The 72,089-nt window shown below is 42.0% G+C and overlaps 2 protein-coding genes across 2 annotated transcripts; one reads left to right on the forward strand and one right to left on the reverse strand.

Moving 5' to 3' along the window:
- Nucleotides 1–21,402: 21,402 nt before the first annotated feature.
- On the reverse strand, nt 21,403–38,653 carry LOC115094416. The gene is made up of 11 exons (XM_029607446.1): nt 38,578–38,653; nt 32,065–32,232; nt 29,985–31,487; nt 28,155–28,247; nt 27,328–27,432; nt 27,060–27,169; nt 26,646–26,840; nt 25,346–25,508; nt 24,172–24,337; nt 23,116–23,210; nt 21,403–22,875 (listed from the first exon to the last, which is right to left on the reverse strand). Exons 2-11 carry the CDS (start codon nt 32,210–32,212, stop codon nt 22,790–22,792), a joined length of 2,664 nt encoding a protein of 887 aa, XP_029463306.1. The 5' UTR covers nt 32,213–32,232; nt 38,578–38,653; the 3' UTR covers nt 21,403–22,789.
- A 188-nt stretch (nt 38,654–38,841) lies between these two features.
- LOC115094417 (cis-aconitate decarboxylase-like) lies at nt 38,842–49,734 on the forward strand. The gene is made up of 6 exons (XM_029607447.1): nt 38,842–39,153; nt 40,689–40,743; nt 45,094–45,281; nt 45,929–46,021; nt 46,512–46,717; nt 47,305–49,734. Exons 1-6 carry the CDS (start codon nt 39,130–39,132, stop codon nt 48,224–48,226), a joined length of 1,488 nt encoding a protein of 495 aa, XP_029463307.1. The 5' UTR covers nt 38,842–39,129; the 3' UTR covers nt 48,227–49,734.
- The last annotated feature ends 22,355 nt before the right edge of the window (nt 49,735–72,089 follow it).

The raw sequence follows: 72,089 nt of genomic DNA on the forward strand, positions 1-72,089 counted from the left end.
GTTTGGTGTGAGGAGAGCAGAAACATCAGATCTTTATTCAATCTACTACAGTCATCTATTATATTAACCTACTCAATTTTTTTTAAATGATTTATTATATCACTGAATTAATAATTAATTATTATTAGATGGTGGTGAATGTCTGACTAGGCTACTAGCCTAGTGTCACTGGTGAGGCTAGTGGCATTTTAGCAGAATTATAATTTATTTTTTATTAGTACTGCAGCATTAATATATTCAAGCCTAGGTAGGCAGGCAGTGCACCACTCCAGCAGTCACATCATTGCTTCCTGTGCATTGCATTATGTGCACACATTGACTCCAGCTTGGGGAAAATGGCAGGTCTCCTTTACTGCACACATTGATTCCAGCTTGGGGATAAGGCAGGTCTCCTTTACTGCACACATTGACTCCAGCTTGTAGAAAAGGCAGGTCTCCTTTACAGCACACTGACTCCAGCTTGGGGACAAGGCAGGTCTCCTTTACTGCACCCATTGACTCCAGCTTGGGTACAAGGCAGGTCTCCTTTCCTGCACACATTGACTCCAGCTTGGGGAAAAGGCAGGTCTCTTTTACAGCACATTGACTCCAGCTTGGGGAAAAGGCAGGTCTCCTTTACTGCACACATTGATTCCAGCTTGGGGATAAGGCAGGTCTCCTTTACTGCACACATTGACTCCAGCTTGTGGACAAGGCAGATCTCCTTTACTGCACACACTGACTCCAGCTGGGGAAAAGGCAGGTCTCCTTTCCTGCACACATTGACTCCAGCTTGTGGAAAAGGCAGGTCTCCTTTACTGCAGACATTGACTCCAGCTTGTGGAAAAGGCAGGTCTACTTTACTGCACACACTGACTCCAGCTTGGGGAAAAGGCAGGTCTCCTTTACTGCATACATTGATTCCAGCTTGGGGATAAGGCAGGTCTCCTTTACTGCACATTTGACTCCAGCTTGTGGACAAGGCAGATCTCCTTTACTGCACACACTGACTCCAGCTTGGGGACAAGGTAGATCTCCTTTACTGCACACACTGACTCCAGCTGTGGAAAAGGCAAATCTCCTTTACTGCACACATTGACTCCAGCATGTGGAAAAGGCAGGTCTCCATTACTGCACACATTGTGCAGGAAGATCACAACACCCCTGCTATCAGGGTTAGGACACTGTGTGCAGGAAGATCACCACACTCCTGGTATTAATAGGGATAGGGCACTGTGTGCAGGAAGATCACAACACCCCTGGTGTCAGGGTTAGGGCACTGTTTGCAGGAAGATCACAACACTCCTGGTATTAATAGGGATAGGGCACTGTGTACATGAAGATCACATCACCCCTGGTGCCAGGGTTAGGGCACTGTGTACAGGAAGATCACAACACCCCTGGTATCAGGGTTAGGGCACAAGTTCTAGTCACATTGACTGATCACATTACTTTTTTTGTCAAGCTACCAACTGTTTCCATTTCCCATCCCCCATATACTGTCAGTGGGAACCTTGGTAACATGAATAAATAAGAGGGCAGCCAATAGGAATACATATTCATTCCTAAACTGACCTTAACTGACCTGAAAAGTGTCAAATTGTATCATTTTCTGTTAGTGCGCACTAATCGGAAAAAATGATTTTTAACGATTTTTTAACTAAAAAATCGTGCCAAACACGATTTTCTTCTCCTGCCAGACGATTTCGATCGTTAAGACGATAGGGCACACGATTCACACCTCTAATTACTAATACTTTTTGGGTGGGCATCACTTTTTCTGTTTGCACATTGATGAATAAGATTTTTTGGACTTTGAACTTGACCAGTCTGAAAGGAAGGGCATACACCTGGTATCCCAAAGGACAGGGGCAATCTGAAGAAGCACCGATATGAAGAAATTGAGATATTTTTGAGATAAGGATTCAAGGAGCTAATCCCTATTGAGAATTTTTCCAGCTGAGAAAGAAGGTTTGACCAAAGTAGAGTTTTTGATATTTCTGTTACCCTGCAGTTTTTGAGTTGGGATTTTCTTCTTCCTTGTTATTGACCTATTTATTTTTATTTTTTTTATTCCGCACTTTCAAACAGACTTGATCAGGGCAGTTTACAGTATCACATTCACAGAGTTACATAAAAGTTAACATAATACATAAAGTAGCCATTAAAATACAAAAAACCCCATAACAAACCTACACTAACAAAAGGTTTTCTAAAGTACGTTTTTAGATTCTTTTTAAACTCTTTAATATCTGGTGTTAGGCGGAGGGAATCAGGTAAAGCATTCCAAAGGGTCGGCCCAGCAATCGATCCCGTTCCAGATACCCAACATTACAGGTTGAGAACCTTTTCTCCTTGGATAATGATGCAAGGGAAGTGAGAAGAGAAGAAAACTAGCACCTAAGATGGACAAAGTGGAAATAATATTCATTGCCATCATATTTCTGATGCTGTTTCTGCATTGTGGCCTGGATCATTTTTAAGTACAGTAAAGATTCTTTCATTTGAACACCTATTACAGATGCAAGAGCAGGGCCGGAGGAACCACTAGGCGAGCTAGGTCTGTGCCTAGGGCACCGAGACTTAGGGGGCACCGCAGCAGGCAGCAAAATTTTGAAAGGGCAAAAAGTGCCCTTTCAAAATTCTGCCAGCCCCCTACTTGCCCTGCCTCGCCCCCAGTGTCACCCTCCCGACGCCCCCCCTGGTGGTCCAGTGGATAGCCCGGGAGTGATCTGCCGCTCCTAGGGCCTCAGCTGCCACTAAGCAAAATGGCGCTGGTGACCTTTAGCCCCTACCATGTGACAGGGGCCAACCAATGGCACCGGTAGCCCCTGTCATATGGTAGAGGCTGAAGGCCACCGGCACCATTTTGGTTAGTGGCAGCCGAGGTCCCGGGAGTGGCAGATCACTCCCGGGCTCTCCGCTGGACCACCAGGAGGGCGGCGGGAGGTTGGCACTGGGGGGGAGACGGTGAGTCGGGGACTAGCTGCCTGACATGGCGCTCCCTAAGTCTTGACGCCTGGTCTCCAGCTGCACCAATCTTCCTTTCTTCGGCCATGTGATCAGCTAGACCGGCTGCACCAATCTTCTTTCTGTGTGTGTGTATGTGAGGTGTATGTGAGAATGGAATGGAGCTTCTGTGTGTGTGTGTATGTGTTATGTATGTGAGAAAGGAATCTGCCAGTCTAAAAAAATGAAATGTGATAATACTTTTGTGCTGGTAGCACAACTTTTGAAAAGTTGGATGAAAGATGAAATTACTGAATTTTAAGCATCCCTCTTCTGGAAAATAAAATTTAACAAAGTGGGTAGAGACAAATACTAAAGCAAAAAAAAAATGAAAGTATTTAAAATGTTCATCTCAGCAAAATCACAAATTTAAGATACTGATGCCAGGTGGGATTTGGGTTTTTTTTTAAGCATAATGACTAGAATAGTTCCAATCTGAAACGGTTTTGCTTTTTTTTTTAAGCCTTTAGAAAATGTATATTTTTAAATGACTAATGGTAAGTATTGCAATTTGCACTAATTACCTATGTGAAGAGCTAAGCTAGTGCAAATTGCGATAACACTATTAGACTTTGTGATAGGTGTCAGGCCTGTTGTATTTCCTGCATACAACCACTGGGGGGAGAGAGAGAGAGAGAAAGAGAGAGAGAGAGAGAGAGAGAGCACCTGGCCATAATGGAAGGCCCGGGAGCCGCACATATCTTATAAAATCCGGGGTCGGAGCACACAAGGGGGTGCACATTTGTGCACCTTGCGCGCGCCAAGCCTTGCGCACGCTGCCCGTTCCCTCCGAGGCCGCTCCAAAATCGGAGCGGCCTCGGAGGGAACTTTCCTTCGGCCTCCCCCCACCTTCCCATCCCTTCCCCTACCTAGCCCCCCCCCCCAGCCCTATCTACACCCCCCCTACCTTTGTCGACAAAGTTACACCTGCTCGAGGCAGGCGTAACTCTCGCGCACATGCCGGCTGCCCGCGTGCCAGGTTCCGGTCCGGGGGCTGGTCCTGAGGCTGTGGCCAGGCCCCCGGAATGCCACCGGGCCAGAACGCCCCCGGACGACGCTCCGCCACGACACGCCCCCCCCCCGACACGCCCCTGGCACACCCCCCCAGGAAAGCCCCGGGACTTATGCTCGTCCTGGGGCTTTCGCGCACCGCTGAGCCTATGGAAAATAGGCTCAGCGCGCGCAGGGGGGGTTTAAAGGGTTACGTGTATAACATATGCGTAACCCTTTTAACATCTATCCCAAGGTAGGGGAGGGGGATTCAGTTAGGGCTGGGGGATGGGTTAGATAGGAGAAGGGAGGGAAAGGTGGGGGGGACAAAAATAAAAGTTCCCTCCGAGGCCGCTCCGAAATGGAACGGAGGCAGGCTGCGCAGCTTGGCGCAAGCAGGCTGCCGATTTTGCTGAGCCTTGCGCGCGCCAACCCCGGATTTTAAAAGATACGCATGGCTACGCGCGTATCTTTTAAAATCCGGTGTACTTTTGTTCGCGCCGGTCACGTGTACTTTTTTAAAATCTGCCCCTTAACTTCTAATATTAGAGTAAGTCAGATAAGTTTCCCAGCTAACTTGTCCCTGCCCCAGAAAGCTTCCAAAATGCCCATTACTTATTTGGCTAATTTTTAGCTGGAAAATGACTTATCTTGCTAAAAGTTAGACGAATAAATGCTAAGGATATTGGAACTTAGCTTTAGCTGGATAACTTGTGAGTTATTGAACGTTTACTGTGGATTGTTGAATGTTTACTGTTGTGACCTGGCTTTGCCAGTCACTATTAGTTTCCCTAGAATTTTTCCATCATAGGCAACGGGAGTTGGTTTTGGCACTTTTGGAGAACTCCCCTGGTTGTAACCCCACCGTTTTGTTGGAGTCTTCACTGGCATATAAAACCCCCTTGAGTATCCTCAGATATGAGTGGGTTAGTAGGTTGGTGAGAGAACTCCTGATGTTCATTGCCTCATCCCTGGGGTTTTTGATCTGAGAGAGAATCAAGTGATATTTTTCTGACAGAATATGTTTGTACAAGAGTGACTAGTCTTGATGGAAGGGCATCCCTCCAGTATCCAGAAGGGATGGGTCCATGATCTTTTTGCTCTAGAGACCAGTTAACTGCAAGGGTAAAAAGAAGTCAATAGAATTGAAGAAACAGAGTTTTGGATTACAGTTGAGATTTTAGACTTCTTGGATTTTGTAGATTGTATTAAATTTGGGGATTTTTCCATCTTTTTGACCAATACATGCTGATTTGCATTCCTTGCTACCCTACCCTTCGGGATAGGACTTGTTGAGTATGGATAGAAGTGCAGAAGAAGACCATTTTTACGTAACAAAATGGACAAAGAAACTATGATTTTTCTGACATATTTGTTATACTGTTTCTGTTTTTCACCATTTTGGCTTGAATCCTTATCTTTTTGACGTAAACTGTCTTTATTTTGAACATCAATTGGACTCCCTTTGGTTTATTTTTCTGCTCTGCCCTCTGGTGAATGGATGGTGAGTGGGCTGACTACTATTGGCCAGTGTTTATTTTCTTTTCCTGGGCCCTTTTATGGTTCCTCCTGCATCTTCTGGTGAATACTCACCACCAACCTGAGATAGTGAGGACTGGATTTATTGTCCATGTCAGGAACCCAGGAAGTTAAGCTTACCTCCACACCAGACCTGAACCTCATTATTGAAGCACTCTTGGAGAATGCAAGATAGCCAAATGGGGGACCCACTACACTATATTGTCTGAAGCAGATGAGTATTGCTTTTCCCACTCTTCCTATCATCCTGTACAAGGGTGCCCAATTAAGATGAGAATTGTTAAGCACGTTGCCCTAGGATCAGTGAAGGCTGGAGTTTTGACGTATCATAGTAACAGTAAATGACAGCAGATAAAGACCAAAATGGTCTAACCAGTCTGCCCAGCAAGTTTTTGTTTTGTTTCTTTGTTAGGGTAGTATGCTAAAGCAATGAGTACCTTAAAAAGTATGCAAAGTGAATGATCCATATTATTTTCATTTTATTTTAGTTTCCGCATAATTCTGAACCTTTATTCTCGCCAGCTTCCTTCTTGTTTTCTTGACAGTTTGTCTGTTCAAACGAAATCAGGATCAGAATTACAAGACCGTGTCATGTTGTTGACTCTTTGAGCTTGAACAGATAAAGACCCACATAATAGTTACTTATTTAACAGTGTCAATATTTGTTTTCTATTTATGTATAACCTAAACAAATTTTGACACCAATAACCCAGCAGCTAAATGCATAATCCACTATTATTCATGCAGACACACAAACTCATTCAGTTATGATAAGCCTGCTATTTTTGCATCAGCAATAAAATATTTTGATTTTAATTGTATTTTTCCTTCTTCCTCATTAATTCATATGGACTTTGTACATGCTTTTAAGAATATCTAAATGAGATAGTGTGATCATTAACTGCTATTAATCAAGTTGACTTTGGGAATAGCCACTGCTATTAGTACATGGGATCTAGTTAATGTTTTGGGTACTTGTCAGGTACTTGTGACCTGAATGGGCCACTGTTGGAAACAGGCTGCTGGGCTTGATGGAGCCTTGGTCTGACCCAGTATGGAAACTTCTTATGTTTTATGTTGTTCTTATGACATGTGCTTTGGGCTTCTTGCACTTAGTTCAAACTGACTTCATAGAGTTTCATCAATCCAATTCTGGATACTGGTGAGGTCAAGAGAGTGACTGTTTATAAAAAGGGATAATGAGGTTCATATAGACCTTAATAAAGCCAGTAAGGTATTGCATGGTTCAGAGTTTAGTGATGACCAGGGTAAAATTTTTCATTTCAGTTTTTTTTCATTGTTTATTTTTGGTGATGTTTTTTTCTCCTCATGGCCCCCTGCCACCCCACTGTGGCATTCTCTTACTACTTCCATGGGGTATCCACTAAAAAAGAGGCAGGAGTGATACCCAGTGGCTCCTACTCTACCCTACTGGCTCCAGTTGAAAAATAGAGAAGTCAAGGAGGACAGAAACCTCTTATGGAGCTGAAGGGCAAAAATGTTGCTTGACCTTGATTTTCAGTATGAATGTAGACTAGACCGTGAAAGTGGGGCAGCATTTTTCTTCTAACTTTTTGGGATTTGGGAGGTATCAGAAATGTCATCACAGGGATAACTGGCTTGTGGTGGCCAAGTATTCCTTGTGATCCTTTCATATTGGTTTTTTCTATCATTGTGAAGCTGAATTCACCTAGCATTGGATTGATCACCCACTAATAGGGAATGTGAGCTGGGGAAGTTTATTGTGAGATCGGTTCATTTTATCTTATTGAGTGAGATATCTTCAGTAGATGCTGGCATAATGGGGAAGTTAGAATATCCAGAGAGTTTATGATAAGGCAGAAGTAACCCAACGTGCTAATAAATAAAGAGTGTGCAGAGATAAATTATTCCAAACTGCCTATTCCAACTGCTAGGTAGACTGTGAATACAATTAAAAACATACTTTGAATTGCTTGTATGCAAATATCTGAAATTTAAAAAAATAAGATTTGAAAAGGAGTTCTATAGGGGTGAAAGACTGATGTGTACAGACTGGAAAAGAGACTTGTGTGATGATCTGACAAGGTGACAATGTGACAAGGTGGTGGCTAAGGCCAGAAGGATGCTGGACTGCATAGAGAAAGGTATAACCAGCAGGAGAAAGGAGGTGATAATGCCCATGTATAGATCCCTGGTGAGGCCTTACTTACTAACAGCCCGATCCAGTAAAGTCCGTGGGAGAGCGGACTAACGCCCGCTCTCCCGGCGCGCACACCGGCCCCTCGCCGGTGCGAGCGATCCAGTATTTAAATTAGGCGACGCGGTGCAAACGAGGAAAAGGAGGCGCTAGGGACACTAGCGCGTCCCTAGCGCCTCCTTTTGGCCTGGAGCGGCGGCTGTCAGCGGGTTTGACAGCCGACGCTCAATTTTGCCGGCGTCGGTTCTCGAGCCCGCTGACAGCCACGGGCTCGGAAACCGGACGCCGGCAAAATTGAGCGTCCGGTTTTCGGCCCGACAGCCGCGGGCCGAATTCAAAATTTTTTTTTTTTTTTTTTTTACTTTTGGGGACCTCCGACTTAATATCGCTATGATATTAAGTCGGAGGGTGCACAGAAAAGCAGTTTTTACTGCTTTTCTGTGCACTTCCCTGGCGCCGGAAGAAATTAGCGCCGACCTTTGGGCGGCGCTAATTTCTTAGAGTAAAATGTGCGGCTTGGCTGCACATTTTACTTACTGGATCGCTCGGGAATACCTAATAGGGCCCTCAACATGCTTTTGCATGTTGAGGGCACTATTAGGTGCCGCGGGTGGGCCGCGTGTTTTCCTCCCCTTACTGAATAAGGGGTAAGGGAAAACACGCGTCCAGAGCAGGGTGACAGTGCGCTCCGACGGAGCACACTTTACTGGATCGACCTGTTACTGTGTTCAGTTCTGGAGACTGTCTCCCAAAAACAAATAGAGACTGAATGGAAGCAGTCCACAGAAAGGCAGCCAAAATGGTGTGGGTTCTGCAGCTAAAGATTTATTATATAATACTGAAGAACATTAATATGTAAACTTTAGAGGAGAGGAGATATCATAATCATTAATGATTAGGGGTGTGAATCGTGTGATCGATCGTCTTAACGATCGATTTTGGCTGGGGGGGAGGGAAATCTGATCGTCGTGTTTTGTTTTTTTTTTTTAAATCGTTAAAAATCGTAAATCGGGGGAGGGAGGGAAAACCGGCACACCAAAACAACTCTAAAACCCACCCCGAACCTTTAAAACAAATCCCCCACCCTCCCGAATCCCCCCAAAATGTTTTAAATTAGCTGGGGTCCAGTGGGGGGGTCCCGGCGCGATCTCCCGCTCTCTGGCCACGGCTGCGTTAAGAGAAATGGCGCCGGTGGCCCTTTGCCCTTATCATGTGACAGGGCAAAGGTAGCGCTGGCGCCATTTTGGTTCCTGGCTCCCGACGTCACGCGTGCAAGCCTGCACGCGTGACGTCGGGAGCCAGGAAGTCGCTCCTGCACGTGGGCCGGAGGTCCACTTTGCCCTCACTATGTCATACGGGTGACCGTATGACATAGTGAGGGCAAAGGTAGCGCTGGCGCCATTTTGAATATTGGCAATACGGCCCGCGTGCAGGAGGTCGCTCCCGGACCCCCGCTGGACTTTTGGCAAGTCTTGTGGGGGTCAGGAGGCCCCCCCAAGCTGGCCAAATGTCCCTGGGGGTCCAGCGGGGGTCCGGGAGCGATCTCCTGCACGCGTGACGTCGGGAGCCAGGAACCAAAATGGCGCTGGCGCTACCTTTGCCCTGTCACAATATAAGGGCAAAGGGCCACTGGCACCATTTCTCTTAATGTAGCCATGGCCAGAGAGCGGGAAATCGTGCCGGGACCCCCCCACTGGACCCCAGGTAATTTAAAACATTTTGGGGGGGGGTTCGGGAGGGTGGGGGATTTGTTTTAAAGGGTCGGGGTGGGTTTTAGGGATGTTTTGGTGTGCCGGTTTTCCCGCGCCCTATTTAACGATACAATACAAATGCCCCTGACGATAAATCGAGGGCATTTGTATTGTATAGTGCACTCTAACGATTTTGGACAATTTTAAAATTATCTGACGATAATTTTAATCGTTCAAAAATGATTCACATCCCTATTAATGATGCCCAGGAATCAGGTATTTTCCAGTGGAAAGAAAGCTGTAGAACTAGGGGACATAATATAAAGATCCAAGGGGGTAGACTCGGAACAATGTCAGGAAATATTTCGTCAAAATGAAAGAGAATCAGATAATGTGAATGCAACCCAAAATTGTTCCATCACCAAATACAGCATTCAAACTTCTTTCAAACTACTTTGAATATAATTCACATCCTCAAAAAATTTGTGACAAAGACACTGATACTTCAATTAGATAGCTGCAAACAGGAGCTTCATAACACCCATACTTGCAAGTTAACTTTCACCACGAAATGCCCGGGTCATCATTGGTACATCTTTTTTGTATGGAGAACCTCCTTCTGCTCTACTTTTTAAGTTTTTTTAAATGCAAAATAAAATTGGCAACTTCCCTTAACTGATGGAAGTCATGTTTCGCAACACCCTGCATCAGGGGCGCAAATCAAAGCGGTGTCGTGTCATTCTGAAACAATAAAAACTGAGTCAGACATAGGTTAAAATAAAACAAATGCATACTTACAAATTTCAACATGAAGGCAGACAGGTAAGCTGGTTACATGAGAACTGAAATTGCCACAACTAAGTTCTTCACATTGGCTGCGCAAAGTGGCAATGTGCAGGCTCTATTTTTAGAAACAGCGTGATTACGTTGATCCCTATGTAATGTAAGAATGATAGCCGCAAATGTGAATGTCAGGAGCGGAAGAACTGCACAGAGAATTGTGTCATTCACAAAGTGTCTTTCCTCCGAAAAAATTTCTCTTCAAAAGAAATTAAACCACTCGATATCTGCATTCATTCCTGCAGGATGTATGGAATGTAATTTAAATATCCACTGCTGTTCCCATTGTAATAAAAAAATGTTCCTGATTCTCACCCCTCCAATCATCCTTGACATGATCTAAAATAGACCATTTGATATTGCGAAAAGAGTGTCCTGCAGTAAGAAAATGAGCCACTATCAATGCCTGTAATTTGTTGTTTTTTTAAGCAACTCTTATGTACTAATATTATATTAGTACATTCCTTTCTGTTCTTTGTAAACCGATTTGATATGATCTTTATCATGAAAGTCAGTATAGAAAAGCTTTAAATAAATAAATAAATACTAATAGATGATTGCAAAACGGTCTAGTAGTTTTACCCACATACAAAAGACCACATGGACATTGAAGCAGATACACCACATACTTCAATTTGCAAGTGGGAGCAATAGTGAGAGTTATGGTTCTCCCTGAGGCGATGACAACTTGACCATCCATGATTTGCATATCACAAATTGTACATTGTCCACATGGTGCTGGTTCCCCAATAGCATATATGCTCTCAGAAGGAGAGCTTGAATGTACCACCCATTCTTTGATGTTGCATGCTCTGGAGAATGCAAAACAGATGGAAGGCTGTGTACAAGTAAAAGTGATTTAGAATACTCCAGTGTTGTTGTATGATTTCACAAATCCTAGAGGACAAAGAAGAATGTCTCAGCCCACAAGTCATTCCATCTGCAGTTTCCTGTTGGGTCTTAGGGGTCAGCAGCAGTTCCTGATGGTTGAATAGAGCCCTAAGAAAGGCCCGCCTAACAGTGTAGTGTTGGTATTCTTTGTCTAAAAACCTTGTAGCCAGAATCTGAGCCTGCTTTCTGTATTCTGCTGTCTCAGAGCACATTCAACGCACTCTGAGAAATTGTCCAACAGGTAAGTTCCACTTTAGAACAGCAGGATGAAAACTGTCAGTATAAAAGCAAATTATTTCTTTCATTAGGCTTACGGTAAATAGTTGTTCATAAAGAGAGACCTGACCGGGAAATAGAGATATCCAAAAAAGCAATCTGTGTAGTAGAATAAGTCATAGTGAAATTCAAATGAGAGCTACAAGTGTTACAGTCACCGACCACAGGGCCCCACGGTTGGCTGCCCTCACCTTCTGATGCTGGCTAGGGCTAGCGGCCCCGGGTGCCTTGATTGCGGCACCCAGTCGGCTCCAACCACACACCCCTCTGCCATCATCTAGATCTCCCGCCGTTGCCTCAGACTCAGCGGGGCCAAGTAGTCTCCTCTGCTCCGGCATGCCACAAATGACTTTCCCTGGAACACCACCACCACCACTGCTTCAGGCAGTGTGCCCTCCCTAGGTGCACGATCGCGCAGCATCTCTTCAAATTTAAAGGGTCCGTGGCGGGAAATCCACCCGCGGCCTCTTCTGATGATGTTCCAGCTCCTCATATATAAGGTAAGCTCTGACATTCAGAGCTTGCCTTGGCAAAAAGTCCCTTTGCTTATCTGGAGCCGCATTCCTGTTTCCTGCATTCCTGTTCTGTTCCTGTCCTCCAGCTTCCCTTCCTTGGACGGACTTCCTGGCGCCTGACCTCTGGCTTGGACTTTGACTACGAGTATCGTTGCCTGCCCTGACCACTGACTTGGACTTTAATTACAAGTTTTGCCACCTGTCCTGACCATCTGCCCAGACCCAGCCCTGTATTGTTGCTGAGCCATCGTCTGCGGGATCATCCACACAGAGGCCCAACTAAACTCAGTACCCAAGGGCTCAACCTGCGGGGAACATGGGCTGGTATTGGCGAAGCTCCAGCTGGCCTCTGCTTCCCATCTGGCCTTGCCTACCAATGGGAGGGGCCTGAGAGAGTCTCCTTTCAGGCAACTTCAATTCCTCCCTCGGCCGCAGGGTCCACTCCTTCAACAGGCACAACAGGTTGCCAAGGTCATGGACTTGGTGGAGGCCGCCGCTCTTCAAGCCATCCCAGGCCTGGTGCTTAAAATCCAGGAGCAACAGTGGTTCTTATAAGCCCTGGCAGCCTTCATCTCGTAATGCCCTTCAGCTTATGCAATGCCCTAGCAGTTTTTCAACGAATGATGAACGAGATATTCTGCAACCTTTTATACTCCAAGGTTGTTGTTTATCTGGATGACATCCTTATATTTTCCAAGGATTTAATCATTCATCAAGAGGTCCGCCAGGTATTCTAACACCTGCGAGAAAACAAGTTATACACCAAGTATTTGAGCAAGAGAGCCTTCCTTTTCTGGGATACATCATCTCTAAGCATGACTTTAGTATGGATCCTGACAAGCTTCAAAGTATCTGTCAATGGCCCCAGCCATTTGACCTCCAAGCCCTTCAATGATTCCAAATTATTACTGCCATTTCATTGCAAACTATTCCTCGTTCATAGCCCCACTCATTGCACTCACGTGGAAATGAATAGACACCCAGAACTGGAACCCCAAGGCAGTGTCGGCTTTCAGCAACTTAATTTGAGCACCCTGCCTTCGACACCCCGACCCGAACCGTCCATTTATCCTGGAGGTGGATGCATCTGTTATCAGGGTCAGGGCTATGCTGAGCCAGCACTCTCCCACCGGTACATTGCATCCCTGCTTATTCTTCTTGCGGAATTTTCTCCAGCGGAATGCAAATATAGCATTGGTGACCGTGAACTCCTTGCCATTAAACTGGCACTCAAAGAGTGGCACCCTTGGCTAGAGGGAGCCCAACATAGATTCACCATATTCACTGATCATAAGAACCTAGAGCATCTCAATCTCACTCAATGCATCAACGCCTGACAAGCCCGCTGGTCACTCTTCTTCACCCGTTTTAACTTTGATTTGAAATACCGCCCAGCCAACAAGAACACAAGGGCAGACATCCTGTCATGATCCTTCCTACTGGAGAAAGTCACTGAAGAGCCTCAGCATGTCATTGACCCAGCATGCATTCACCTATCCTCGATCACAACCATTCCCATTGGTAAGATGGTCGTTCCCCGTCGGCTACGAGAAAAGGTATTAAAGTGGGGACACAATTCCCGAATTTCCAGTCACCCCAACTGTGCTTGCACTCAGGCACTCCTGCATTGCTACTACTGGTGGCCTAACATGACTCATGATATTTGGGCATACGTTTACTCCTGCCCCACCTGCACTCAACAAAAGCCTCTGGTGGTTCACCCCTGGAGGCTATTACAGCCTTTGCCAGCACCCAATGTGCCCTGGACACAAATTTCCACCAACTTCATGGTGGACCTTCAGAACTCCAACAATAATATGGCGATTTGGGTAATCATTGACAGACTCTCCAAAATGGCCCAATTTATCCCATTGCCCAGGATTCCCTCAGCTCCCGAATTGGTGAGGCTGTCTGCACGCCATGTGTTCCACCTTCACGGTCTCTCTAAACACATCATCTCTGAGATGGGCCCACAGTTCACCGCTCAATACTGGAAGGGACTCTGCAAAAAATTTAACATAAATCTGGACAACAATCGCCTACCATCCACAAGCTAATGAGCAAGCTGAACAAACGAACTGGTCTTTGAAAACCTTACTTCATGCCTACACTAATGAGCAGCAAGATAATTGGTCTCATCTCCTTCATTGGGCTGAATTTTCACACAACTCCGTCAGCTCCTCCACAGTCTCTTCGCCATTCCTTGTTGAATACAGGAGGCAGCCCTTACCTCTGTTGCCTGTACCTTTGTCTATAAAATCTCCAGCAGCTCAAGAGATGGCAGAAGAGATACATTACCTCTGGATTCGTACCTCTGTGCTGATACAAAAGGCAGCCGATCGGGCCAAGAGGACCACAGATGCTCATCACCGACAGGCACCTCAATTCAAGCCCAGCGACAAGATGTGGTTCAACACCCACCACATCTGGCTGAGGATTCCTTCCCAGCACCTGGCTCCATGGTACATCAGTCCATGCTCCATCATTTGACAAGTAGGACCTGTAACATATTAGCTGCACCTTCTCCATCGTTAGGAATCCATAATGTTTTCCATGTGTCTCTGCTTAAGCCTTTGGTCCTTTCCTGGTCCATGTGGAAGACACCCACTCCTATGCAACTCACTGTTGTAAGTGACACCACATTCCAAGTACATCCCAGCATCCATAAGCTGGGCCAAAGATGGGAATACCTCCTTTCCTGGGAGGGATTTGAGCCAGAGGAGAATTCTTGGGATTCAGCATCCATCATCCTCGACAAAAGGTTGATTAAACAATTCCATGCTAACCACCCTAAGGAACTAAGACACCCAGGGGGGGGGGGCTTAAGGGGAAGGCTACTGTTACAGTCACCCACTGCAGGACCCCGCGGTCGGCCGCCCTCACCTTCTGACACGAGCCGGCCTAGTGGTCCCGGGCACCCTGGGTTGTGGCACCCGGCCGGCTCTGACCACACACCCTTCTGCCATTGTCTAGCTCTCCTGCCGCTGCCTCAAGCCCAGCGAGGCCGAGTAGCCTCCTCTGCTCCAGTATGCCGCATGCAGCTTCCCGTGGAATGCTGCCGCCGCTTCATGCCATGCCCCCCCCCCCCCCCAAGGGCATGTGGACGCAGCATCTCTTCAAATGTAAAGGGCCCATGGTGGGAAGTCCTCTCGTGGCTCCTTCTGATGACTTCCAGCTGGCTTGGACTTTGACTACGAGAATCGCTGCCTGCCGTGACCTCTCACTAGAACCCTGATTACAAGTTTCGCTGCCTGTTCTGACCATCTATCCAGACGGAGCCTGTATCATTGCTGTTCCATCTTTCGCAGGATCATCCATGCATAGGCCCACCTAAGACCAACCAGCTCCGGTACCCAAGGGCTCAACCTGAGGGAAATGCGTGCTGGTATTGGCAAAGCTTCCCATCTGCCCCATACAATCAAGAGTGATTGTATGGGGCAGAGTTCGTCAGCAATAGTATTGGTGAGAAAATTCCAAGAGTTGAGGGCAGTGTCTGCGTCTGTAAAGTCGAGTTTATCAAATTCTTGTGTAAGGGCTGCTACTAGGTCCTCTTGCTTGCAACTTCGTCTGAATTGCAAGGATTTTTTGTGTGGTGAGGGTGTAAATGATTTGCTTATGGAGCAGGAGATGTCTATGCAACTGGGGGAGTTGGCGGTGATTAGGGAATTGGTGAATATAAGGTCCAGGGTATGACCTGCTTTGTGTGTGGGGGTAGAGACAAGTTGTTTGAAGCCTAGGGCATCTAATGCAGAAAGAATAGCTTCACAGGAGGATGAGAGCATTGCTGCATCAACATGGATGTTGAAGTCTCCAAGGATGATTGCTGGGAGGTAAATGTTTATATGCTTTGTAATGTATTCAATTAGGATGGAAGGGTTCTTTTCAAGAAGGCCGGGTGGGGCATAGACAAGGCAAAGTTGAAGATTGGAGGCAGTGAAAAGGCTGATTTCCAGTTTGTGTGGTGGGGTAATGGGTTTGTGTGCGATTTTAAAGGCCTTTTTGGCAGCTAGTAGTAGGCCGCCTCCTTTTTTTTTAGGTTGGGGGATAGAAAATAAATCATATGTTTGTAAAGGTAGTTGATTGATTAGGGCGGTGTCAGAATCATTTAGCCAAGATTCTGTGATGGTGAGAATGTCGGGTTTGTCATCAGTGAATATGTCATGAATTAGAGGGGTTTTTTTGGAGATGGACTGTGCATTAAGTAGGAGGATTGTGAAAGTAGTGATACCAATGAGTTGTATGAATGGAGTGGTCATGATGGGTACCAGGTTTCTGTGTCTGACCAGTGGTGGTTCAGGGGGGGGAACCCTAGTATGATGTTTAATGGTTGGGATAAGGAATGAGTGCATGATGAAGACAGAATATCTTAAAGGAAACAGGCAGTTAAAAAAAAAATGATGCAGTGGTTGCTACCATTAACCAATAAGCCTTAATGCTTTGGATGCAACTGCAACATTGATCTCTGCTTCAGGGGAAAGGGGAATTAGATTTAGACAATAACCAATGAGGGCCCTCAATTTTATGGTCCGGGGAACTGATAAGCATTGGGTAACCCATAAGGGACATGACTTTTACGGTCCAGGAAACTAATAAGCATGTGAGTAACCTGCAAGGAGCAGCAGTTAATACCCTTAACAGAAGGCATAGGATTACTACCTTGAACCAATAAGCCTTGATGCTACTTCTAACTTCATGGAGTATCCCCTAGTCCTTTTATTGTCTGAAAGTGTAAATAACCAATTCACATCTACTCATTCAAGACCTCTCATGATTTTAAAGACCTCTATTATATGCCCCCTCAGCTGTCTCTTCTCCAAGCTGAACAGCCCTAACCTCTTCAGTCTGTCATCATAGGGGAGCTGTTCTATCCCCTTTATCATTTTGGTTGCCCTTCTCTGTACCTTCTCCATTGCAACTATATCTTTTTTGAGATGCAGCGACCAGAATTGTACACAGTATTCAAGATGCAGTCTCACCATGGAGTGATAAAGAGGCATTATGACATTTTCCATTTTATTAACCATTCCCTTCCAAATAATTCCTAACATTCTGTTTGTTTTTTTGACTGCCGCAGCACACTGAGCCGATGATTTCAAAGTATTATCCACTATGATGCCTAGATCTTTTTCCTATGGTAGCTCCTAATATGGAACCTAACATCGTGTAATTACAGAAAGGGTCTTAGAGCCTGAAAGTGTGTCAATGTCTGTGAGAGAGAGGGAGGTTATGGTGGGTATAAGAGCATGTATGTGTGTGTCTGTGATAGTGTATGTGTAAGAAAGAATGAGCATGTGAATATGTGTGAGAGAGAGGATAAAGTTTGTGCGCTCCCCTAACCTAATCCTTGACAATTTCAGAGTGACTGGAAATCAAGAGTTCCCAGGTATGGACAGCAGGGGCTTTTTAAGATCCTTATTAGTTTTAATTACTGGGTGTTATTTGTTATGCATGCTCTTTTGAAATATATTATTGGTGCTTGGGAAAATTTTAAAAATGTATATGATTTTAATTAATAGAAATTATTCTATTTATCAGTAGTTTTAAAATATTCTTTTATTAGAATGGTTTTACTATTATAATTGATGCTTTATGTTTCTTGATTTTATTTGTTTTATGAGGAATGGTGGTTCTGTTTTTCCATTGTTACACTCAGAATCTGGCTTCTTGGGGTTTCCATTTCAGTTTGTCTAATTTGTGATCCTTTATTCTGTATTTGGTGAGGGTCTGTCTCTGCCCTGTGCGTGTGACCATGATGAGAGATTCTGCTAGCGTATTTGTGTAGGGATCTATAGCAATCAGGGTTGTTTTGTTTCCTCGGTAGGTGGTGCATTGGTATTGTGGGACTCAGTGTAATATTTGCAGTGCTGCTTTTTCACAGGTAGGGGTATTGTTGTTTGAGTCCTTGGTGATATTGCTGTTATGTTACGATATGTTACTGCTTGCTGTATAGATTTTGAGTGTCTTTTTTTTTGGGGGGGGGTGGGGTTCTATTAGTTCACAATGTGTCTGGCAGTGGAAGATGTTTGTGTTGCTATTAGTATGAGGTGATACCAAAATTTGAAAGCATTTTTTTGTTTGATAAATTGTAAGGGAAACACCCAAGCTCCTTTGTTGGATGAATTTCCATGGATGCACAGTATGTTACAGAAATGGAGGTGCAGGATTTCTATTGACATTCTTTTCCTTCCTGTATACTTTCCAGATTTCACTCTCATAGCCATATAGAATTAGCTGAATTAAGCTACCAAATAATTTTAATAGTAGTTTTTTTTAGAGGTGGGAAACTGGCCAGCTTTTTTAAATTACGCAGAAGACCCTTTGGTCTTTCTTATTAAGACTTTTTTTTTTTGTAGCCAATTTTAAAGCAGGGGGCCATGCTATGGAGGTGGGTGTGATGAGGAAATGTCATTTTGGCTCCCCCCCCAAAAAAAAAACCAATTATTCTGTCCAGAGATGCCACTGATTTTCTATGGCCTTAAGCAATAGTACAAGAAGGATTGGGGGGGGGGGGTGCTGGAGAGGCACACAAATGCATTAGCCCCCGGGCACAAGCCCATATGGGGCCGCAAGCAGCGGAAAAGAGGAGTGGAGATTTGGCGGGCTATGAGTAGAACCCAACCTGCTCCTGACCCAGAAAACCACACACTTGGCGGGCACATTCGAGAATGAGGTAGGAGTCGGGGCTGAGACCATGGGGTGGCATGACCATGAGGGGAGTGTGGAGGCGCAAGGCAGAAGGTTCGCCTAGGGTGCCTAATCCCCTTGCACCGGCCATGGTTATTTATCCTTTCAAATAATACTTAAATAAGAGGACACTCCATGAAACTAGCAAACAACAGATTTAAAACAAATTGGAGAAAGCACTTTTCGCTCAATGCACATTCAATCTGCTGCCAAAGTATGTGGTCAAGATGACTAGCATACTAGGGTTTAAAAGAGATTCCTGGAGGAAATTGCCCATAAGACATTATTATATAGGTACACTAGAGAAAGCCATTGCTATCCCTGGAAATGAATAACAAGAAATATATCTACTTTTTGGAATATGCCTGGTACTTGTGACCCAGACTGGTCACTATCAGAGACAGGATAGTGGGTTTGATGGATTTTTATCTGATTCAGCATGCCATTTTTTTGTGTTCTTATGGCAAGCATCCCCAGTTGACACTCACACATTTCCTGAGGGTAGTCCTCTAGGATGACAATGGCTATCCCTTTTTGGTCCTCCTAGCAGTGCCAACTCTAGTAAGTCTGTAAGTCTAGTAACATGTCCCCTAACCTTCTATGTGAGAATTGTATGATTCAAATACAAAATGTGCAACATCAGATGGGCAGATAAAAGAAATGCAAGTTTATGAAATAAATAATAAATAAAGTTCCAGGTCCTAGAGACACTTCCCAGAGCAGTTAATTTTACTCCTACCACAGGAATTTCATGCAGCAGCTCCATTAGAGAAGTGAAAGAAGTAAGCCCACTATGAGTTGCTATTTTTATGATGGGAAGAGTCTGCCCTGCTGATGTATGCTGCGATCAACCTTACCTGTAATGTCTTGGCAGAAGATCTTGTCTGTTGGGCACCCTGAACTTTAAAAGTGTTTTAGCTGAGTATTCGGTTTTATCATCCCTGTAAATGATGTTTGCTCATGAGATGATGTCTGCTCCTGAAATACTGCTAGACCATACAGTCTACCCAGGCGATGATGAGTTTCATGGATTTAATACCTGGAGGTAGCTGAATTACTGGCTTGAAGTGCTGTCCCAAGGAGCCCTTTTCCAGTGAATTCTGTTTGACTGTGCTGCCTTCACATGACCTTCTGTCTGGAATGGGCTGCCATCACAGCAGAGTCTGGCTGATCAAGGTGTGCTCTTCCCTGGAATTTCGGGCTGCAGTTGGTGGATGTCCATGCTGCCTCCCCTACATTTTGTACCTAGAATTGCTGTCTGACTGTTATGACTGGTGCTGATGGTCAGTCTGAATGCTGTCTTTAAGTCATTCCCTGCAGTAACAGTCGTCTTTCTTTGATTCTCATGCTGGAATGTGCAGTTATTTTGCAGTGTTTCTGCCTGGATGTGAACCGGCTGGAGCTTCTGCTGTCTTCCCAGATGTGACTTGCTGATGGATTACCCCCTTTTCCATCTCTTGCTGGATTATTTACCCCCTAGTATTTATGGTGGAGTGTAAAACATGCAGTAAAGCTCTTTATAATGCATGATGCATCTTTTCATTCTTTCCTTTCCTTAGTGGTGTGTGTATCTGAATGATACGTGTGAGTGTAGGAGTGTGAATGCATATGCAGTGAGTCAATCCTAGGATGGAAAGGGAGGACATGCGTAGGTAGGTTATCGAGATGCTTAGGCAGTAGTTAGGGACTGTCAGTGCCATTTCTGTGCAGTCAAGTTCCATGAGGTGCTATGCACCTCATGGAACTTTCTGTTTAAGAGCTGCAGAAACAAATCCAAATCAAACTTTAGCAACTTTCTCCCGACTGTTTTTTTCTAATTCCATTCCAGTGGAATCAGAATAAAAGGCAAAGATTTTCTATAAAAGAAAAATAAAATAAACATGCAATTTTTTTCCTATGTGAAAGAATAGAACTTTGCAAGGAAAGGACTTATATGAACTAAGGGTTATGATATGAAACTCCAAGGCTGAAGACTAAAAAACAACATCAGGAAATGTTTCTTCATGGAAATGGTGGTAGATGAATGGAATGCCCTACTAGAAAGGTAGTGAAGACAAGAACAGTAATGAAGTAAAAACGGCATGGGATAAATACAGAGGATCCCTAGTAGCTAGAAGATGGAAATGAAGATGAGGTAACCTATGTTAACTGAGGTAATCAGCATGGAGGGGCAGTTACTATCCCTAAGAGAATGCACAGGGGGAACCTGCATGGAGTGGCAGTTACTACCCGTCACAGAAAACAGGAGGGGGGGGGGATGTAACCTGCATGAAGTGAAAATTACCACCCTTCAAAAAACAATTGTTGGGCAGACTGGAAGGACCATCTGGGTCTTTTTCTGCCAACATGTACTATACTACTATCAGTTTTGAGTTAAAATGTATTTGGGGAGGATGCTTCAAGGACAAGAATAACAGCTGTGCATCTGAAGAAGATCAATCTCTAGTTGTGTTCAGAAACAGAGGCAGAGCCCTGTAATGGACAGAGTAATGGACAGTATGGGCAGGGTCCAGCAGTTGCATGGTCTGATTACCTTTTTTTCAGACCTTATGAGTTGCTTTTTGAACATTTGAAAACAGCCAGTGACCAAATATCCCCTTTAATGACAGTAATATTCATGAAAACCAGATATTAACTTCTAGAAGCCAAAACTACCAGAGGTGAATGTTTAAAAGTGTCCAGTCCATTTCTTTTTGACAGTTAGCTAATTATACTATGGAAAGCATATTTTCAGCAGTTTATAATTATACATTGTGATAAATCAAAGCAGTCAAAATTATTTTTAAAAAAATGAATAAAACTGTTTGTATTTGGTCATGTTTTATTTAAAGTTCAATCATGTAAACACCGCCAACATCATGTTACATACTTAAAATAATGAGTGTAGTTCCTTTTGGCATTTTATTACTGTACATTACACTATGTAATACTCTGGAATCCCCCAGAATAAGTGACCAGCACCAAACGGAGGAAGTTATATTTACAAATAAAAGGCCTTTAGCAGACTGAAAACTTGCAAATCTGTCTGCTTCAGAGCAATACTTTAAACTTCATCTCTTTAAATAAATATAATTGTTCAATAGTATTTGCTACATGCATGTACATAATGCATATAAACAAAGCTTTATGCATTGCACCGTTTAATAGATGCATAGGTGTAGACCCAGGAGATAACCAAAATTGTTTTGTTCTCATACTAAACACACTGTCTACTAGTATGGAACCTATCCTAAGGTGACTATAATACAAACTATGTACTGTAGAGTCTCCTAATTTGGTTTTCTACTATATCATATAAAGCACAGTTATCCTCACATCAAGGCTTATGTAAATACATTTACTTAAATTAACTGTAGTTTCTTAACTTATTTTTGAGAGTTGCTTAAATTAGATCTCCTTTCCCCTCCCCATCACAAATAATCACATTATTGGGAAGCTGAGACAATGAAAGAAGACAACAGAAACATCAGTTTAAATAAAATGAAAATGTCCAGTTCATGCACATGGAGAAAAAGAAGCCTGGTCCATGATGCAGCATGCCATACTCCTGCTCAGAGGCATAGCTTGATAGTTATTTAATTCAGGGCTCAGGCTGGGCGGCACCTCTCCAACAATACGAGAGCAGGGTGCCTTTTAAGGAAGCAATGCAGACTCAAATGTAGGCTGTGAGTCCCTTCACCTTCAACAGTGGGAATGCCTCTTCCCTTAAAGGCAAGGGGGTTGCAGGCTAACATGAGGATAGCAGTTTTCAGAGAACTGGACCACTGAATAGGGAATGGGTCCCAAATGTTAATACCTAACAATGTCTCTGCTCCTATTCCAGAGGAAAATGTAGAGGATAGAACAACCTGCCTAGTGTATGCTATACCATTAACAGTGTATAACAGAGTGATCACATATCTGCTGATATCAGTGTTCTTTTCTGTACTGGTTTGGTTTCTATGTATTCAAACAACCAATAACATTAATGGTTATGTGATTGGGTTGAAGGTTGCATAGAGTTTTACCACTACAATTAGTAATGTGAAAAATACTATCACTCCCCTTTCTTCCCTCTACAGAGGGCCTTAGAGAATAGAAAAGCAAAGAGCCAGTTCAGAGCAAGACAAATTAAGAAAGGACAATGCACATTGATTTTAAAAAGGAAGCAGGGTGATTCTTCACTTTCTGTGTCAGGCGCAGGAGTCTTTTCAGGTTTATTCCGGTGTGTTCTTCAGTCTTTCAAATATCTGCATCACCTTGACAGCTGGGACACAGCCCTCCCTCACTATGCCAAGAACACCTGGCAATGAAGTGAGATTAATTGTTGTTAAGTTTTTTGAGTAAGAGCAGACATCCTGAATAGCCAGGCTTGAGACGAATATAACAAATCAATTGAGCTAACAGAGAAATACACCTCATTGTCAATATATGAATGTGCTGGGCTTCAAGCCATTGTGGGATCCTACAAGCCTGTATCAAAAAAATTGATAGATGCCCATTCAAAGTTTGGAAATTAATAAAATGTGTATGCAATACATACCCTCATCTATCCTCAAACAATTGACAACTGTAGAACCCACTATCTCATTGGAGTCTCCATCACACAACACCCCATCCAGTTTGTGGCTCAGACGTCTGGGGGGAAAAAAAAAAGAAAATGTAGAACTTAACAAGGAGAAGCTGAGAAACCAGTTCAACAAATGTAAAAGAATATATCCCTGGTGCCTGGTGCACTTTTCTATTGACAAGTGCTACACTCGATCCTGCCCACACTGTTCTTTTTCAGTGTTATTATTGACTGCAATTGCATTATATGTTCAGGAACTTCAACAAGAAGTTAAATGGGAGGATGGCTTATACTGGTCCCTCAGATGAATATTCTACTACACAGTCTATTAATGAAGTTGCCTGACACAGATACAAATGGTCTTGGTGAAATTCCTGTGATTTAAAAGGCAACATAGAATTCATCTCCAAGTCTGTAAATATAAATTGCATTACGGTGAAAACAGAACACGATATATCTATTGTTGCATTCAGTTGCTGATAAAAGAGAGGCCTCTGCCTTTCCGTCAACAACCAATAATGCCAGGGCTAACTTGCTCAGATTCTTATAGCATCATAGAGAAAAAGTTAAAAGAGAGGAAATACATGAAAAGGAAAAGTTCCCAATACAATTGATCCTTTAATTTTGCCTTTTTTTTTTTAATCTGTTCCCTTGTGTAGGTGTTTCACTTTCATTGTCTTTTAATTGCGGTTTAGTGGTTTGTGAGATGAGAACTCATTGAACTGGATAAGTGTGATTGCAGAATGATAAAATAAATACAGCAAGTTAATGGACAGAATTAGCCATAGAAGTAATTTTCTCTGCTGTGTAATGAGGGCTCAGATTACTGAAACAGCTGTTGGCAGGCTAGAACAGTCAAGGCATTTCGTAACATAATCAAAAATTAGGTTTTCAGTTGCAAGAAAATACATATGTTTCAGTTAATTGCAATTCTCCCTAAAAACAAACCAAAACTTCTGTTCACCATATATCCTCTCTCCCTCCTAGGAATTGATGGTGTATGCATTCTTTTTACAAGCAAATACTTACGAGATGACCATGTCATGATGGGTGCTGTCACTCTCTCCACTGGGATTGGCTGATGTGATGGCCAGAGGGCCAGTCATGTCCGTGAGGTGAACAGTCACAGTTTGATCAGGTACTCTGATCATGATGGAGTCCTTGGTCCCCACTCGGTCATATGCTGGTCCAATTCCTTATCATAGAAAGACACATGAGTATAAATAAAAAATACACATGTACATGTAAAACTCCATTGTTGAATATGCTGATTTTCTCTTTTGTGCAATACTTATGATATAAAACAATGACTTTCAATATTAGACTTTATTGAAGGTCCAACCCTTTGTAAAGTTCAGGAAAGTAGGAAAAAATTTGCTTTCAGACCCATAACTAGTGGACAGTTTCTTGAACAAGTAGATGTGACTCGGTTATTTACACTTTCGAATAATAGAAGGACTAGGGGGCATTCCATGAAGTTAGCAAGTAGCACATTTAAGATTAATCGGAGAAAATTATTTTTTCACTCAACACACAATAAAGCTCTGGAATTTGTTGCCAGAGGATGTGGTTAGTGCAGTTAGTGTAGCTGGGTTCAAAAAAGGTTTGGATAAGTTCTTGGAGGAGAAGTCCATTAACGGCTATTAATCAAGTTTAGGAATAGCCACTGCTATTAATTGCATCAGTAGCATGTGATCTTCTTAGTGTTTAGGTAATTGCCAGGTTCTTGTAGCCTGGTTTGGCCTCTGTTGGAAACAGGATGCTGGGCTTGATGGACCCTTGGTCTGACCCACCATGACAATTTCTTATGTTCTTATGTTCTTAACTGTCAGTCTCGTTGGAAGTGTCAGAAGAGATGCCAAAAATCAAATGATCATGGAAATTGAACTGCCTTCTCATTTCTAGTGGAGCCCTTTGAAATAGGGCGAGTTTGAGAGACATTACTTGGAGAGTCAGACAAGTCTATGATACAAATTGTGGATGGGCTTTGAATATATATGATCTCTTTATGCTTATAAAAGAACATTATTACATTGGATGTTCAACAATGAATCAGACTTTTATGTGGGAAGCTTAAGTAACAATAGATTGTCCTGTATGAAAAGAGAGGTGGAAATGTTGTGTCTTAGTTCCAGTATAACCAAAACATAGGAAATAAAAAAACAAGGTCACACTGTAAAACGAAACAGGTTAAGAAACTCACCTAACTTCTTCAGCCACTCTTCTTTCTTAACAATACAGCTGATGCCTCCGGGATAAACGGTTTCCATGAAATCCCAGAGTAGTCGGCTGAAGGGGGGCTCAACAGCTCGCAGTTGATCTAAGTTTGAAATGCAGATGCAAATGGGCTTTTCCAAGGGTCGATCCTGTGAAAGTAGCCCAGAGAGAAATGCTTATTACTAAAATATGCCTTAGACCTTAGAATTGTGCTGCTAAGAAAAAGCAAATAGATATACACAGGCTTCACTGGTTCTAAATCTATACACTCACTCTTAGAAGCCAATGAACTAAAGTGAGTGAACATCAGTCATTACTCATTAATGCATATGAACATGGTTTTAATGAAGCATTCTAATGACTTACAAATGAGGTAGAATAGAAAGTAAAGTACACATTCACTGCAGTATTACTTCACAAGGTGTAGTTTAAGGGTTTTTTTATGTTAATGCATCTACAAAACTGTTTGTATGAGTACATTTTCAGAGGTTAATTTTCAAATATATTCGTTTCCATAAGGTAGCCAGATAGGACTTTTTTGGCTTACATGGGATAATCAGCAGCATAACTATGTTGCTAAATATCCCTATATTTGCTAGTACTTATATTTGGCTAAGTTTGGATCTGTTATTGAGCAGGTCTTAAACTTACCTAGATAAATCCGAAGATTGGCCCTAATCCAGCTAAATTAGCCAGATAAGTAACGCCATCCCAATCTGCCCTTTCCCTAACTGAGTTATCCAGCTAACTACTTAAACTGGATAAGTGACTTTTCTGGCTAAGTCGTGACCACTGAATGTAGCTGAATATTCAGTTGCCACCACTTAACCGCATAAGTCCTACTTATCTGGCTAACTAGCAGTTTAGTATCAACCTCTCACTGTTCTAATAGGTAGTGAGTTATTTGTATAGTTTTGCATCTTATTACTTCATTAAGATAGATTCATGTTAAAACTGTCACAAGCTAATTTATGTACGTTGATAATGCAGTTAGCATGCATAAAACCAACTTTTTTGCTAATATGCATTAACATTAGCAATTAGCACATTTGAGGATATTGGCTCTATAGTTAGCTGAATGGCTACTGTTTTCTGGCCTTCCCTTGCTTTTCCAAAAATCGCCAATATGTTTTTAGTCTGAAGATGTTGAACTCAGTAAACAGATGTCTTTAACCACTCAAGCTAATTGTAAAATACTTTCAAACCCCTATTGTATTTATATAAAGCATGGACAAACATGAACCTATGTTAAAAAATCAATACAGATGTCAATGTCAGTTTCTTACCTTGATGGTATAGATCCTCTCAATGGCTTCTGGATGTTTGCAGGAAGCAGCCAGAGCATATACAGTGTCAGTAGGAATGCCACACACACCACCAGCATCCAGCAACTTTGCAATAGTCCTGAGACCACTAGTCCGACGGGAATCTGGGCAAATACATGATTCGGAAGCTTCTGCTTTACTCTCACTCTTCACCTCCTGAAAAACCCACAGGGAAAACAAGATTTCAGACTATAGTGAGAACTATAGGACACATCTTTATGCACTATCAGAGAACAGCCACAATTGTACAGTACAGTTATTGTGTATCTTTCTTATCCACACCCTGTTGAGCTTTACTGTTTAATTAAAATCCTTTAGGGAAACTGAGCAGTAGCTGCACACATTATATCATATTTCTAAGTAATTGATCCTCACCCTGAAGAAGCAGGGTCCCATAGGAAGAAGGTCCTTGTTAAATAGGCAGTTTAGAAGAGATGCTGCTGTCCCATAGATACAGATGGTGCTAAAGATGGCCAACATCACAACTAAAATACAAACAGAAAACCAGGGATATCATTGCTGCTTAAAAGGTTCAGTACATGATACCAATAAAACCAAAATAAAGTAATTTTCTATCAGTGAACTGGTGACAAAATATCTACAGCAAAATCAAAATGCTTGTTTGTGTCATGCCACTACTTACTCTCCAGTGGAAGAGGCAGATGATCTACGGTAAAGAGAAGGAAACAGATAATCACAACTTCCATCACCAGGCTCAGGGAGAATAGCACCACATTAGCATAGGTGGCTGTGAAAAGATAAAAGAAAAACGTGCATTTTTAGTATGGAAAACATTTAATGGAGAACCAATAATTACTAAGTCTAACCACCAAAGCAGAAAATGTCTAGCTTTGGCTTATTCCATTGTCTGTCAGCAAACGTCAATGAAGGCCTGCAATTTCTGCATTTTAACCCAGGAACCAATTCAGGTTTTTGAATACAGCATTCCGAACATGTTAAGCCAAGATTTCATTAGCTGTAAATGTTTATAGCATCTGATTTTTTGTATTTACTTGTCAGTTTCCTCCTGTTCCTTTGGGCTTCCAGCTCAATCAGAATCAGGATTCACCGCTTCATTCACAACTACCTGGAGATTTCTTCCCTATTTTAAATCATCTCCCAGCCTACGTTAGTCCAGTCACTGCAGTAACAGTCCTTGCCTGAAGGCCATGCACCAGGGCTCCTTTACAGCCCCACAATCATGGACCCTAAATCCAACTACCAGGTGTCACCTTTGCACCATAACTATAACTGCTTTCCCCTCCACGTAACCCTTTCCCCCTGAGGGCTATGAATGCACATGCTCAGATTTTTCGGCACCCAATTTACATACCACAATGAGCAGAGATAGGCATTTTTGTCACAGGTTCTAAAATCTGAAAATCTCCTTATGTGAGGTAGTCACTTGTCAACAGTGAATTTTGCTACATTTCATTTGAATGAACCTTTGCAGTTTATTTGATGACTCACCTAAGGCCATTAAAAAGAGGTTGACTACCAGGAACGCTACTGCTCCCACTGTGAATCCTCCATCGCTATCGGTGGTGATGTTTAATAAGTGACCTAGAAGGGATACAGCATGCGTTATAGAGAGCAAGCATCAAATGTAACAAAGAGCATAACAATAATGATAATAATAACAAACACTTGTTAGGTATAGTACAGTTAAATTTTTATTGTGTGCACTAATATTCTATTGTGCAATCAATTGAATTAGTATGTGCTAAATGGAGCTAATATGCACTAATTTGATTCGAAGCTCACTAAATAGATTTTAGCACACACTTAAAGCATTTAGTGTGTGCTAAAACAAAATTATACAAACCAAAATGAAAAAAAACAAAACAAATGAAAATTTTTGATTTGCACATCCCTAAAAATTAGGACAACTTTGCTAAAATAATCATTTGCAATGTGAAAAGTATCTGCTACTATCTATATATGAGTTTGCAAATGAAAAAGACTCTGGAGCTAGTTTCAGCTGATGTACAGTATATTCTTTTGAAAGGTGAATATAAGTTTATACTGGAATAGTGAGGGATTAATAGACATCTTAAGTCATCATCCCAAAGGCAGACTTAAGATTCAGAGTAACAGAATCCACTCTCATTTCTCTGTAAAGTCACATTAATCCTTTACTAAAGAAGGCACGTCACTTTTAAGAGATCAAGTTTTGAAACACTTTCTGCAGGTAAAAAACGTTTTACTCGCTTTGATTGGCTAGCTGAAAATTGCCCTCCCTCAATGTGGTTGAACATCTATGACTTGTGAAAGAAGAGATGGTCTTTTGGCTGCATTGAGAGGGGATATTCCCTGAGGTGAGTTTAGGATGGGGAATATAAGTTTGCACGTAGATTGCATTTTAAAATCCTTGCACACACTTTTCATGTAACATTCCACCCATAAAGAAAGCAGGTGTAAGTGACTATGTATACTTTGTACCAACTTCAAAGAGAGAGTACATCTGTATTTTCAATTTCAAAATTAGTCTAAAATCTGCAGGCAAAAACTAAGCACAATTTTTGCCCCAATGTGAACAATTTGAAAATTGCCCCGAACATTAAATTGCCATGTGATAATGGTTTCTTTTCCCTGCATTTGACTTTCAAAGCGTTTTACAAACATAAAACCCTATTTTCTGCAAGTAAATCATGCTCTGAAAATCAACCTACAAGTCCTATGAATAAAAGTATGCTTGAAACCTGCCTTCATGTGCAGTTTTAGCCACAGTAGGAAGAGGTATTCTGACCACTTCCACACTCCACCCCTTTTTAGAAACGTTTGCCTTGTGCACGTATCAAGAGATACGCATATACATGGGCGACCTATAAAATCCGCTCAGCACACACCGGCCCAACTTATATGCATCTCTCCCACTTCTGGTGTTCGCAAGGCTTTTACAGTTCGCTTGTATCTGAGGTGTCATGTGACCGGCAACCTACACGAGGAAGTCAGTTTTAGAGTCATCCATTAGTATTCAGCTCTGCGGTATTTTAATACGTCAAAGCATTTTGAGGTGCTGAGGCATGTCTGTACCAATGTCCATTCCAGGACTTTTGTCCAGGTCTTGTTATGGGATACACATTTTAGCTGTCTAAAGACTGCTTCTTTGCTATGGTAATTTACACTAAATAGTGGTATTTGTATTTTGAATCTATTTCTATCATGTTTCTACCAGCAGGAGTGAAGAACTGTATTTAAATTCAGATTTACGTATAGAATAGCTCTATATACACTTTCCAGATGAGAACAGACAGACAAAAAAAAAACAAGCAAAAGAAAATTTATAGCAAATTTTACCTGCAAATCGTAGCCAAGTCCATGTGGCCCAAATAGCAGCGTAGCAGAATGGCATAACGGATCCAAATCTTCTGCCCTTTTGGACAACTATCCTAGACACATATAGCTGGAGGAGGGCTCCTGGAATTAGCACCCATGGAATGGAAAGATGGGCTCTAATGGGATCACTAAGGGTGCCCTGGATGGCAGAGAGGGAAGCTAGGCCATTGCAGATGTAAAACAAGGCATCAGGGAGCTGGGAAGTGGCAGCATCAGGGAGCTGGGAAGTGGCAGCATCAGGGAGCTGGGAAGTGGCAGCATCAGGGTCGTTCTTTGACTTTGTGATGACGTTTTTTAACTTTATCAGCACAGCCTGCAATTTTGCACTTGAGATAAGTTGAGCCCCAACAGGGATCAAAATCTTTTCAGCGATTGAGTTAATGAGGCTGGCAAAGGTGATATACAGGGAAATGGCAGTATACATGGAGCAGGCAACCCCACAGAATATGTAGGAATCTCTCAAAGGAATTTGATGAATGGTGGAAATAGTGAGCAGAATGAAAAAGGCATTGTGGATTATTTCTAGGATGTCCCGATTAATGGACATCAGGCAGAAAATGATAGCAATGACAAGAAAAAACCAGTTCCCGATCATTCCCATTCTGCTTTGCTGCACATTCTGTGATTGGATGAACACAGTAAGGACAAAATTTTCCCAAGAATTTACTAGCCAGTAAAGACTGTGAAGGCCAAACTTGGTGGTATAATACACATCATCCCGTAAGTAACTATAGTAGCTGGCGAATAGCTGAGAAATGGCATTGATAGTCACCCAGACTGCCCCAACATAGAACACCTTCATGTACCCAAAGCAATAGAAGGCAAAGATGAACGCAGAAACAGTGTCACAAATATTCCCTAGGGGCATAGGCTCAGCATATTTTGTGTTCTTTTTCTTTTCTTCTCCAATACTTTTGGATGAAGTACGATTAGTTGACCCCAGCAGCAAAACATTGAAGAGTGCATTCCCAAAGCCTGGAAGAACATACCTTTGGGTTATGCCCTTTAAGAGAAGAGCTGTCCCACCGTACAGACCACAAAGCACAATAACCAGTTCCAGGATCCCTGACACCAAAAGGGCCCACTGGCCAAACAATCCTACTGCCTCAAATATAAGAGTGAGAGTGATGGCACCAAACACAAAGGGCATGATGTAGTTTACAGTGGCTGAGCAAAAGGACAGAATGAAAGCAATAAAGATATAAGCAACCAGCCCAGCGACAGCGCTCTCACTGAGAGGAAGAGGAGAAATGGCAGCGAGGTAGTCGTGACTGGAATTACTAGAGACTTGGGTAATGTTGCTTAGGGGTGAATAGGCTCCTAAAATGATGCGGGTGGCCCCATAGCTGCTCCACAGAGCTGAGAAAGCAACAAAGGCTGTGCCTCCAAGGTGGTCATATTTTCGGAAAGACAGAAATCCAGCAAAAAGTTGCGTCAGTCCTCCAATCAAAATGAGGTGAATGCCTAAATTTAAAAAATAAAGCATAAAATAGCTTAGCATACTAAAAAAAAAAATAAAAAAGAGAGATTTGAACAATTGACATGCTACAATGTGCAGTTTTACTATAATTAGAGGAGACATAAATATTTTGAGTAAACAGAATGGTCATAGCAGATGACTACATGTGACATTGAAGGTAATGCATAAACCCTGACTACTGTATATTTCCACAACAAAGGGAAACAGGCACTTGCGGCTCACTTTGGGGCCTATCTAAAAGGAAAAACCTTTTAGTACATCAGGCTTTTTAATAGGATTAGATAGCATCAGTATTGTTAGATAGGAGAGATTAATAAAAATCCATAGTCTTTCCATAGGAGGTATCGTAACAGCAGAACCCAGAAGTCTGGTCTACTCAAAAGTAGCAGTATGCTAGTATTTATGTATTTTATTTTGAAGAGAAAACATGACCTTGACATATATTACTTGTTTCCAGACTTGTGTACGACCTTATTTTGTTCTGCTGCCCTTAAACAATGACATAGTCAATACATCAACCAGTCCTGTTCTAGTTAATCCACTCAGCTCATGCCTACTCACCTGCAAGGACATTTTCTATCCCTTCCGCTCTGATGTTAGTGTGGAAATAAGAAAAGTTCTGCAGAGCCACTAACAAAGCGCTAATAACATTGGCAAGTAGCCCCAGCACAGAAGGCTCACTATAAAACACTGCAGCAAATCCTTCCATTCTGGCCACAAGCTTCAGTTCTGTCAAGAAAACATAAAAAAAAGGCCCTTGTGAATAAGTGAGATGGTGAATTTCTAAGTCCCTAGTACAACTAGAGGGAAAGAGAGAGAGAGAGAGAGAGAGCACATTTCAGAATAGAACTGACTACCTACGAAGAAACTTAATTTTAAAAAAATCTAAGGGGTAGATTTTCAATAAATATCTGTTTATCTAAGTTAGCCAGATAGAATTAGATGGGATATTCAGCAACTCAACTTAGTTTTTGGGTACTTGCCAGGTTCTTATGGCCTGGATTGGCCACTGTTGGAAACAGGATACTGGGCTTGATGGACCTTTGGTCTGACCCAGTATGGCATGTTCTTATGTTCTTAATGCTGCTGAATATCACCAGATAAATCGCTACTTAGTCAGATAAGTATTACCTAGCTACATTTAGACCTGCTATTTAACAGGTCTAACTTAGGCCTGGATTCAACATTCTATCACAGAATGATGAAAACTGTGAAAACGGGGGGCGGAGGGATGAAGGGGGGACGGGCCTGCGAAAGCCAGCAGCCTTCGCACCACCGCAGTGTCTTCACTGCTGGCTTTCACACCGAATAGCACCACCGTGAAAGGTGGTGCTATTTGGCGCGCTACTGGCAACGATATGGTTACTAACCTTATCGCCGCCTGCGAAGACATCACTGAGTCCACCCCCTCACTGCCCCGACTCCGCCCCCAGCATGCTATTGCACGCGAAAAGGGACTTTTTGCGTGCGATAGACGATAAGCCTTTGAAAATGACCCCCTTGGATAACAACTGGTTAAGGCTCAATGGGCTCAATATTCAAAGATATCTGGTTATCTAAGTTATTCAGACAACTTAGAAGGGATATTCAGCTGCATGACTTCTATGCTGCTGAATATAGCCAAATAAGTTCTAGTTATCCAGATATATCCAGATAATTTTAGATCTGCTATTGAGCAGATTTAACTTATTCAGTTAACTTAACTGAATAAGTTTGAATATAGGCACTTATCTGGTTAAGATAAATGGATATGTAGTGCCACCCATTCCCCACCCATTGACTATTTGCTTATCTACTTACCTGGATAAGTGACTTATCGAGCTAAGTGGCTGCCGCTGAGCATAGCCAGATATTCAGCAGCCACCACTTAGCTGGATAAGTCATGTTTCAGTATTGGCTTCCTCTTCGTTACTTAGCAGGATAACATCCAGCTAAGTAGCACCACTCCATTACATTTATTGCCTTCCCACAAGTTAGCCACAAGTTAGCTAGTGACTTACCCAGCTAAGTGGTGGCCACCAAATTTATATACAGTGGCCACTACTTAACCAATTAAGTCCAACTGAACTGGCTAAGTGCTATTGTTTCCATATCGGCCTCCAAAGGATTAAAGAAGTTGTAAATAATGTGCCCTAGCAACTTTTCTGCAACACTGATTAACATTTTCATTGCTGTACCTTTCCAGTAAAATATCTATCAGTCTATAAGTGAAATTCATTGGAATAAAATCATTGTAGGTCATGCACTCTACAGAAGGCAGCAAGTAATATTAGACTTCAGCATAATGAGTCAACACTATGTACTGTATTTACTAAAAGGAGGTCCTTTCTAATTATATGATCAGAGCTTTCAACTGTCAGAATACATTGGGACAAAAGTAACAAAAATGCCTAGATGTCCTAGATATAAATGTCCTGATTTATATGGAATCATTCAACCAGTCAATATGTATAAAAGGTGATACAGTAAGCACAATACATGAAAATTCTTTACCTTGGAATACAAAGAAAGAAATTTACTGTGAGTCTCTGCCATCTACTGGGAGATTTGAGGTACTTTAAGCATATATATGCTTAAAGTGTATATATATATATATATATATATATATATATATATATACACACACACACACACACACATATATATATATACAAAGTATATATATATTTATATTTTTTTATAAGTATATGTAGATTAAGTATATATATATATTATATACTTAGGTTGTGAGCTGTCTGATGACGGAGAAATACCTACAGTACCTGAATGTAATCTGCTTTGAAGTGCCTGAAAAAGCAGAATATAAATATATAAAAATAAATATATAGAGACATAGTCAGAGATTTAACTATGTGGTAATTAAATAAATACTTTAGAGTATCTGTACTAGCTAAAGGGAAATAAAGGAGCATACATTAACCTCAAATTATTTTTATTTGAGATATCACAAAATGTTTATTATTTTCATGGCTAATGATACTATATTTGAGGAAGGTAGATGCAGCTCTCCATAGGTAGGAAATGTTATTAAGTTGGTCCAATAAGAAGGTTTCACCTTACTTATTTTTTTGCCTTTGTTAATCTTTAATTCTGTGCATTCAGGTGGATTAGCATGGCAGCTACACAAATGTATACTATAGGTATTACTCATTTTACATGTAATATCATCCATGTACTCAGTACAGTACATAATTATTAACAGAGTAGTAATGCCTTCCCGCCCTTCCCCCAAGAATTTTAAGTGTTAAGTTTGAGCAGCAGGAGGTTAAATGGCTTACTGAGTATCACAGAGTGAGTGGTGGTTTGGGGAACTGAATTTAGATCTGCAGAATTGCAGCTCTAACCACCGTGACATACTGTCAGCTCAGTATCAAAACTACTGTATCTCAGATCAAATGCTGGAGACAGGAAGGCCAACATTTAAACTAGAGAAATATTCTAAATTATATGTGAAAGCGGATCTCAGTGATGAAAATCAAGGTGTAAAAACTCTCATCTTTAGGTTGCTTATAAACATATGAGCTTTATGATTTTCAGGTGAAAACCAATTTGCTTGAAAAACAGAATTCTTATTTTCATCACTCTTATCCCTTGCACAGTGAAAATGGCAGGTGCATGTCAAGCTGCGTTCTAATCTTCTAAATAATAGTATCAATTAGTATTAAAATCAAATGTACTTTATTGATCCCTTGTTTATGGCCTTTTCTAACCTTAGCTTCGGTATTAATAGGCAAGATGACAGTGATAGTTCAACTTGAACCAACATAATATAATGTTGAACTTCATTTGAATTGAAAAGCTTTAAGCATAGCTCTTCAATTAAACTGGCAAATAGTTTTCTTGCCAGCTTTGGGCGTAGGCAAATACAATGCCCTGTTTTCAAGTTTTGATGAGTAATGGCCCTATTAATAGCACCAAGGTTAGCACAATTAATGCCTGAAACTTCACCTGGAAAAGTGAATGTGCAGAACATTTAGGAGAATCTAAGGGAGATTTAATAATAGGTCCTAGTTTGGGTCTGCCAAAGAAATCAAAAAATAGAAAGTTGTAATGACATCTCTGAATGTCAACATGTAAATGTTATGCAGTGGGCATTTCAAGGGGAAAAAACAGGGAACTATCTTAACCACCACTTAATTACATGGGGAAAGAAGACATTTTCTTTTGGATGGATACCAGTACCTTGGAGGCACTTGGCAAAATTGCAGATGAAATCCCTTGATATCACTGTGCACGTGAGGGATTGCACTTGAGGGATTCTAATTAACAGAGGCTACGAATAAGCATTTTCTATGCTGCCCACGTTTCTATTGTCTACTTTGCCACCTGAATGGTAAACCGCTATGTTAGTCTATGCTGTCTATTGCTTATCTGTTCAACAAACATTTGAAGTTACATCTGAAAGGTTGGAAAGCCAGGACACTTCCTCTAACCCCCTGTTCTTCTCTAAAAGTTTTCTATTATTGGCTATTGTCAGCTCCTCTTTTGTCTGGTGTTTCTATGCTGCTTCCACTGTGCCTGGTCAGTAAACTAGCAATGTCCCCATGTCTTGTTTGGCTTGTAAGAACTCACAATCGATAAAGAAAGAGGAAGATCAATGAGATAAATTTGTAAAATCTGGAGTTTACTGGCTGCATATAAAGCAAATCACTCCCAAATTGTTTTAAATTGTATCTTTCCCTTAATTTTGAAACTTTGGAGTAATAGGTTTGGTTGGGTTACTGAAGAAGAAATGATCAAAGGAACCCTTGGCTCAAAGTTGGGTGAGTATATGATTATTACATTGTGATTATTATATGTGCTTTATTTGCATTGTGTGGTAGGCTGCTGCTGTCGTACGTCACTATAGGCCTTGCTTGAAATGGCAACTCACAACTCTAAAATATTAATTAATTAATTAATTGAACACTGCAGCAATGCTGATTCAACAAATGTAATGTCGATATTTTATTCATCTACTATAAGTTAAATAATTCTGGAGTACCTGACATTTAGAGATGTGTAGTTTGGGATTTTTTTGTTTAAAGAACAAAATAAGGTCTGGAAAGCTAGTTAAGAAGTGATGTATTTCCCTGCCCTGGAGGTCTTACAATCTAAAGGCCTCATGTACTAAGGCTTTTGCCCCATTCTGTGTCTAAGGTCTGAGGAAATAGATGATGAAGTGACTTGCCCAAGTTCAAAAAGAGCATCGATGGAGGATTTGAACACTGCCTTCCTTGGTTGAATTTGTATCAGAATTCAAGCAGATTACCCAATTTTGTGAGGTCCACTGTGAGCAGATTTGATGTGAATTTCAACAAATTTACCATCATCAAATCCAAATTAAATTTAATCAGATTGCCTCTTGATTTGCTATGCAAATCTGGGAAAAATACATTCACCTGGTTTGAATTCAACCTTGAATTTGCCACACGCCTGTCTTGCCTATGTAAGTTGTATGCTTGTAGCACCTGCTGTAAGGAATTTTACAGGAAGATGGCCATTGATAAGGGCCCTCTCCCTTCATTACAGTGCTGTGAATATGCAGCACATTCAGATCGATATGAGGACACCATGTGTGCAAAACAGTTATTGACACAGACGTGTACACAGCATAAGAGTGCTGTGAACTGATGTCTGGCATTTTAGTACTTATTTTAAATTTCACAGAAGAGTGCGAGCAAAATCCTTGGCTTTGACTGGTCTCAGTGAACTGAGCATCAACATTCTGCCTAGGTAAATAGAAGGTTGAAAGCAAGTATCTTTTATATTCACAGTACTAGCCAAATAATACTGGCTAATTTAAGCCCTGTTTCAGTTGGATGTTAAATGTGTTAAGATTTCTCTTTTAGCTTCCAATATACACTTCATTCCTGAGAAGATATCAGGAACTTGTTAATGAGTGGTGAGATATCAAACGCTTTTCCCACTGACACTTCTTGTGACTTGGGTCAAGTCATTCCCTGTTGCCTCAGGTACTCACTTACATGTTAAGTTCTCCAGGACAAGGGGCTTTTTGTATCTGTGTGTAATTGGACGTAGAGCATCATATATAAACAACAGACTCAAAGAGAAAGCTGAAGCGTTAACAGAGAAAATCAATATTTTGACACATCCAGCTTGTAAGGTTGCTTTAAAACCAGATAAAAGGAATTATAGCAGTAATAAAGCTTTATTTAGCAGGTTGTTTAAACAGCTGAAGTGTCCAAGTTGCTCAAAGTTGCACTTCTCTGCTTCCTCTCAACATCATGGTCCCCTATCCTGGGTCTATTCAACTCCTTTTATGAATCAGAGTTTTATGATGACTGAGAAAATCGTTCAAAAAAAACTTCAATTTAATTTTAAAGTTTTGAAAACCAAAAGAATACACACAGTTATAGACAGGAGAACAGGGAACTATTTCCAGCATATGTTAGTATATGGTAGCCCACCTCTAGATGTAATACCTGAAAGTTTATTTTTAAAAAAATTCACATTTTCTAAGCCAAAGATTCAGAGTAATGACACACAAAATATTGATCATACAAGAAGCTTAACAAAGTACACTTTCAGGGTCCCAAGAACTTGAGCCCAAAAGGAAGCCACTGTTTTAAATAAACTCTTAAAATGATTTGTATCAAACCCAGTCCAGCCATAATTCACTCAGCAGTGAAGCCCTGATAAGTAAAATCTTTCTCAAGGACAACCAGGTGAGAGGAAATAATTAGTATTAAACAATGCCATCATTTCTCTGCTATCCGTGTCCTACCATCTGTTAAAGTTCTGCTATGTACTTTTCTGTAAAACTGTATTAACAGAGACCCTATATAGTATGGCAACTTTGTGGGAAAAAAATACATCTCCAGTCTCTGCCAGGCTACAACATTCTAGCACAAGGCAAAAAAATATATGAAATGCAAGACCTGAATGTACCAAAGCATACAAATACATTGTAAGAGCTCTAAAGAAATATGCATACCGGTAATTAATATACCGCAAAACAGCTAAAAAGACACAATTCATGAACCCAATGCATACTAGATGGGAAAATAAAACAATTGGCCACAGTCTCTATGAGAGAGAACCTGTGCTAGGCAGCATAGTCTTGAGACTCACCTGTCAGGAGAGATCTGCCTTCTGTGCGGCTGGTATAAGCTTTGTTTCATACTATTTCCTCTTCAGTGGCAAGTTTTATAGGAGATTTGTAATTTATGGGAGGTGTCCCGCAATATTACTGGTCGACACCCTCCTTTGGAATGCGATTGGGCAGTCCCAGATTCCTAAGTTTCCCCTCCCCATTCTCACTTTGTTTGCAGTTCTGATTTTCTTTCCTTCTATTAGAGTATTTCCTTAAGAAAATTCCCCTAAGACGTTTTTAGTTTCTTTCCCCTAGGGTTAGAGGGGAAAAAAAAAAAATCACCCAGTTCCAGCCTTACCCCACTGTCCCACAGCCAAATCCTTTTTCCTGAACTATGATGTCATACAGACTGCTCAGTTAGTAATTTAAAAAAAAAAGTCCGGTTTCCTCCACGGAATGCAGTATATAAACTCTGCAGAGGTGAGTCTTTTTTTAACCAGCTTCTCTACCAGCAATTACCCAGATAGAAAGAGAGAGAGAGAGAGAGAGAGAACAATCCATCTACAAAGAGACAGACAAAGTACAAGAAGATGTTCCCGGCCTCTATGTTACATGTAAATATAGTTTTACTTATATATGTTTGTTTACTAATATATGTTTCGTCATATTTTTAAGTCCTTACTAGTGGTGCTTCTTTATTTAAGAGCTGATACACTTATATTGAAATTGTGCCTGTTGCTTTCTGCTATGCTGTTTTTTTCTAGGCGGGTCACACCCGGTATTTCTCTTCCGCAGGCATGCATGTCCTGGTATTTTTATGCGGCACACATATGTGTGCAAGTGGACAATACCACAGAAATGCAAGTTTAATTAGGGTTTCTTTTAAGAACCTGATTGAAAATATTAAACATTAAGTTTGTTTAAATTGGTTGGGGGAGGGGGGGGGGGCTTTGTCATTTCTGTTTTCATGTGCAAGGGATTGGCCAGGTTGCTAGATTTTCCGAAAACTGGACAAGATGAATTCTTCTTTGCCATTTGGTATTCATTTCTGATGTGATGCAACTATTTCGCTGTTCATATTGTATTTGCTAAAATGGGTTTTAGCACCTGTTTGTATAATTTGTATATATGTTAACTATTACACCGCAAAGAGCCACTATATATTAACTTCTCACTTAAATAATCTCAAAACCTGAATCAGAAGTGAGGGCATTCTGTACCTCAAAATCGTTAAAACAAAATATTCCCTCCGTGTTCTGAAGAGCAAATTGAGCAGCTTGTTCCATAGGCATCTTGTAAAAGGAAGAAAAGAATGGCAGAACAATCTGTCTTAGCATTTCTTTCTCTGTTTAATGGGAGACTGCCCTTTATTTTTCAGTTTAGGACTTCATCAAATTTTCTGGGAAAACATTACTTCGATTTTCAGCTTTTTATATACGGTAGATGTAGATATCCTGAAAGTTTGATGGCTGTAAATTAAATGATTCAAGAGATAATGAGTACACAGATAGAAAGACAAAGCTATACATAAGTGAATTGATTTTTTTTAATGCTAAAAATAGCCACAGAAGGAAAGACCCTTTTAACTATATAGGAGTATCCATTCTTAAAATGTTCAGTTTCCATAGTTTTTGTTTGTGATAGTGGTTTGAAAACTTAAATTATTATACCAATAGGTAAGTAATAACAATGTTAGGACTCTCGCTTTCATATTATCCTCTTCACTTTAGTCACTATTAAGTCTGACTTTCCGGCAAACTGCACACACAGACTCTCTGTGAAACAGTTTCACAGCCCAGAGACTAAACAAGAGTAAAGGATAAACACATCCTTAGGTCAATCAAATATGAATCTTATCTAAGAATGGCAAGGCAGGCTTCAAACTGTTTCTTTCTGTACAAACCATAGCAGTGTGAGGCTGCAGGACTGTGTGCTTGTGAAATTCATTGTTTGCAGTTCTGAGATAAACCCCAGGTGAGCAACAATCCCTTAGAAAGCACACACAGTCCTCCTATTGCATCCTATTGCGGTTGATTCATTAATTCAGTATAATATACAGTACCCTGTCCCAAAATAGTACGGGACCTTTGGTCTGACCTACGTTGGTAATGCTTGGGTTCTTAGTCGGTATTCTGCTTTTCTCTTCTAGAAAACACACAAGACTTGTTCATTTGCCAGGAAACTACACAAGGCAGCTGTTGAAGGTATGGGGCTCTATGCCATAAGCTCAGAGTATCAATTTCTTTCTCCTTCATTACTAAACTGGGAAAGGAAATACCATTAATAATTTTGAAGAATTAAACTCGAAACTCAAAGTACTTGGCTTGTCAAGTGCTATATTTTTATTTCCAGAAGACCAAATGCGATGGACAAATAACTAATTAGTCAAGGAGTTAACTATGTAAGAGAGCTACAGAACTGTACAAAGCCATTTTATTCATTTTGCAGAGAGGGAGACTTTTGTGTCTGTCACAAGCACCTTGATAACAGTCCAATTTCAATATTAATGGGCTAATACCATTCAAATTGAAATCTCATATTATCAATATGAAACAAATGTTGCATTGTTCATAATACCATAACAGTTTCCTGTATAATTCGGGAAAAATGTATATAACCAATATGAAACAGTTTCTTCCTTTTTGAGAGACAATTGTATGCTTATGTTGGTAAGCCAAAACTAGATCTTCCCAAGCTTGTCCTGGGCACTCCACAGTCAGTTGGCTTTTCAGGATATCTACAATAAATATACAGAAGATAAAATTGCACATGCTGGGTCTTTAATACATGCAGATTTATCTCGTGCATATTCATTGTGGATATCCTGAAAACCCAGCTGCCTGTGGAGGAAAGATTTGGGAAGCCCTGACCTAAGAGAATTCCCAAACTTCTGATAGAATACATAAGAAAATATAAGATTTCTCCCAGAATGTTATGAGGGATAAATATCTTGCAACAGGCAGGCAATTCCGGTCCTCGAGTGTGACAAGTCAGTCAGATTTTCAGGATATCCACAATGAATATGCATGAGATGTATTTACGCTCAACTGAGGCAGCACATGCAGATGCATCTCATGAATATTCAGTGCGGCTATCTTGAAACCCAACTAGCTTGGGGCACGAAGACTAGAGTTGCTTACCCGTGATTCAGTGAACAGCCTAAATAGAAAGACAGCACCATCAAGATATGTGTGAGAGGTATGGCTTTAGCACTTTTCAGGAAATTGGAACTGTAAACACGCTCATAAAGATGGTGATGTCATTTGGTATCATAAACCCACTGGTTCCACTTACAAATGAGAGGCAGAATATTCGGAGAAGAAATAGTTCTTCCTGTATAGTCAAAGAACACTCCAGGAACAATTATACTGTGGCAGAAATGTAGGGAATGCAGACATTGCATAAAGAGTTTACCTCTGCCAAGCTTATTACAAGAGTTCTATTTCTGAAAGCTGAATGTGTGCCAGATGATGTGGCAACTGTTATCAAGTTATACTGGAACAAATATGTAAAAACTCTGAAAATGACACAATAGACAGGCAAGCTTAATACATGCGAAAGACTACAGCACATTTGTGTTTAACTTGTACAGAACCCGTGCTTTGCTGGTATTCAAAAATACCTATGATTGCCAAAGGCCAGGAATTGAAATAATGTTTTAGGCAATATGTACATGAAATGAATACATGAAACATCTGCACAGATTTGCAGCAGAGCAATTGATCGTACAGAATGCACATACATTTTGGAGGTGTGCAGGTACATTAAATAATAATACATTTCTTAGCAAAGTTAAAAAAGCAGCTTTAAATGTAATAAATTAATTCTGCACCCATACTAAACTTCGCACGGCTCTGAAAATTGGGTGAAGGTTGGGAGTCGGCAATCAAAGAACAGAAAGAGTAACCACCTCACCTCACAAATCATGAAAACCATCAGAGACGCTGAAATTAGTGTGTGACCTTCACTATGACCTAGCCCCCTACCTAGCCTTCCTCCCTTTTCCCCTCTCCTCCCTGAACCCTAAATCCTACCTATCTATCCTAAATTATTTCGTTTATCAATGTATCCGCTCGATGGAGCAGGAATAAGTTGTGCGTGCTTCCCCGGGCTAGGGCCTGCCCCTTTTGGCTCTGCCGGCACTTCTGCGTGTACCAGCAGAGATGCACATGGCCGGGCCATTTCTAAAATGCGCTCGGCACATGCACGGCCCGGCCATGCGCGTATCTGCTGGGATTTGCACATGCCAGCGATTACAAAATTGCCTTTGGCTTCCAAGGAATAGGAAGCATTTTGTTCTGAGCTTAAACATTACAGAAGTACAGAGTCATACCTTGAGATGTGTGAACTAGGCAATTCTTTATATTAGTTAAGGAATTTTATTTCATCTGATCTGCCCTTGTGACACAGCAGCAGTCCATCCACTGTGATAGTTTAATAATCTGCACACTGCTAAACAATTACACTTTTGGTCTTCTTAAATGCAGCCTTTGTTAAAATCGGAAAACCTTGTTTGTATTCTATAATTTGGCAGTGATTGACTTAGAGCCTCTGTACCACCAAGGAACCTGCCACTGAAAAAGGACCATTTTTAAAAAATGGATTTAAAAAAAAAAATCTCATTCCTATATAAAGAGAAAAAAAGGTAATAATTAAAAATCTGATTTTGGTTTTGAATATGGGAACACATTCACCAGCTTCAATAGTCATTAAAAAGATTTACATCTAGGGCAGCTAATCTGCAAAGCATCCTTTATCTTCTGTCTGAGATGTAGGATCTATGCACATCCAGTAAATTCCAAAAAGCTAGTATATGAATTGAAAGCAAAGCAATCTAATTGTGTGTCCATCTTGATTATTAAATTTCATTTAAAAAAAATGATTGGAAGAGACTAAGACCAGGGCCTGATTCACTTAGACCTTTTTATCCCATTCTGTGCCTATCAGAAAAGAAGGTAGTAAATCAAGTCTATCGTACATAAACAGCATCCTAGGCAAGCAGACTGCCAGGTCTCACTGGGGATTTGCCTTCAAAAAGTAGGCGCTACATTTCCAGGAAGTAATCTGAAATGAAGTTTGATATTGTACTGCAAATTGCCATTTTCCTTCACACAGCAAGGAGTTGGATATACAACCAATAAACATTATTCTTAACATATATCTATACGGCACAATTTTCACTACGCTGCCAAGGTGCAAGGTAGTCAGGTACTTCTGTAGCTAATTTTCAAAGATAAATAGCTAGAAGGTACAAAGGACTGTGCAGAGTAGTAAATCACAAGCGGATTGTGATAAATTGCAGGAAGAGCTTGTGAGATTGGAAGACTGGGCTTCCAAATGGCAGATGAAATTTAATGTGGACAAGTGCAAGGTGATGCATATAGAGATAAATAACCCTTGCTGTGGTTACACGATGTTAGGTTCCATCTTAGGAGTTGCTATCCAGGAAAGAGATCTAAGCATCTTGATATTACATTGAAATCGTCGGCTCAAGAAAACAAAATAGAAGGAATTATTAGGAAGGGAATGGCAAATAAAATAGAAAATGTCATAATGTCTTTGTATCGCTCCATGGTGAAACCGCATCTTGAACACTGTGTTCAATCCTGGTCACCACATCTCAAAAAAGATATAGTTGCACCAGATAAAGTGCAGTGAAGGGCTACCAAAATGATAAAGGGGATGGAAGAGCTCCCCTATGAGGAAAGGCTAAAGAGGTTAGGGCTGTTCAGCTTGGAGAAGAGACGACAGATGAGGGGGGGGGGGGTATGATAGAGGTCTTCAAAATCATGAAAGGACTTGGACAAGTTAACGTAAATCAGTTATTTATTCTCTCAGATAATAGAAGGAATAGGGGGGACTCCATGAAGTTCGCAAGTAGCTCATTTATAGCAAATCAAAGAAAATTTCACTCAGTGCATACTTCTCTGGAATTCATTGCCAGAGGATGTGGTTATTGCAGTTAGTGTAACTGGGTTTAGAAAAGGTTTGGATAAGTTCCTACAGAAGAAGTCCATAAACTGCTTTGAATCAATAAGAACTAGTAGCTTGAGATCTATTTAATGTTTGGGTACTTGCCAGGTACTTGTGACTTGGATTGGTCAATGTTGGAGACAGGATACTGGGCTTGATGGACCCTTGGTCTGATCCAGTATGGCAATTTTTATGTTCTTATTTTTTAAGGTACAAATGTACATGTTCAGTGTCATATGTTTCCGTGCTGTGATGCTGATTTTATAGATAACTTCCAGAGCTATACATTAGCCATGCAAAACATTTCTTAATGTATAAGGTTCAATCTTTCATTCTTCAACTGGGACGGGATGCAGGGAGGGATACAAGAACAATGGACAATGACTGAATTATGTATATTGTAGTGTTAAGCGATTAACATATTTTAATAAATGTAACATGTAAATGTAAATGAATGCATTTTACTGAGATCAAGCTCCTTCATCCTGTGCCAATGTACTTTCATATAGCCTTATATTCCAATGAGTCTGAAAAGGTAATGGATGTCAGTTTTCCAAATAATGCATTGTTCTTTCTGGCAGTTCTAGAAGGGATTCCTCTGGAAGAGACCGTCACCAGCAGCTTTGCGTCATTCATCCATGGGGTCCGTTCAGAGCATCTTTCAGACATTGTACGGCACCGGAGCAAGAGGATGATCCTGGACAGCATGGGGGTTGGCCTTGTAGGCAGCACCACCCAGGTGTTCAATATCGCCCTACGGTATTGCCAGGTAGGAGGGTTATGACCAGCCAATACGGAACATCACAGGCACTGTAGGATCTGAAGTACACATAGACTAACAACAAAAGACCAAACACCGGCAACTGAAAAACTCAAATACTGAACTTCATGTTTTCACAAGTATTTAAAGTGCCTCTTCAGCCTGTATAAAAGAATACATAAAGTATACTGTTTATTTATATTTATTTATTATATAACTGAATAAAACATACTATCTCCTAGTATCTACAGAAATCTGGGAATAGTACAATATTTCACAGAAAACCCATATTACTTAGCAGAGTTTTGATGATTAATAATATACTATGGTGTATTATCTCCAAATAACTATGAAAATAAACCATATCCCAATAGTATCTCAAACTTTCCCAATAGAGAATAATAATGCAACCAAAAACTGCTCTGTTATTTCAAAAAGGACACATATAATCTGCAATTACATTTTTCTTTTTTGGGTGAAATTATAGTGGTCTGATAATAAGGCTCAAACGTTTCCTGTTGTATGCTAAACTTAAAATCTTCAGTACATTTGTTAAGCATATAAAATCAGCAGACTCCTGAGGGTTTATTCTAGGTTAAAAAAAAAAAACATCCATTAAAAGTGTTCTAGCAATACTAAATTCTTCTTTCTCACAGGACATATATTCCACGTCTGAGGTTAGCTCTGTTTATGGAAGGAAAGGGCTGAAGCTCTCCCCAACGCTTGCTGCATTTGCCAATGGTGTAGCGGTAAGGACATTTAGAGATGATTAGTAATCCTGGCTCTTCCTGAGCACAATCGTTTTTGTCTTATCTGTGTTTACAGCAATAAATGCATTCCCTGAAAACTCTTACTTGACTGTGTGCATGGAAAAGATTGCAAGCTCTGTTGAGCAGGGGCTGCCTCTTTATATGTATTTGCACAACACTGCATACATCCGGTAGTGCTAGAGAAAAAAAAATGACAGGTAGTAGATAGTTTCCGATGGCCAGCACTAGGATCTGTAATTTAGGATTAGTACTCGTAAATTGTGCAGCTTCTTCTTCTTCTTCTGAGCTTAAACCTCAAAGATGAAACTTCAGTAAGGCTGAAGTCTTTTGCTTAAAACGAATCTGCACAAAATCCCTCATTGACCTGATACTTGTACAGTGAGATGGAAGCAAATCCCAATTCTCTTCTCCACAGAATTTTAGATTGACTCTTTATAAATTCTCTTTTTGCTCTCTCCTAATTTGGCAGGCTCATTCCATGGATTTTGATGATACCTGGCACCCTGCCACTCACCCCTCGGGTGCTGTGCTGCCTGCTCTCTTGGCTGCTTCTGAGATGTTTCCTGCAGGTTCCAAACCGAATGGATTAGACCTCTTACTGGCATTCAATGTGGGCATCGAAGTACAAGGGAGACTCATGCGTTTCTCATCTGAGGCCCACAACATCCCTAAGAGGTAAATGTGGCATTTGTACAGAGCAAGGGTGGGCAATTCCGGTCCTTGAGGGTTGCAACCCAGTTGGGTTTTCAGGATATCCCTAATGAACCTGCATGAAAATGATTTGCATACAACTGAAGCAGAGTGCAAGCAAATTTCTCTCATGCAGGTTCATTAGGGATATCCTGAAAACCTAACTGGTTTGTGAGCCTTGAGGCCTAGAATTACCCACTCCTGGTATACAAAACATGAAGCTATGTTTAGGTAGATTTCACACAACTGTATGGATTTTAAAATTATTCAGTGATAAAGGTTCAATTATAATTGGGTTGTTGTAACCAAGGAAAAGATAAATAAATTGGAGAACATTTAGAGTGAATAAACAATAATTCAGATGAAGGAGTGCAGTATAAGACTAGTGAAAATTAACATATCTGTACAAATTCATCATGAATTATATCTGAAAGTTGCATTTATAAAGTAACTTGCAGGTGGCCAGCTTAGGGCAATTTTTGCAAAAAGTAGAGGGGCAACATTGTTATAGCGAAACTAATGTGTCTTTGAATATATCTGTAAAACTAAATATTATATTTTTTATAATTCAGGTTTCATCCTCCCTCGGTTGTTGGCACCATGGGTAGTGCTGCTGCTACTGCCAAACTCCTTTCCTTAAACAAGGCTCAATGTACCCATGCCTTGGCAATAGCAGCTTCCTTGGCAGGGGCACCTATGGCAAATGCAGCAACCCTAGCCAAACCTCTTCATATTGGAAATGCGACCCGCCTTGGATTTGAAGCAGCACTCCTGGCTGCCCGTGGGATGGAGGCTAACCCTCTTATTTTGGATGATGTTCCTGGTTGTTCTGGATTCAGTGCTTTCTATGGTGACTATAAACCCAGAACAATGGCAATGCCAGAAAAGGACCATGTCTTCCTCTTAGAGGATCAGGATATTGCTTTCAAACGCTTCCCAGCTCACCTGGGAATGCACTGGGTAGTAGATGCTTCCCTCTCAGTCAGGAACAGGCTTATCAATCATATAGGTTCTTTTAATCCCTCTGCTATACATTCCATTCTTTTGAGGATCCCAGTTTCCAAGTACATTAACAGGCCTTTCCCAGAATCTGAACACCAGGCTCGGCACTCCTTCCAGTTCAATGCCTGCACTGCCCTCATAGATGGCCATGTGGATATTGAATCTTTCAGTGGGGACAGCATCAATCGACTTGAGCTACAGAAACTTCTAGGCAAAGTGATGGTAGAGCATCCTGAAGACAATGAAGCCAATTTTGACAAAATGTATGGAGAAGTAGCATTGCTTCTGGATAATGGGGATACCCTGACAGGCAGGTGTGACACTTTTTATGGGCACTGGAGGAACCCACTCAACAGAGAATCACTTCTCCAGAAGTTCTACTCCAATGCCACCCATGTGCTCCAAGAAGAGCAGGTAGAGGCCATTATTGAGATGGTAGAAAACATAGAAAACCTGCCTGACAGCTCCCATTTGACCACTTCCCTGCAATAGATTTAATGTTTCTCCATTGAACATCAGACATAAATAACAAATGCTACATTTTAAATTTGGATAACATATGTAAACCATTTACAATTCATCTAGCTGTAACTATATTTTCCATGAATTGTTATCCTGATAATACAGTCAACTAAAAATCTGTAGATTTCAATCTCTGGGAATTTGTAGGTGATCAATGTGCAGCTCCATATAAAGTATTGGGTGGCCACAGATCTCCAAAGATTGTCAAATGCTTTGCACATTATGATGCAATGTGATCTTCTGATACAACTGATTTAATGGTTTGTTTATTCAAAATGACTTTGTGTACATAACACTGAACTAGCCACAAATGTTCTGGTTATTACATATGTAACACAAACTCTTTTTTGTTTTCTAAATTTCTGTAAAGTTGATTTCGCCAGTCAATATGATGCCTTTCAGACTGACCATGTACTTGGGTGATGACAATATCAACTCTATTTGATTAATTAGAAATATAGCATTTCATTAAAATCATTCAGCACTATTTATTCAATGATCTGTGAAGCAAGCAATTAATATTATTGTTAAGTTAAATAGCTTATTTATTGAATGAAAGTGTTTATTTTTAATTCTTTTCCTAGATACACTGTAATTCTGTTATGCAAAAAATGATGGTGGCAATTTTCCAACTGTTTGAATTGGGACAAATGTTTTGCATCAATTTTCAGTGTAAAGGATGCTTGTATTTTTTGCTTTGAAAAGTCTCGTGGGCACAAAGTATCCACGTATATGTGCACTTACTTTTTATGCAGGTAGTTTTTTTCTAGGAAAATAACACAAGTACAGTTGAAAATGCCCCCTCACAATGCCTCCTCTAAATGCGACTACAAGAACATTGCATGTACTTTTACCACAACGGGGAAAGGCAGTTTTCAGATGGCCAATTTATATGCAGAAACTATTCATATATATAGCTTCAAAAATTGCCCTCTATATCATTAAATTAATTGACAAATTATAGGGCAAAGGCCAAAGAAATATATCAAAGGAAATGACCTGTGATTTTTTTTTTTTTTTTTATATGGCTTTACTATTTTGAAAAAAAATCATTCAATGTAGCAGTGAACCATATGATTTTTGTAAAACTTGTGCCTAGCCTACTTTGTAGATTTCATGCAAATTGGAAGCATATTCATGTATTTTCTGATTTCTGCTAAATTTTTCTGTGCCTCATTAAATTCAGTTTTATATATTATGTTTGTATATTAGGTTTTCTATGTACCTGTGTTAATAAAGAATGTGGAAATGTTTCATTGCACAGTGAATTTTAAGCATATCTCCCAACTTAGGGCTAGATTCAACAAACTGATTATAGTTTTTACTTCTTAACTTAGCTTTTTAGTATTTGAATTTTATGTTCTAGTTGTGCCTTGATAAGATTCCATAATTTTATTAGTAATAATGCTTCTATTTATTTTAATTATTCTTAATTACCTAATAGTTAATTTTAATAGCTATTTATGAATTTTTGTATTTTCTGCTTTTTTATTAATTTTAGCTGTTATTACTATTTATTGTATTTTCTTGCTTTATTTTACTGTACACCATTGTGAAGGTTTTACTGATGTGACGGTATATAAAAAACCAATAAACAATAAACTATAAACTATAAAACTATCATGTGTTTTATGGTAATAACCTATTACTCGAGGGGCGTGTTTTATGGTAATAGCCTATTTATTGCAATGTGCGCTTCACATAGGTATTTCCGCAAAGTGTGTTAACTTTTCGCACTTTGCAGTAATACCACAATTATTGCATTTCCTACCTGCAACCACTGGGGTGGGAGAGGGAGGGAGAGAGAGAGAGAGAGTGCCTCTGGGGGTGGCATCATAGTAAGTGTTGCGTATGTAAACCCTTGAGCTGAGACGAGGTTGATACTACCACCAAGGGGAGGCCCCCAGTGGTCCTCATCATTGGGAGGCAGTGCAGGTGCAGAAGACTCAACTAGAGCTTCACCTTTACCAGTCCACATTCCCCTCAGGTTGAGCCTTTGGGTGCCGAGTCTAGCAGGGCTTAGGTGAGGGTCTCTCACGTCGAGGAGTCCAAGGAGAAGGCAACACGGCATCAGGCAGGCAAGGTCGAGGCAGGCGGCAGGCAGACAAAACCAGGAACAGGCCAGAGGTCAGGACAGGCAGCAGGCAGGTAGGATGAAGAGACAAGCTGGAGGTCAGGGCAGGCAGAGGTCAAGTGTATATGAAGTACCAGGCAGAAATCCAAAACCAGGGAGTCAGTCCAAGGGCAGGAGCAGTAACGGAACCAAGGCAGGAGCACAGGAACAGGAGGCTGGACTGGAATCCAGGATCAGGAAGTCAAGGCTGGAATGCAGAATCAAGGAAGCAAGGCTGGAACACAGGATCAGGAAGGCAAGGCTTGAACGCAGGACCAAGATCAGGAACAAAGCAGATGACGCACTCAATATCTGAGCAGGACCCATTGCTAAAGCAGAGTGCTGGAGTCAGGGCCGGGTATATATACCCGCCCTGGCTGACATCATCTTCACGGGCTGCGGGGAAGTTTCCCGCTGTGGGTCCTTTAAATTGTGTGATGGAGCACACGTGCACCTAGGGGAGAGAGTACAAAGGTTGGGACAGCAGCGTGCCACGCCGCAAGGGCAGGCCGCATTGGCAGTGGTCGACAGCAGCCATGGCCGCCAGTGACGAAGGAGAGCCGGACCCGGGAGCCTCCTGGCAGAGGTAAGGGGACCCAGCCACAGGCAGCTGCTGCCGGGAATCCTAACAGTACTCCCTCCTTTACGCCCCCTCCTAGAAGAACCAGACTTACCAGGGTGAGCCGTGTGGAATTGTTGGAGGAGCTCCATGTGAAGGATGTTCGAGGCGGGTTTCCAGGTATTCTCCTCGGGTCCAAATCCTTCCCAGGCGATCAGATATTCCCAGTATCTGTGATGGCATCTCACATCCAGAACCTCCTCCACCTGGTATATCTGGTCTTCTTCAGATGTGACATCCAGTGGCTCTGGCGGCTTGCGATGGGGCCAGGATAGTACTAGTGGTTTCAGGAGGGAGACATGAAAAGTGTTGTGGATCTTCAAGGTTGAAGGTAGGCATAGGCGATAAGTAACTGGGCCTAGACATTCAGTAACAGCGAAGAGGCCAATGTACTTGGGAGCCAACCTCATCGAGGATACTCTGAAGCAGATATGGCGGGTACTCAGCCATACTCTATCTCCAACCTGAAAGAGAGGAGCAGGGAGGCTGTGGCTGTTGGCCCCTTTCTTGGCTGCTTCGACTGCCTACTGGAGGTTGTCTTGAGTACTGTTCCAGAGATGTTGTGCAGTGAGTTGAGCCATGGGAGAGGGCACTAAGAGTGGCATAGGTAGTGGTGGGACTGGTTGTCGCCCATAGACTAGTTGGAAGGGTAAGGCGCCAGTCACCGAATGGGTGTGCAAGTTGTGAGAGAACTCTGCCCAGGGTAACAGGGAGGACCAGTCGTCCTATCTATCATTGACGAATGAGCGGAGGAAGGTCTTCAAGGTCCGGTTGGTGCATTCAGCTTGCTCATTTCCCTGGGGGTGGTATGCCGAAGTGAAGTCAAGTTGCACCCTGAATGTCTTGCACAATGAGCGCCAGTGTCTGGCTGTGAACTGAGTCCCTCGGTCAGAGGCTATATGTTGGGGCAGCCCGTGGAGGCAGAAGATATGCTGCGTGAATAATTGAGCCAGCTCGGGAGCCGAGGAAAGCTTGGGGAGTGCGATGAAGTGTGCCATCTTGGAAAATCTGTCGATGACCACCCAGATGACATGGTTGCCGTTCGATGGGGGAAGCTCTACTACAAAGTTGGATGATTTGTGGGTCCAAGGTTCCTTGGGGATGGCCAAAGGCTGTAGGAGACCCCAGGGGTGCCCGGGCAAGGGTTTCTGCTGGGCACAAGCTGGGCAGGAGTTGACATAGGCCCAGGCATTGTGCTCCATCTGCGGCTACCAGTAATATCGCCGTAGCAGCTCCAATGTACATGCCCTTCCAGGATGCCCGGCAGTGAGGGAGTCATGGGCCCATACCAGAACCTTCCATCGAAGACGGAGAGGTACCATGTCTTCCCCTGGGGCACCGTCGGGATGGCGGTCAGGAGGATCTTTGCAGGGTCTAAAATGTATTGCGGTTTGGTAGGGATGTCGTCCATCTCCTAGGCCCTGGACAGGGCATCAGCCCTGGGGTTCTTGGAGGCCGGTCGGTATCGACGGATGAAATTAAAGTGGCTGAAGAACATCTACTAGTGGGCCTGGAGAGGGTTCAGGCATTGGACTCGGCTGAGGTATTCTAGGTTCTTATAGTCAGTAAAAACCGTGATGGGATGCTGCACTCCCTCAAGCCACTGCCGCCATTCCTCGAAGGACATTTTGATGGCCAATAGCTCCTTGTCCCTGATGCTATAGTTCTTCTCTGCCGGTGTGAACTTGCGAGAGAAGTAGGAGCAGGGCAACAAGGTGCCTTCACTGGAGTATTGACTGAGAACAGCCCCCACAGGTATATCGGAGGCATCCACCTCCACCTCAAATGGTTCGAGTGCAGGAGGTTGTTCCCGGACCCCCGCTGGACTTTTGGCAAGTCTTGTGGGGGTCAGAAGCCCCCCCCCAAGCTGGCCAAAAGTCCCTGGGGGTCCAGCGGGGGTCCGGGAGCGATCTCCTACGCTCGTGACGTCGGGGAACAGGAACCAAAATGGCGCCGCGCTACCTTTGCCCTGTCATAGGGCAAAGGTAGCGCCGGCGCCATTTCTATCAACGCACCCATGGCCCGAGAGTGGAACATCACACCGGGACCCCCCCACTGGACCCCAGGTAATTTAAGACATTTTGGGGGGGTTCGGGAGGGTGGGGGATTTTTTTTAAAGGGTCGGGGTGGGTTTTAGGGTTGTTTTAGTGTGCCCAAGAGTGGAAGATCACACCGGGACCCCCCCACTGGACCCCAGGTAATTTAAGACATTTTGGGGGGGTTTGGGAGGGTGGGGGATTTATTTTAAAGGGTCGGGGTGGGTTTTAGGGTTGTTTTAGTGTGCCGGTTTTCCCGCCCTCCCCCAATTTACGATTTACACGATATTTAAAAAAACAAAACTGCGACGATCCGATTCCCTCCCCACCCCCCAGCCGAAATCGATCGTTAAGACGATCGATCACACGATTCACATCTCTAGAACTTATGCAGTTGGCAGCAAAGATTGGAACGCCAAATTCGCGACAAAGTTCAAGAGGTCAAGAGTCCCAGAAGACTACTCCAGGAAGTGATTTGTGTCAGTTCTGAACCCAGGCCTACATTCCCAGGGCCTGCTGCTGGCGAAGAAGAACCAATGCAATTGGGCCGCAGTCATTTGATTTCTAAAGAGAGATGATTCCGAAAGAGTTGGGACTATGCATGTATTGTGGACAAGCTGGTCATGCTGTACAAACATGCCCTATATGTCCGGAAAACTGGCAGACCTAAGTCCTGTGGGAGGACTCTTCTTAGGTCTAACTGCACTCTCTCTTCCAGTATCTTTAATCTGCGGGCCTTTGGAATATCATACCTTTGCCTTAGTAGATTCTGGGGCAGGGGGAAATTTCATTTTGAAACGTCTAGTGGAACATTTGCGGATCCCTACCACTACTATGACGCATCCATTACTATTGTCCTCTATTCATGGAGATCCCTTACTAGGTGAAGTAACTCTGCTTACAGAACCAGTGAGCTTGCATACCAGTGCTCTTCATACAGAGACTATTTCCTTCTTTGTGCTAGAGAAGGCCATGCACCCTTTGGTACTTGGGCTACCTTGGCTGCAGAAACACATGCCACAATTCAACTGGACCACTTTGGAGCTTTCATGTTGAAGTCCAGACTGTCATGGCAAATGCTTAATGGAAGTCTCCAATACCATGCATGCCAACTACCCCGTTGTTGCCTGGGTTGCCGCCACAATATGCATCTTACCAAGATGTATTCTCAAATGAAGCTGCTGATGTGTTACCTCCACACAGATCATACGACTATGCAATTAATTTGAAGCCAAATACTGAGCTACCCAAAAGAAGGGTCTACCCCCCTCTCCATAGTGGAGAATAAGGTGATGTCAGAGTACATCCAGGAGAATCTCCAGAGAGACTTCATAAGACCTTCTAAGTCTTCTGCCGGCGCAGGAATTTTCTTTGTGGGGAAAAAGGACGGAACGTTACGTCCGTGCATTGACTACAGAGGTCTGAATGAGATCACCATAAAGGACCGCTACCCTTTACCACTCATCTCGGAGCTATTTGATAGGTTACAGGGAGCCAAGATATTCTCCAAGCTTGACCTCAAAGGAGCATATAATTTAGTTTGCATCCGCTCTGGCGATGAATAGAAGACGGCTTTTAATACCTGGGATGGTCACTTTGACTATCTGGTGATGCACTTCAGCTTGTGCAATGCCTCGGCTGTCTTCCAAAACATGATGAACAATATTTATTTATTTATTTGTTTGTTTTTATATACCAGTGTTCGATCTACACATCACATCGGTTTACATGTAGCTTGAAGGTAAAGAGGAAAGGTATATCCTTTTGTCAGGTTGAGTAGGGTCCGGATGGCAGAGACATGGTTTGCTTTGAAAGGTGTCTTTTAACTTCTGGAATGCAGTCACAGCTTCCATAGACCAAGTAGCAGTGTTGGCTCCCTTCTTAGTCATTGCTGTTAATGGAACAGTCAATGAAGAGTACATTTTAATAAAGGTCTGGTAGTAATTGGTAAATCCCAAAAATCGTTTTAGAGCTTTTAGGCCTGTGGGTTGTGGCCATTTTTGAATACTCTCAAGCTTCTGAGGGTCCATTTGGAAACCATTGTTTGAGACAATGTAACCTAGGAAGGGCATGGATTCTTTATGAAATTCACATTTAGACAATTTGGAGTACAAGTGGTTCTTGCAAAGTCTCTGCACAACTCTTTTGACATCTTCCTGATGGGATTGCAGGTCCTGAAAAAATATGAAGATATCGTCTAAGTAGACAACGACACATTGGTAGAGTAAATCCTTCGTGAATAGGTATTATACAGATAACCAAGCCAGGCCAGTACAGGGGTGGCAGCCAGTCTGTGGAGGTCTGCCTGGTCCCAAGCAACAGCACACCTCATAGCTGTCTGCTGTGGGAATTATTGAGCCTATACAACTCCCTCATTTCTCCTCAGTTGGCACATAGCTGCTGACAGGGTGCTAGAGCATGCTGCAAGTATAAGACATATTTTGTTTAAAGAGAAACCTAAAAAGGGTTTGGTCTCAGATAGACTTTTGAGTGAGGACACAAGTAAGGGGCCCAATTTTAATTCTTGTGTGGTGATTTGTGTAACTTTCCCTTAATACTACACAAGCTTTATATATATATATACTATGTACTCTCTGTCTCTGGTACCTGCAGCTGTATATTTATGTTCCCTAAAGATGAATCACACCTAGAGCTTTATGTACTTTTTAAATAACTCTCTGACTAAAGATTTATGTCATGATAGCATTCAGTGCCAGAGCCATAAAGAAGGTCCATAATTTGGTCAGAAGTGAAACTACTGTAATGCCCACTTACTTGATTTACTAGGAATGTGCATCTGTTTTCAATGAATGCGCAATCCGCAACTAATAGGTCCCTTTTCATTGTATTCGTGGGTCCGCGAAACGCATGGCGAACCCCAACGAAAGCAACATATCATTAGTTTCATTCTTTTGGTTTCCGGTGTTTTAGTGGCCGTTTGAAATAGGCCATGTGAGAGTATCCACCAGGGGCGGCTTGGCCTATCGAGGGATCGGGCTTCCCCCGGTGGGCCGGACTAGCTGATCATGTGGCCTCCTCTGCTCCTGCTCACATTTGAGGGCACCGGGCCAAAGAAATGAAGACAGGCGCAGCCAGCTGCCGCCGGCCTCTGGGGGGGCCGAAGAAAAGAAGACTGGTGCAGCCAGCCGTGCCGGAGAAATGAAGACCACAGCCAGCCACCACTGGAGAGCAGGCCGGCGGGGCCGAAGAAAAGAAGATCGGTGTAGCTAGCCGCCGGCGGGGCCGAAGAAAAGAAGATCGGCGCAGCCAGCCGCTGCCCGAGACCAGGCAGGTGGGGCCGAAGAATAGAAGATGGGCGCTGCCAGCTGCCGCCGGAGAAATGAAGACCAGCGCAGCCAGCTGCCATCGGAGAAATGAAGACCAGCGCAGCCAGCTGCCATCGGAGAAATGAAGACCGCAGTCAGCCGCCGCCAGAGAGCAGGCTAGCGGGGGCCGAAGAAAAGAAGATAGGCACAGCCAGCTGTCGCCGGAGTCCAGCTGTTCAGCTGGGGGCCTTTGTGTACATGTATTTGAGATTGGAAGGGTGCTTCTGTGTGTGTGTGTGTGTGTGTGTGTATGTGGTGTGTATGTGAGAAAGGAATGTTGCTTCTGTGTGTGTGTATATGTGGTGTGTATGTGAGAAAGGAATGGTGCTTCTGTGTGTGTGTGTATATGGTGTGTATGTGAGAAAGGGAGGGTGCTTCTGTATGTGTGTGGTATATATGTGAGTCAGGGAGGGTGCTTGTGTGTGTCAATGTGTGTGTGTGAGAGAGAGATGGAGCATGTTTTTGGCTGGCTTGTGGCTGTGAGAGAGGGCATGTGTGTGATTGAGCCTGTTTGTAAGTGAGATAGAACATGTGTATGATGAGAGCTTGTGTGTAAGTGAAATAGAGCGAGCATGTGTGTGATTGAAAGCCTGTCTGTAAGAAAGAGAGAGCGAGAGCATTGTGTGATTGAGAGAGAATGGCCAGAGAGGTGACGTGTGTATGTGTGAGAAAGACTGATCAGGGAGATGACTGGTGTGTGTGTATGTATGTGAGAGAGAGAGACTGGTTGGGGAGATGATTGGTGTGCAAGAGACAGAAACTGGTCCTGAGGGTGTGACTGGTGTGTGTGTGTATGTGTGTGTGTGTGTGTGTGTGACAGAAGAGACTGGTGGTGGTCCCTAAGGAAGAGGACCGTGAAGACAGCTTCAGCAGCTACTGCTGCTTCTGGTGTGGCCAGCAAGGGAAAGGAGTAGGAGAACTGCTGGAGAGGGTAAGTAAAGGTGGCTTTTTAAGTTCATTTTTCTTGATTGACTACCATTTTAATTATTGGGTAGTATGTGATATGTCTGCTGTTTGAAATATTTTATTGGTGTTTGGTAAAGCTTTCTTTAATTACTGGATATTCTATTCATCAGCTGTTTTGAAATTATTTTATTAGTATGATTTTACTATTATGATTAATGATTTATATATCTCGATTTTATTGTTTCATGAGGAATGGTGAAATTTTTATTTTTCCATTGTTGCACTGTATAGAGTCTGGCATGATGCATTTTACAGTTCCGTTTTTGTCTGCACATTTCTATTTATACTTTATGTGGCTTTATTCTGTATTTGGTGAGGGTTTGTGTTCTGCACACAAAGACTGAGTTGAAGCATTCTTTCAATATGTGGTTTCTCTGTAGGGATCTGTAGTAACTTGGCCTGTTCTGTTTTCCTGATAGGTGTATTGATATTTTAGATTCTGGTGTAATATTTGTGGTATTCAAGCCACTTTGGTGCCACTTTGCCACAGTCTAAGTACTTTGGAGTTCTTTTCCCCTTCTGATGATTGCTGCCTAGAAGTTTCATCAGAATTAATAAGAAAACCCCATTTCTGCAGCCAAAAATAGGCTGCAAATACTTCCCCATTGACTTTAATGGCAAAATGAATGAAACTAATGAACACATTGTTTTTCTTTCTATGAAACTAATAAAACGAATTTGGGTCCCAGCGAAACGGAAACGGAAATGAAAGTAATTTTTTCCTTCTGCACATCCCTATGATTTACCAGCCAATTGTCTAAGATCTTTACAATTACTGTAAAATGTGACTGCTAGAGTTTTATGTGGAGGAAAAAGATATGATCATATCACACCTACTTTGATAGACCTACACTGGCTTCCTATTAAATATAGAATTGACTATAAAATGTTATGTTTAATACACAAATCATTAAACTGTGACAGAACTGAATGGTTAAATGCCTCTCTCCACCTGCATACTCCAGAAAGGAATATCAGGTCAGCAAGTAAAGGATTACTCACAGTTCCTTCCATAAAAACAGCACATTTATCCAAAGTCAGGGAAAGAACAATTTCTGTTGCAGGCCCTAAATTATGGAACTCGTTACCAGGTAAGCTCAGGCTTTAAAAAGACTTTGGAATATTCAAGAACAACTTTAAAACCTGGCTAACTAAAAAAGCCTATAATGGTTGAGCACTATGTAGCAGTCAGATGTGCCTTTATCAACTTTTATTTTTGGTCAAAATATTCTTTATTATTTTATTTTATAATGTTATTTTATTTTCCTGTGTTTTATCTTATTGTATTTTATTTTTTTTCTTGTTCTTGTATTTATTTTGATATTAATTTTATCTGTTGTTTTATCTATCCGCTGGCATATTGGGTACACAAGTCCACTGTCTGGCCACACCTAGCCAAAGTGGCTCAGCGATATTTGTCATGTCCACCAACCAGTGTGCCCAGTGAAGGTGTATTTTTCAATGACAGGGGATATCATGAGCCCTCACTGCTCAAGGCTGGCACCAGAGTTGATGGAAATGCTACTGTTTTTTCAAAAATAAACCTGCCTTTGCAGCTGGGGGCAAGATGGTGCCCTGAGTGGAGCTGTGTGAGTGAGTTGCTGAGCAGTTTCATTTTGCACAGCGTTCTATAGTCTTTGGAACTTTGTTATCTTGAGAAATAAATAATTTAAACAATGCCAGCAAAACGTAAAGGGAAAATAAGGGTTTTTCCCTCAATTTCGATGCAGTTATCTGAACAGAGGCTCATAACTGCCTTCACAACTCCGGGAGCAACAACGACTGGGGGGAGTAGCCTTGCTGCAGTGCCGAAGAGAGGAAATTCGACACCGCGAGAGGCAGAGGTTTCCCTCAGCCCTCCCGTGATTCGACCACCAGCTGAGAGGGGAGCGTTATCAGAGACTCTGCTAGAGACGCTGAATGAGGAAGTCAGCATCTCAGGAAGGCAGGGAGAAGGAAGCGAAGTAGCTGCCCAGCCAGAGCCAATGATGAATCCTCTTGGGGGACTTTCGGAGACGTTTGGCCGAGGGACAGCCAGTGCACCAGCCACCGGAACATCAGTTTTATCGGGTGAGCATATATAAATCCCTATAAGACCAGCAGTGGTAACTATGGAGACATTATGGGAGCTTTCTGCTAATCTCATAGTTGCTGTAAGAGCTAGCAACCAGAGAATGGAACAAATAGCCTCTTCTTTAAACAATAAGTAATGAAAGAAAAAGTGGATGGAATGGAAACAGAAATAGGAAATATACAAGTTTTCAACCAGGCAACAATAAAGATAGAACTGCATTGTCCAGAAGATTGGAATTAGGGATGTGAATCATTTATCTGCGATTGAAAATATCGGACGATTTTTAAAGATGGCGCCGGCCATCCATTGTTTCTACCATGTGACAGGGGCCAGCCAATGGCACGGATACCCTGTCACATACTAAGGGCAAAGGGCCATTGGCGCCATTTTCTTTACTGGCAGCTGACGGCCCGAGAGCAGGAGAATGCTCCTGGGACCCCCACTGGACCACCAGGTACTTAAAAAAAATTTTGGGGGGTTGGAGGGGTCCAAAGGGTGAGGGGATACTAAAGAACTAATTTTAAAGGGTCGGGCTGTGTTTTTGGGTTATCGGCTCGGCGCAGCCGATAAAAAAAAAATAATGGACCGCAGGAAAAATAATTTCCCGATAGTTCACGAATCCGAAACCGGAACCGATTCCAGTTCTGATTCACATCTCTAATTAGAATTACTAGAAAACTGGAACCGGAGACTTAATGTGAGATTGATCAAATTTCCTAAAATTATGGGTGAGCTTCCCATAATAACTTTCAAAGGATATCCCGGGAGACTCTTCAGATGTTGGACTCTGATATGCCTATGATAAGGTTTATTTCATTCCCAGAACCAGTGCTGAAAGAGGGGAAAATGTTCCACAAGAGCAAAATCAATTTGATGCAGATAATCTTACTATGTTCTTGAATCCTCTGCAATAGAAATTATTGAATGTGCTACATTGATTGTTACACTAATTGCAGAACAGGATGTCAGCAAAATTATGTCTAAGTATTTTCAGCATTTAAACACCCCCTTTCATGGTATAATTATACGCATGTTCTCAGACATCTCAAAGATCACTCAAGAAAGGCATAAAGCCTTTTTAAGTATGAGGCAGGAGACAGTTTCTGTAGACGCAACTTTTATGTTGCACCACCCCTGCAAATGTATTGTAAGGAAGGGGCGTGATTGTTACATTTTGTTTGCATCTGAGCATTTAAGAGATTTTATTGATTCTTTTTCTGCCAATGGTGCCTCATAGAGAATCGTTAAAGAAAATTTAACTGCTCTTGTTCAGGGCTATACCATTTCTTCTTTTAATTTGTTGTTATTCCTCAAATCTAAACCCCCCCAACGAGAGAAGTTTGAGATTATAGTTTAGCCATTATGGAATAACCTTATGGTTTATTTGCTTTGTAAGAATGTTATCTTTAATGACTAATCAAGTTTCTATTCTATTGCAAACAAATACTTTATTTGTATTGAAAATTTAGAAATTAAAAATTAAAAAAAAAAACCTAGCTTTGCTTGGGTTTCCAAATTTTCCCTGTGAATGGCAAGACCTATGGCCTGTCCGTCCACTGTCCAGGTCATACATCCCTACAAGGGCCTGACCTGAAATGCGGTGCCTGTCCGTCCACTGTCCAGGCCGTACATCCCTACAAGAGCCTGACCTCTAATGCTGTGCCTGTCCGTCCACTGTCCAGGCCGTACATCCCTACAAGAGCCTGACCTCTAATGCTGTGCCTGTCTGAGTTTAGTTGTAGTATTTCTAATTTCAGTTTCATGTATTTGTGCATCATTTCTTTCCAGAATATTCTTTTCTTGTTTTGCAACATTTGGAATGTAAGAATATAAAAAGCTGATTTCAGATGTTTGTATCTTGCATAGTTCATATGCTCAGTAGTTTTCCTGACCTTCATAATATGGGCCATGTTCCCAAAATCTTTCTTAGGTGCCAACAGTAATGTTTCTAGTACTATAGAAAACTGGTGGTAGTTGCACTCTAGTTCATCCTCTGTCTTCCCATAGTTTACAGAGGCACTGTGTAAACCACAAAGTCAACATAGGTTGATATTGTAGATTTGGACTTGTGTAGTGGTTTTCTTATTTCTGAGAGTTCTTCATGTTCCTTTGTCATCAGCTGAAGTGCATAAGTACAGTTAATAGCTTCTGGGTATTCACAAATAATATCCAGATCAGTTCTTGCTTCACAAATGGCAGTCTCTAATGCTTTAAAAGCATCCTCTGTTGAATTATCTTTCTGAAATGAAAAAGATGCCATTTTCTTCTGGCAGTGAACCAGTTAAAGAAGAAGTGACAGATCAAACCACAACATACCTGCACAAAGGAAATCCTTGAATGCTGTGGCTGTCCGTCCAGACCTTATGTCCCTATGTGTGCTTAACCTCTAACCTCGAATGCTGTGCCTGTCCATCCAGGCTTTATGTTCCTATATGGGCTTGACCTCTATCCTCGATTGCTGTGCCTGTCCATCCATGTCTTATGTCCCTACGTGGGCTTGACCTCTATCCTCTAATGCTGTGCCTGTCCATCCAGGCTTTATGTCCCTAAAAGGGCTTGACCTCCTTCCTAAATTGCTGTGCCTCTCCGTCCAGGCTTTATGTCCCTAAAAGGGCTTGACCTCTATCCTCGATTGCTGTGCCTGTCCGTCTAGGCTTTATGTCCCTACATGGGCTTGACTTCTATCCTCGATTGCTGTGCTTGTCCATCCAAGCCTTATGTCCCTATGTCGGCTTGACCTCTATTCTCGAATGCTGTGCCTGTCCGTCCAGGATTTATAACCCTACGTGGGCTTGACCGCTATCCTCGATTGCTGTGCCTGTCTATCCAGGCCTTATGTCCCTATGTGGGCTTGACCTCTATCCTCAATTGCTGTGCCTGTCCATCCAGGCCTTATGTCCCTTTGTGGGCTTGACCTCTATCCTCGAATGCTGTGCCTGTCCATCCAGGTTTTATGTCCCTACATGGCTTGACCTCTATCCTCGATTGCTGTGCCTGTCCGTCCAGGATTTATGTCCCTACATGGGCTTGACCTCTATCCTTGATTGCTGTGTCTGTATGTCCAGGCCTTATGTCCCTAAAAGGGCTTGGCCTCAAATGCTGTGCCTGTCCATCCAGGATTTACACCCTTATGAGGGCTTGACCTCTATCCTCTAATGCTGTGCCTGACCATCCTGGTGCCCTTTCCTGCTCAAAGGAAAGGGAACTCTCCCCGGGGTAGCTGGCCAGCCTATCTCTTAGTACCTGTTGACCCATGTTAAACCGCTGTTCACAGTGAGACCTCCTCCACGTCGCCATGCTTTGAAGACTCATGCTCCACGCTAGGGGACAACCCATTCTAGGCAGCCCTTTCCTGCTCAGAGGAAAGAGAACTCTCCCCAGGGCCAGCCTGTCTTTCCCCGATGAAAACCACTGGGGCTTGACTACCTTGGCTCTGCCAACCTGTCTTGCCCCTATCAGCTTTCTGCCACTCTGCCTTGCTGCCATACACCAGATGACTCACTCAACTCCTTGTGGTGTTCTTGCCACTATCATGGGAGTGTGTTGGTGCTAGTCTTTCTGCTTGCTATGTTCCCCCTTCATTGTGCTGTAGGATGTTGATGCCACTTGTCTTGCCACTTTGCCTGTCACGCTGCCTTCGAGGGTTCATGCATCTGTTATCAGTGTTCTCTTTTGAATCTGTGATGTGTTTTTGACACTGTCGCTGCTGCTTTCTGCCTCTGTTAAAGCACTCTTGCTACTCCTGGTACCCCTTTGCCCCTTTAAAGTGCCTTAGGCTATTCATGCCACTTTGGTGCCACTTTGCCACAGTCTAAGTACCTTGGAGCTCTTTTCTCATTCTGATGATAGCTCCCCAGAAGTTTCATCAGAATTGATAAGAAAACTCCAATTCTGCGGCCAAAAATAGGCTGCAAATACTTCCCCCATTGACTTTGATGGGAAATCGGAAAACAAATAAAACATATCAACGAATTGGTTCCCCCCCCCCCCCCCCCCATGGAACGAATGCAATGAATTTGGGTCCCAGCGAAATGAATACCGAATAGCAACACATTTTTTCCTTCTCCACATCCCTAGTGATCAAAGATTGAAACCTTTATTTTAGTCAAGCTTTTAATAGTCCTTACCATTTTGCTAAGGTAGCCTAAACATTTATGCAGATGGAAACTAGAATAAGGTTAGCTGTTGATTTTCGTTCTTTGCAAATATTGCAAATATTGAAAAGAAGTAAGTGTCTAAGGAATACTAAAGCTGGAATTTGAGTTGCCTAAGAAAATGTACGTCTATTTGAATTTATTTGGTTTTTTATTGATCTATGTTTTAAGATTTTTTTTGTATTAATTGTTACTGTTTTTATAGTTAACCACTCTGGAATTGATGAGGGGTATACAAACTTTATAAATATATATGTATATATATATATATATATATATATATATATATATATATATATATCCCTCTGCTTGATCCATATGGGTAACATTTGGTTATAATATAATACTTTGCCAACACAACCATTTTAACCAGTGCACACCTACTTTGGTAAGTGCCTCCACTTTTTCAGCAGCTTTTCTATACCATCCAGCATGCACCCTACATTCAAATTATATAAAACATTTTCAGACTGCTCCAGATGAATCCCCAAGTATTTCATCTCTCTATCAGCCCAAACAAAAGAAAATGTCCCTTTCCATTCATCCCGCCGAGATATATCCAAAAGGAATGCTGGTGGCTTAGCATAGTTTATCTTGAGCCCTGAAAACAGGCCAAACAAGCTTATAGTCTCCATTATTGGGTTCAAACTAGACTCTGGGTTCCCCACAAAGAATTATGGATTTTCATTTAAAAACTATTTGATGATTGTTGGGTTAGGGTTGACAGCCACCATCAAAATTTCCTGAAGGTCAGGTGAAGTGAGGGAGGAGTGAAGACATGTTCTTTCACTGCTCCAGGGCACCACTCCACAAAACAAGTACTTTCATTTCTGCCAATGTTCTCAGAAATGAATAAAGAGAAGGTCTGAATTAAAACTCAGTAGTATGTTGCTAGGGGGATGTCAGAATCCAGTTGCCATAGCAGAAGACAATAAAAAGTACACAGAAAAAAACCTACAATGCTACTGTCAATCACAATTTTAAAGATGACAGGAAAACAGGTTTTTTTTTCCTATTTTTGTTAATTTGGGATCACTCCACTTTAAATTTCTTTGTGTAGTAATGTGTGATTTTCATCCCTCCAGTTCTAAAGTCTCTCCCTCCTTCCACCAATTAAAGGGAAAGGAAAGAGAGGTCCCCCCAAAAAGAATCAATTAATAAAATATTTAAACATGATTTTTTAAAAAAGATTCTACTGGCTGTGCTACCAAAAGATAACAGTGCTGCATAGGGCATGAAATAATCAGGCCTGTGTCACTGTGGAGTGACATTACACAGAGTAACTATAGGAATTAATTGCTTTTGATAATACCACGTAACTGGGAGAGCCATGTTTTGCCACATAGATGTGCAAAACATTACATTTTAATTTTACAAATGTTTTTATGGACATCTTGCAAAATTTAATAAATTCAAGCAATATTTGCCATAGAGCTTTAATGGAAAAATGTTCATGCCACTCTCCAGCATTTCTTTTTGTTATTTTTAATAAATAAAGAATTCATTACAAAGAAAGGAATTTGGCCAATATGACAAACCAGGTGATCATCACCATTTTTCATCTGGTTCAACAAAGGTATCCTAATTAAAACCTATGGTGTAGGTGTACAAATTTGCAGAGGTAGGTATTTTTCAAAACCTTTACTCAAAGTCAAAACCTCTAGTTTTGACCACTTTTGCATGTTTCAATTTTGTTTGCACATTTCTATTTTATATTACCCAGAAACACCATTCTGAGTGAATGCAAATTTGTCAGCTAAGCAACTTTGGAATTAGCTGCAAGACCAAGTGCTTCTAGATGCAGAAGGCGATGGCAAACCATTGTGGTATCTTGCCAAAAAAGAAAAATTTATTTTTATTTAACATTTCTTATATACCGATGTCCGTTCGCACATCGCATCGGTTTACAGTGAACAAAAAACCATTGGGCGGAGCCCTTACAAAAAACAGATAATATAGTAGCTAGGTAACATATATAAAAGAAAAAAAAAAAAAATTTTTGGAAGGAGCTCTTACATTAAATACAAACATCAAAGAGGAAATGCTAAGGGTATATGCTAAGGGATTGAGCTCTAACAGAACCTATATACAGATTATTGCACAGTACAAAATCATCAGGCAAAAAGGCGTTCATACCAGGATATCAGATAAACAATTAGTAAGGGGCAGTTAAGTAATGGGGGGTGAGATGGAGTAAGCTTGCTGGAAGAGCCATGTTTTAAGTTTCTTTTTGAAGGCTGGGGTATAGGTCTCAATGCGAATATCATGTGGCAGTGAGTTCCATATGGTTGGGCCGGCAAGGGAAAAAGCTCTGTTCATGGTGGAGGAGAGTTTAAAAGGTTTGATAGATTGGGCATGGAGTGTTCCTTGGAGTGCAAGACGGGTGGGTCTCTTGGAGGTACGGGGTAAGAAGGGGGGGTTAATCCAGTTGAGGTTGGAGTTAATTAGACTCTTGTGTATGATCGAGAGAGTTTTATAAAGAATTCGTGACTGTATAGGGAGCCAGTGTAATTGAATAAGTGTGGGGGTGATGTGATCTCTTTTCTTTGTGTTTGTCAATATCCGAGCGGCGGCATTCTGTAAGAGTTGGAGGGGTCTAGTGTGTGTTGCAGGAATGCCAAGTAAGAGCGCATTACAATAGTCAATCTTAGATAAAATAATAGCTTGGAGGACAGTGCGGAAATCATTGAAATGAAGTAAGGGTCTGAGTTTCTTTATTGTTTGCAGTTTAAAGTAGCAATCCTTTAAGATGGATTTGATGAATGGTTTGAATGAGAGGTGATTATCAATAATGACTCCTAGGTTGCGAGTGTGTGATGGGAAGTTGGTGGCAGAGTAGGCAGGAGGGATGTCTGGGAGCGGTTGCTTATTGGATATGATTAAAAGCTCAGTTTTGTTTGAATTAAGAGCTAGATGCATGTCCTTTAGGAGTTGGTTGATAGAGGAAAGACAGGATTCCCAGCTGTGTAGAGCGGTTTGGATGGAGTCTGAGAAAGGGAAGATGATTTGTACATCATCAGCATAAATAAAATGTTTAATGTGTAGATTAGTAAGAAGCGTAGTGAGGGGAAGCATGTATATATTAAAAAGAGTAGCAGAGAGAGAGGACCCCTGGGGAACACCTTGGGGGAGACTGATGGGATCAGATTGGTTATTGTCCATAGTGACAGTGTAAGTACGATTTTGAAGATATGATTGAATCCAATCAATGGCTTTGCCAGTAATCCCAATATTTCTAAGTATCGCGGTGATCTTTGAAAATGGATAAGATTCATACCACTACTGTACAACTTTGTAACAGTGAATGAAGGCAGACAAAGACTAGATTAGATTGATCCAGCCAGCCTAGTTGAGATTATTCCACTTTGTGCAGATGAACAAATAAATTCTTACATACAACACAACAACATCTCCTCCCTTCCCATGTCTTTTATCTGGTCTCAGTGGGTGAAATCTTCAAAACAGTCCACATAGTTGCAAAGTCCACAGATACTTTTACTTTGTGTAATCCCTGCTAGGGTCACAAAAAAAAGAGAGATCTAATGCTGGGGTTTGCTAACTTATCACAATAATGGTTGATCAAGATGTTGAACTGAGCCAAGCTCAGTGAACAATAGTGTGCTTTTTCTCTGCATGACAGGGAAAAGGAAAACTCACAATTTCTCCATCTGTGACTAACTGCTCCAATGGCTTCTTCTTCATCAAACTCACACTCTGAATCGAACAAAGTGAGTTACAGTGGCTTTATCAAGAATACCCCAAGACTTCAAAAGAAGACACTAATAATAGTGGATTGAACCCCCCAATGACAGCATGAAAGGGACATGAACATCCTAAGGCACCATGAAGAGGGAACAAAGCAGCAAATGTGTCAGAAATAAAACCCAAGAACTGATAGATGGGCAAAGCAGCAGAAAGGGTAGCAGGAAGACTCAAAGAAACCATGATAGGTACAAAGCAACCACCCACAGTGCAAAGAACAACCCAAGGTGTAGAATCTGGAGTATGGCAGCAAGACAGAGTGGTAGCACAAAACCCAAGGTGTAAAGTCTGGTTATTGAAGCAAGGAAGAGTGGCAAAAAGAACACTAATTTGTATCCTTAGGAATATAACAGCAAGACAGAATAACAGAATGACTCCCAAATTGTAAACTCTGGGGTATAGCAGCAAGAAAGTGTGGCAGCAAGACACCCAAGGTATAAAGTCTAGAATATAACATGGCTGAGTGGCAGGACCCCCAAGGTATAGCATCTGAGGTATAGCAGCCCCCCAAGTGGTTTATCAGAAGAATTGCTACAAAACAGAGTAACAGCAAAATCTTCAAGGTGCAAAATCTGGGTAAGTCAACAAAGCTTAGTAGAAGAAAGACCCTTAAGGTGCAGGATAAGAAGTATAATAGAAAGGCAAAATTGCATGGGTGATGTCCATCTTCCTGTTGAATAACTTGCTTTTTATCAGATTTAGTGCAAGAGAATGATCTGTCATCAATATCATTTTTGTGACATAAGCTTTAATGACATTCCCTACTTGAAACTGATCTTGCAGCTGGGTGCAAATTTGGGTTTGTTATAAAATTTGCTTTCTGATAGATACTTTTGTCAAAATCAGAATATGACAATTATCTCTCATCAATGTAGCTTTCTTTGTAATTTTAAAGATTTGCTTTAGTAAGAAATATTTTTCCATACTCTGCAGCTGAACACAGTCTCTTCTCTTGGCTGATTTTCTGGTGTTGCATTAGTTCTCTTTTCCTACTAAAACTTTCCCACATTCAGAACATACAAAAGGTCTCTCCTATGCATGTTTTCTATTATGTCTTCTGATTGAGGGTTTTTCTATAGTCTGTATATGTATATTGTCTATCTTCAGTATGAGATCTTTCAAAGGCTGGTGCCCTGCTGATGAGGCCACAGGATGATTTAAAATGAGGCACCCTTAGATCAATTGTTAGTCCAGAATATGACCGTGTCCCCAAGGATCAGGATTAGTCCTCAGTAGGTTCCAAAGGGATTGCGGTGGAAAGGTCCAGTAGATAGCTAGATGGTTGAGGGCTGCAGGATGGTGCAAGATTCCCAAGGTAATACATCTGGAGCATGGCAGGTAGACATAATAGTAGCAACACTTCCAAGGTGGTACATCTTGGGCATGGCAGCTAGGTGGACTGTCAGAAAGATTCCCAAGGTGGTATATCTGGGACATGACAGCTAGGCAGAGTAGCAGCAAGATCCCCCAAGTTAGCATATCTGGACATGGCAGGTAGGTAGGTAGAATGGCAGCTATAGTTATCAGTTAGACCTGCCTCTACCTGTTGTTGAATTGTCCTTAGACTTGAATAGGGAACAAACAAATGAGATGAAAATTTTTGTTTTATTTGTGGGTACCTTCATTTGTTTTGAAAGTCCATGAATGAAACCAAAATGGATTCATTTGTTGCATTTTCCCATTCATTTCTAATGAATGCATAGCCCTATCACAGAATCCAAACTTCAGACAGCCTTGCATATACCTAGACTAGAATCTAGTTCTTAATAGCAGCAGGGAATTATTCTTGTAAATAATTTCCACTGAGGCTTTTGATAAGAGAATAGGTATATAAGCTTAGGAGAAGTTCTTCAGCATACCAGTATCCATAGTAAACAGAGAGGGCCTGCTGGACTGGCAGAATTAGCAGCCCTTAAGGCAGGGGTGGGCAATTCCGGTCCTCGAGGGCCACAAACCTGTCGAGGTTTTAGGATATCCTAATGAATATGCATGACATAGATTTGCATACAACTGAGGCAGAGTGCATGCAAATCTCTCTCATGCATATTCATTAGGGATATCCTGAAAACCAGACTGGTTTGTGGCCCTCGAGGACCGGAATTGCCCACCCCTGCCTTAAGGGATACCTTAGAGAACCAGATAATTCCTATTTCCCCAAACTCCTTCATCTTTTGTGAATACAAAATTTCCCCTTACACTCATAATTCAGGCATATATATTAGGACTATGCTCTCTTTAGAGGTCACCTCTTTTAGCACAGTAAAAGAAAAGTCAAATAAAGGTTGTCCTATACTACAGATCCATCTACCCAATATGGCTAATGGTAGAAGTTAAACAGTAGAGGTGAAGCATAATTAAAGATATATCTATGGCCTCCAAATTTAGACCAGGGCTACTTTTGCAAGAGCATTCGTTACTTAAAATATTTCCTAGAGAAGAACACACAGGGATAGATTTTCAAAGGGGTACACGCGTAAGATACGCGCGTACCCCCAAAAACCTACCCCAAACCCCCCCTGCGCGTACTCAGCCTATTTTACATAGGCTCGGCGGCATGCACAAGCCCCGGGACGCGTGTAAGTCCCGGGGCTTGCATGAAGGGGCGTGTCGGGGGCATGTCGGGGGCGTGCTGGGAGTGATGCGGCATTTCGGGGGCGTGTCTGGAGTGACGCGGCATTTCGGGGGCGTGTCCGGGGGCGTGGTTCCGGCCCAGGGGCATGACAGTGGCCCCTGGACCAGCCCCCGGACCGAAACATGGAGCGCGGCAGCCGGCCCGGCATGCTCAAATTTACGCCTGCTTCGAGCAGGCGTAACTTTCATGATAGAGGTAAGGGGGAGGTTTAGATAGGGCCGGAGGGGTGGGTTAGGTAGGGGAAGGGAGGGGAAGGGAGGGGAAGATGAGGGGAGGGCGAAGGAAAGTTCCCTCAGAGAACTTTCCTTCGCCTAGAAGGGAACGGAGGCAGGCTGCGCGGCTCGGCGCGCGCAGGCTGCCAATTTTGGGCAGCCTTGCGCGCGCCGACCCCAGATTTTAATGGCTACGCGCGTATCTATTGAAATCGCGTGAAAAAAGTACGCGTGTGCACAGATTTATAAAATCCTCCCCACAGATTGCACCTGCTTTTTCTGTGTTACTTTCCCTCTTAAAAATAATGCACATAGTTTTGAAAATGCACAACTATATACATCATTGCCTTCCCCGATCAAACCGTACCTGTAAACCCTACCTTTTCTGCAGATAAAAGTATGCATGCTATTAGTCCACACATGTACATTAATTCATGAAAAAGGTGGGCAAATTTCATACAGCCAATTTACTTATTTATTTATTTATATGTAAATCTTTTTATTAAAGCATGAAATAGAAAGCAATATAATAGCAGCTCTGACAAACAAATAACAAGAAAAAATTCTTTGCTGCCTTGCCATACATAAACAGTCCAATAACATCATTTATTTTTCATTAATTCCCCTCCCCTCCCAATCATTCCTCCCCTCCCATACCTCACCCCCAGAAACAATATTCATTTATTTATAAACATTTGATATTCCACCTTCTACCAAGAATGATCTCAAGGCGGATTACAATCAAATTTAAATTTGTTACCATAACACTAATTATAGGTCACTTACAATCATAACTATAAATATAATTCTATGTGTAATAAAACTACCTGAGTAAGTACCTTGGTACATCTGGTCATGATCTACTTCGCTAAATGACTATGGGGCGGATTTTCAGAGCCCTGCTCGCCTAAATCCGCCCAAAACCGGGCGGATTTAGGCGACCAGGGCCCTGCGCGCCGGTGAGCCTATTTTACATAGGCCTACCGGCGCGCGCAGAGCCCCGGGACTCGCGTAAGTCCCGGGGTTCTCCGAGGGGGGCGTGTCGGGGGGGCGGGCCCGGTCGTCGCGGCATTTCGGGGGCGTGTCGGCAGCGTTTTGGGGGCGGATACGGGGGCGTGGCTATGGCCCGGGGCGGTCCGGGGGCATGGCCGCGTCCTCCGTACCCGCCCCCAGGTCGCGGCCTGGCGCGCAAGAGGCCCGCTGGCGCGCGGGGATTTCCTTCTCCCTCCGGGAGGCGTAAATCCCCGGAGAAAGGTAAGGGGGGGGGGTGTAGACAGGGCCGGGCGGGTGGGTTAGATAGAGGAAGGGAGGGGAAGGTGAGGGGAGGGCGTTAGAGGATTCCCTCCAAGGCCGCTCCGATTTCGGAGCGGCCTTGGAGGGAACGGGGGTAGGCAGCGCGGCTCGGCGCGCGCCGGCTATACAGAATTCATAGCCTTGCGCGCGCCGATCCAGGGTTTTAGTGGATACGCGCGGCTCCGCGCGTATCTACTAAAATCCAGAGTACTTTTGCTTGCGCCTGATGCGCCAGCAAAAGTACGCCTATTCGCGTTTTTTGAAAATCTACCCCTATGTATATTGATATATTGTAACCGAACCTTTAATGGCACCTGTTAGAATGTACTATAGTACACTTTTATCGACATTAAATATGTGCCTACATGTAAACCGTTGCGATGGTATTTAACTTAGCAGGTATAGAAAAGTTTTTAAATAAATAAAAAAATATATAAATAACTGAATCTAATTTATAGTCACGGTATCAATGCAGAATTTTTCATATATTTCCCCAGAACAAAGAACAAGAAGATAGGGTTGTTGTACAGACAGCTTTGAAAAAAAAAAGTAGAATTGTGCATAATCAGTAACAGTGTAAAGATATAATAATTTTGGGGAGTAGGAAGACAGTTATCTTCTAGGAGCTGCTAGTAACTGTAGTAGG

This window comes from Rhinatrema bivittatum, chromosome 6 (genome assembly GCF_901001135.1).
Source record: "Rhinatrema bivittatum chromosome 6, aRhiBiv1.1, whole genome shotgun sequence".
NCBI classification, from domain to species: Eukaryota; Metazoa; Chordata; class Amphibia; order Gymnophiona; family Rhinatrematidae; genus Rhinatrema; species Rhinatrema bivittatum.

Coding starts and splice junctions, on each gene's coding strand:
- LOC115094416 (XM_029607446.1), bottom strand. CDS start 32,212: ATGGAAGGATTTGCTGCAGTGTTTTATAGTGAGCCTTCTGTGCTGGGG. Junction 25,509..26,645: donor AGAGGATCTATACCATCAAG/GTAAGAAACTGA, acceptor CTACTTTCACAG/GATCGACCCTTGGAAAAGCC. Junction 22,876..23,115: donor TTGTTTGAGGATAGATGAGG/GTATGTATTGCA, acceptor CTTCATTGCCAG/GTGTTCTTGGCATAGTGAGG.
- LOC115094417 (XM_029607447.1), top strand. CDS start 39,130: ATGTTCCCGGCCTCTATGTTACAT. Junction 40,744..45,093: donor ACACAAGGCAGCTGTTGAAG/GTATGGGGCTCT, acceptor TCTTTCTGGCAG/TTCTAGAAGGGATTCCTCTG. Junction 46,022..46,511: donor CATTTGCCAATGGTGTAGCG/GTAAGGACATTT, acceptor CTAATTTGGCAG/GCTCATTCCATGGATTTTGA.